This window comes from Rhipicephalus sanguineus, chromosome 6 (genome assembly GCF_013339695.2).
Source record: "Rhipicephalus sanguineus isolate Rsan-2018 chromosome 6, BIME_Rsan_1.4, whole genome shotgun sequence".
Taxonomy (NCBI): domain Eukaryota; kingdom Metazoa; phylum Arthropoda; class Arachnida; order Ixodida; family Ixodidae; genus Rhipicephalus; species Rhipicephalus sanguineus.
In genome coordinates, this window is record NC_051181.1 from 162,587,100 (window position 1) to 162,638,178 (window position 51,079).

The 51,079-nt window shown below is 46.1% G+C and overlaps 1 protein-coding gene across 1 annotated transcript; it reads right to left on the reverse strand.

The window, feature by feature from the left end:
• Nucleotides 1-1,979: 1,979 nt before the first annotated feature.
• LOC119396953 (vesicular acetylcholine transporter) lies at nucleotides 1,980-24,627 on the reverse strand. Its single transcript, XM_037664357.2, has 13 exons — nucleotides 24,240-24,627; nucleotides 16,700-16,795; nucleotides 16,351-16,424; nucleotides 14,695-14,842; nucleotides 13,597-13,665; nucleotides 12,648-12,747; nucleotides 10,663-10,817; nucleotides 10,457-10,555; nucleotides 10,208-10,296; nucleotides 9,350-9,445; nucleotides 6,116-6,190; nucleotides 2,644-2,737; nucleotides 1,980-2,122 (listed from the first exon to the last, which is right to left on the reverse strand). Exons 1-13 carry the CDS (start codon nucleotides 24,525-24,527, stop codon nucleotides 1,997-1,999), a joined length of 1,509 nt encoding a protein of 502 aa, XP_037520285.1. The 5' UTR covers nucleotides 24,528-24,627; the 3' UTR covers nucleotides 1,980-1,996.
• Between the last annotated feature and the right edge of the window lie 26,452 nt (nucleotides 24,628-51,079).

Genomic DNA, 51,079 nt, shown 5'->3' on the forward strand with positions numbered 1-51,079 from the left:
CTGAATTCCTGTACTTTCCCTCGCAGAGCTAGTTCATTAATCGGCTTCTTGCGTATCAGTTTATGCCGTTCCTTCCTCACGTCTAGTTGAATTCTAGATCTTACCATTCTATGGTCACTGCATCGGATCTTGTTAACTACTTCTACATCCTGTATAATGCCCGGGTGGTCGCACATTATGAAGTCTATTCATTTTTTAGTTTCGCCATTAGGACTCCTCCATGTCCACTTACGAGTAGTCCGTTTTCTGTAGAAGGTGTTCAAGATCCGTAAATTATTGCGTTCTGCGAACTCTACTAGTAACTCCCCTCTGGCATTTCTAGAGCCGATGCCATATTCCCCAACTGCATGATCTCCAGCCTGCTTCTTCCCTACTTTTGCATTAAAGTCGCCCATCAGTACAGTATACTGTGTCTTTACCTTACTCATTGCTGATTCTACGTCTTCGTAGAAGCGTTCAACCAGTTGATCATCATGGCTGGATGTAGGCGCATAGGCCTGTATCACCTTCATCCTGTACCTCTTATTAAACTTAATCACGATACATAACACCCTCTCATTAAGGCTATAGTATTCCTCTATATTGCCAGCTATATTTTTATGAATAAGGAACCCCACTCCTAGTTCTCTTCTGTCAGCTAAGCCACGATAGCATAGGACGTGTCCGTTCTTCAGCACTGTATAAGCCTCCTGTGGCCTCCTAACCTCACTGAGCCCTATTACATCCCATTTAACACCCTCTAATTCCTCGAATAGTACAGCTAGACTCGCCTCACTAGATAAAGTTCTAGCGTTATATGTAGCCAAGTTCAGATTCCAATGACGGCCTGTCCGGACCCAGAGATTCTTAGCACCCTCTGCTGCGTCGCAGGTCTGACCGCCGCCTTGGTCAGTTGCTTCGCAGCCGCTGGGGACTGAGGGCCGAGGGTTAATTGGTGTACTCATGTGGGAGGTAGTGGCCAAGTACTACACCAGGGTGGCCAATCCTGCTCTGGTTGAGGGAGTGCATTGCTGGCTGTGGTCGCCAGTGAGGCGCACCCCAGGCCTTTTTACACAATTCCATCATCACGCGGATTTTTTTTTTTTTTTTTTTTTTTTAATCCGGTTGGGAATTGTCCGGCACCGGGATTCGAACCACGGACCTCTTGCATGCGAAGCTGATGTTCTACCCACTACGCCATCGCTGCAACTATATATATATATATATATATATATATATATATATATATATATATATATATATATATATATAAGTCCCAAAGAAAAAATTCAGAAAAATGCTTCCGAAGCGCGGAAATCGAACCAGCGACCTCTCGGTCCGCAACGCGTGGCGCTAACCACTACGCCACAAAGCGCAGATTTTCGAGGTAGCTAACGGCGAGCGTTATATACACACCCTTTACTGCTGGCAGGACTCAGAGACGGCAGGCGCTTGTAAGCGTTTATTCATTACCAGTGAGATGGCGCGAGGCGTGCAACGGGCGCACCTAAAAGTCGTCGGCCAGCTCGCTCACTCCTAATATTTGCGCAGGGATAACCTTGCCCTTCCGCTGTCTGCTCTCACGGTAGCTGCTGCCGGGGGTAGATGTTTCTGCAGCGCAGCAGCGCGTCCATCACGGGCCGCTTTTCTTGCTATCGCATTCATTGCTTCGCCCTTGCGGCGAAACTGTGACTTATTTGTCGTTCTATGGTTAATTTCCAGCACTCCAAGCCGTGTTATTCAGTGTCCGTGCTGTATCGTTGCGTTTTCTTGTGTTCGTGTCTGCATGCCTTATAGCTTACTTTGTTACGGATTTCTACCAACCAGCTCAACTTTCGGTCCTAGACTTACGTTAGGCCCTAGTAATATTTTTTTAGGTTCAACACGATTTACAATTGATTGTGAGTGCTGCTTTCTAACCTACTGACAATATGTTGAACAAACGTTGAAAAAAAATCAACGCTGCTTTAATCACGGTTTCACAGCAGAAGGAAGGAAGGTTGTCAAGTGAGAACATTTAGTACTTCGAGGCGTAATTATTATTTTCAGTTGAGCATTCTTTCTTTGGATCGGCCAGGCTTAGCTTCGCTGTTCTAAAGGAGCAAAAGGCCTTGGACACCCACACGGCCAGCATGACTGGAACCTGCGAACGATCATGTAACGTTGTATTAATAGTGACGCCAGTGGGGAAAATGTAGAGGGCTTCTCAGTTCACTAAAGAGCATAGGGTTTAGAGTCTACTTTTTAAATGATAAACAATTGATTGTTCACCCGACTTAGCCTTTAGTCGATTAGTCGCTTTCAATGCTTAGTTTTAATCGAATAATTTATATTTTTCAGTGGGAAATATAAGAAGGCGTATCCAGTTATCCATTAAAATAGCCCTATTATTTGTTATAAGGTGCAAGAAGATTAAAGAATACCAGTGCATAAACCACTGATAAAGAACAGTCTTTATTTGATAAACTAAAGATGCTTAAGACGTATATCTCTAGCTTTCGTTCATAAGGTATGGTAAACGGGTAGCGAGTGGTCAATATTTCTGTGTGCAACACTTTCAAGCAAATGATAGGAAAGTACTGCTGCGCACATTAGTACGTGGCTGTTAACCGCATAGATGCCAGAACATTGGAACGCTAAGAGAGATGCACAAAAAAGGCTCACCCAAGCTGCGAGTAGAGCAGCCATAACTAATGTTGCAGAGCTGTAGCTGAAAGCCTCGACTAAATAGCCAGCTACTGGGGGCATGATGAGGCCACTGAAATAAAGAAATAATTTTAAATGCGAAGCATTTCTTAGCGGACGTTTGGCACGCTGAGCGTTTCTATCTATCTGTCTATCTATCTATCTATCTATCTATCTACTGGGTACTCTCATGATCAGCTCTTTAAGTGGTGTAGACCAAAGTTGGCATGGGAAGGTAAGAGAATTTGACGAATATGACTGTCGGGTCATGACATGAATAACGTGAATATCCTGTCACGTACGTCATCAAACACTTTCCTGCAGACACGTGTGTTACATACCCGTTTACCACGGGCTGCGGTGTACGGGTATGCGCCCCTGGTGTTTGACACTTTATATCTACCAAGGAACAGCGAGAACAGACATTGGTAATTTAATTAGACAGCGTTAAGAACAACCGGCGTCGGCAGCGTTGACCCGACGAATGCAAAGAATAAAAATCAGGATCTCAGCAGGAATCGAACCCAAGCATTCTGCGTCGCAGTCGGGTATTCTACCACAGAGCCACGCCAGGTCTGGAAACTGGTTTGGAAGAGCAGCCTATTCAGGCGTAATGTCGGTGCAGCGTCAATTGTGGTTCTGGTGCTGGCTATCTAATTTTACAAGAAAGCAATAAACACTACATATTTACTCCTACGATACAGGAGTCATATAAGATTAACGTCCGCGGTTCCACTGTTCGCTCCGATTTTATAGCAGACTACATAAATATTACATTTGTATTCCTATGATTCAGCAAACTATATTGAAGCATTGCTCGACCCCGGAGGAATACATTAACGAAAGTTACATATGATATTCATGTGAATGCACCGCAAAGTGCACTTAGTTTGGATAATACTGACGTTTGTACTCTAGCGTGAGTGCTGATGTTACGTCGGACCATAAGTTACCCTTCAAACGCCAGTGTTGTCGACGTGCCCAATAAGCCCACGATGTGCACACACCTACTACACTTACAAAAACACGTCGATCCACCTCGTAACGCTTGGCTCAAAGCCATAAAATACAACATAGAAGTACTCGCTGACTGCTTCGCATGAAACCGATTCCCACAACGCGTGGGATCTGCCGAAGTTTTAACTTCTAGGTGTTTCTAACGCTCAGTTACTGTTTGATTGTTTAGTATTTCATGCGAACTGAAAAGTACTTTCATCGTCAGCACCGCAAAAGAAATTTGCAATTCACAAAAAATTGAATATACCCGCTGGATATTTTTATCTAGCGAAGTGTACATACAGGAAAAGAAAAAAAAAACAGGTCGGTTTGATGCGCCACTGTAAACATCTAAGCCTTTCTTATAAAATGCAGCAGCGACTAACGCACGGCGTTAGACGTAACAGAATGTTTTGTGCTGAGAGCAGTATACAGTTTATTTCTGCAAGCCACGGGGAGAAATAAGTGAAAGGGGTGTGAAAGAAAATAGCGAGAAGGAGATGCTACTTTGTGCAGCAGCTGAGCCCAGTGACAGTGAGTGAGAGAGAGATACGGATTGCAAGCAACGCCTTCTAGACCGGGGCTCAGCCATGCTTCCGCGAGGGTTGCACAAAATAGCGCCACTTCTTTCTAAAAAAAAACTACATTTGTCTCCTAGATATGCCTTTGCACTCTCCTTTATCAAAGTATGCTACTTGGACGGAAATTTCTATTGCCAAGTCCGGCGTGACGAAACGGGCGACATCAGAATTGAAGTCTAAGTAGGATGATCTCATAAAGCAGTATGCACAGGCTTGCTATCTAGGAGGCGCTGGCTTAGCCCAGTTTGTAAGACCCTACAGTGAATGGGGTAATATGATGAAAGCACGCCACAGCCAACATTAGTCATCTCGAATTTTCAGGCGAAAGCCTTAGATGCCTCATCAAAAGCGAAATTTGACCATCGGCGGCGTCAGCGTCCCGCGGCGTCGGCGTCAACACAATTCATGCAAAAAATCATCATCACATGATGACGCCCCCAAATGGCGTCATCATGACGTCACAGATTACCAAAATTTATCGGCGTCATTATGACGTTACTATGACGTCACATGACATAATCTCTTGGTCAAAGGAGGGCTGATCTCGGATGCAGGATAAACAAGGTGAGGGGCAGAAATCTTGCAGTGCTTCCGATCCTGGAGGCAGTGCGAAATCACTTTAGGTGCAGAAAGCTTTCGGAGGGGGCGGGCAGGATCAATACATCGACTGAGAAGAAAAATCTGTTTCACCGCAAGGACGAAGCAATGAATGCGATAGCAACAAATTGTAATGCTATACGAAGCAATGCTGGCCGCTAACTCTCTTGGATCCGGTCTCAAGGAACTCTACAAAACGCTGGTGTAAGCGAATACGGCCGTTCCATGGAAAGAAGCGGATTTCGCACGGTCTCTTCGCGTTGAGAGCACATCAAGTAGAAGGGTATACAAGCCGTCTGCTGATGCCTGCCTAGATAGCGCGCGCTCCAGCAATTGCGACCGCGCTCTGAGAATCAAAGTTCACAGTTACTGCTCAAGCGACACAGTCCCCCTCCTACCCCCACCCCCCGCCTGCCTTTCTTCATACTCCTTGAAGACGGGCGGGGCGTTTCCTTTCTGCTAGATCAGAGGAATCGACGTCAGGCCTCGCACGCGGGTTGATGTTATTGCATGCACCCTACGTGCATGGCTTGAATGTAGTGCATTGGAAAGCCTCCAAATATTGTAATTGTGGCGCATCACGCGCCAAAAATTTAAATACGCGCGTGTCCTTGCATTTCGCTTCCATCGAAGTGTGGCCTTAATAATAGCAATAATAGCGAAAGTTGGGCTAGTTTCGGAGGGCACAGGCCCTGTTTGATATACCAAGAGCATACCCTTGCTCTGCACACACACACGGCTATGGTAGAAGCCAAGGAGGCCGGGTCATCGTGAGGAACGTTGGGATAGACCGTGAGCTATAGACCGTTGGGATAGAGCGTGACCGGGAATCGAACCCGCAAACTCGAGCTGAGTAGCGCGGCACCTTACCTGCTGAGCTATCAGTGCGGGTAAGGCTTGCAAGTAAGAAAAGTTAATTTGGCTTCGAAAGAGACGAAGAAAAGTGAGTGTTACGTCATGCTCTACGCGATCGGGCAGTATATGCTACTTTTTTATTTTAATCATATGCGCTAGATAGCGTAAGTGTGAGGGCTTGTGTCTGAACAAATACGCCCAGAAAAAAGGCGCCGCGTATGTTTACTGTTTGCACCTTTTTCTCAGTGACCATAGCAGCCAACGGCGTAGGTGATCGTTTTCATGGCGCAAGCACTGTTGCACTGACGGCTTCGAGGTGGTGTCATGCTTTTTTGTCAGTGCACCTCCGTGAAAAATACGCTTCCCGAGTGATTTATTTTGCTTAAAATTTTCAGTTATTCGCTCTGCAAACGATGACTCACCCCAAGAAAAGGCACGTGTGCGAAACACTTGACACAAAGCCTGTTGTTCGGACGGTGTCTGGATATCCACGTTCTCTGCAACGAATATAGGTATCTTGTTAGAAGCAGGAGGGGGGGGGGGTAAGCAATATTGAATAAGCATGCTGTAATTTCTTCGATATTTTTAGCGATGTGCCTTCTGGTGTCTCGCAAACGGTTTGACTGATACCTGGGATCGAACCTGCGCCTTCGAGCTTAAAAGCGACAACAATCTTAAGCATAGAGTTCGCGTGGGAGAAAAAAGGGCTTGTCCACAGACAGCTGCTAAGTGATGTGGATGATCAGAGATGTTAAAACAGCATCAGTTAGCAACAAATTATCTCAGATTCACTTTTTCACTTTGAATGAAATGCTTTAGGTGCGTACTGTAATTGACAAATATTAACCGGTGAATTTTCCGAAGCATACACAATAAAATGAAATGTGAGGGCGGTGCATATTTCGAGATATGATCCATCAGACTTAAGGTGAAAGTGCCCTCTTGTTCCAGCTGCTCGAGGGGTTAAATGCACGATACAGTTTTGTTACAAGTAACGAGAACAACAGTGTATTTTTACCGCACGTTCCAGTTCAACAATTTTTTACTCACACGAATAGACAAGATCTTCGTATAAGCAGGCGATGCAGGTTACACCTTTTTGTATAGTTTACATGTGTCGCAGAACTCGACGAAGGTTAAGAACGTAGTGCAAAAATGGCACACATGAGTGTCACAAACACCGCGAGTGCGACACAGATGCACAACATGGCAGAAATGTGCATAAACAGCACGCACTAAAATCGTATACATACAACGTTTAGCAGAGTTCCCACTTGCGGCGCTTTTTTGGTTCAGCATAGTGAGGAGAAAAGCGCAGACGTTGATGAAGACGAAGAGGGGCACACAGTAGACAAGGCTGAAGTCAGTGCTGCGTTTGTCTACTGTGTGCCCTTCTTCGTCCTCGTCGGTATCTGCCCTTCACTATACAGCGTTTGTTTCACCATGCAAAACGCCAGATCTGCATAACGTATTCGCTTACTTTTACAATAATCTTCGATGGTGTTGCAAAATTTTGTATTAAATAATGCGCTTTGCTTTGATTGTATATATTCATAACTAGTTAACATTTAACTGTTCTATAATTATTTAATAATGAGGAATAATCAAACAAGTTTCGCTGGAGCCCGTGTTTTGACAAGAACACATGTAATCAGGGCCCCTCACTATGACAAGTGCAGCTACGGAGTCAGGTCATCACGTGGCATTTCAGTGGGTTCCCAGTCACTGCGGAATCAAGGGAAATGAAATGGCAGATGAGTTGGCAAAAGCCGCTCATAATTACACACAAACCCACCTCATTCCTGCATCCCAATGTGATATAAACCGAATTTTACGAAGAACAAAACGTGAATTATGTTTATCCACCTGGTTCCCAGACAGCACAAAGGAATCGATTCTGTACGCTGTTGACCCTAACCTTGAGTACCAATTAGACCCCCAGCTCCCAAGACGTATCGACACACTCATTCATCGCCTAAGACTCGGAACGGCTTACACAAAGCACTTCTTATTTCGGATTCATCGTGCATCATCGTCAACATGTTCATGCGGCCACGACGAGGAGGATGTGCATCATCTGTTGCTCGACTGTCCGAAGTACGACACGCATAGACAGCGACTCGAACAAGAACTTCACTCGCTGGACTCTGAGCGAACGTTTTCCTTAGCGAAAATACTAGGTCCATGGCCGACTAGGATAAACCGTAAAGCAATGAAAGTGCTCCAGCGTTATTTTGAAGACACTAATATTTGCGATGGCTACTGAGTTCTTGAACTTGAACGACTGTAGATATGTATATATATATATTTTTTTATTTATTCTGTTATCTTAACAACTATGTGGAAAGGGGTAGCCGTCACCAAGCAATGGTGACAACAACTCCTTCATTTAATTTATATTTCAATAAAAAAAAAACCTGTTCGGGGCACTGGCGAGCTTCTTTGCTCATCTATTTGTGTTTTAACGCGATAGCGTTAGAGAGCTCGTTTCGCAGAAATGCCGCCGTCGGCGTCGCTACGTAGCTTGTGAGAGAAAAATCGCGCGTGACCGAAAAATCGAGAAAGGTTCAAATAAAATAAACAATAAAGATCTTCAGTCCCATTGAGGATCGAACCCGGGCCGTTTGCGTGGCAAGCAGGTGTTCTACCACAAAGCCACGATGTTACTTGCAATTGCTACGGGAAAAAACACTACATAAATGCCATGTAGTGGAAGGAGTCTCCTTGACGCATTCTGTTCGACAGGTGTCACGACGAAAATGAGCCCATTCGGCGATTTGTAGGAACATTGGCGAGGCCGTCAAACTACGTTTTTTGCACGACGCCATGCTTCGAAAAAACACACACGAACTTTCAAACAGCTCCAAAACTGGACAACTATGTACATCTAGCGGAAACCATATCAAGCCAACGCCTTCTCTTTAGAGGAGGCGTTGATCAAGCAAACAGCAAACATTAGATAAGGTGCTACCATCTGTGAGGCATTGTGAGAAATATGTCTCGACTCTAGCACAGGGAAGTGCTTTAGATCGAAAACCTGTACCATTACTATAGATACATAGCGCGTGTGTCTGTGTGCGTGTGCGTGTGTGTAACAACACACATTAATAAGTATGCACTTAGTGGTTGAAGTGCGCACTAGGGGCCGGATTTCGCTATCACGTTCAACTCTTAAAGGCGAAGCTTAAGGGTCCCCCAATTTATTTCAGACCCAGTTTTCTCCTTAAGTTCTTTCTTGTTTTAAAAACTATACTGGATATTCAGAAAAAGATCTTATATTTTATATACATACATTTCCTGTAAAACGAATAAGCGAATCGTACCTGGGTCGTCTGTTTTCCAGTGGTGATTACCGAACCTTATGTAATTCTTCAAGATTATTGCATCGATAATAAAAGTCAGTGACAGGATGTTCCATTATATTTGTTTTCGGGTGCATTCACGACGTCAAATATTTTTATATACGTTTTACTACACGAACTTGATGGCCAGCTGCACGCAATACACACGAAAACGTTTTATGGTGTTAAACGATTCATGAAGCGAATGATATGGCTGCTGTTCTAAGAGCTTAGTCTCTTTTGCATTGATGCTCTTGTTACCGAAATTTCAGTGGGTCTGTTTACTGTATAATATGCTACGCATGTGATACTCACAGTGTAACGGTCAGCGAGTGGCAGAAACCGCAGATGTAGAGTGACGAAATGCCGACGCCCGTAAATATCTGGGAGATGTACACCATGGTTAGTGTCCTGCATGAAGTGAGTCAGAGAGGCCTGCGTATGTAACGTCTTTAACCACACACTTCTGTTACTTGCATGCTGATGCTTTTCAACAATGTAATTTCAAGTGAATTCGGGCAAGTTCCCAGTGTGTTGCTTGGTTAAGTTATTGTGCCTTCTCAAGCTATCAACAACGACTGCACGAATAATGAGTTGGTTGCTCTCCACACACACACACACTCTTTATATATATATATATATATATATATATATATATATATATATATATATATATATATATATATATATATATATATATATATATATATAAAGCTTAAGAAGATTTCAACATGCAGGTGCACGAACTGCGCCAACAATACATCCAGCCAACTCGCATTGCTTATTAGCCCTCAACAGCCGTCCTTCTCAACGATATGCTCAGCGGTGGGATTTTTTAACATGTTAAGCCGTCTTCAAGGAACACACTAGTTGGTGCGGTCCTTTACTTCTTCGCAAATTTCTTTCAGATTGTGTCGGAACCGGTAGAATGCAATTACTTTACCTTTTTCTTTTCTATTACAGCAGTAAGCTGCTCGTCATACGCGCTCCAATTTATCTTCCTTCCTCTATAGTTTTCCTCCAACAATCACAGATCGCTGTCAATATTTGGCCTGGATAAACGTGTTCGTCCACATATTGTAGAGGCTGACTGCCAATTATGCTGTTGCGTATAATTGCTGTTGTAATAAAGAAGTGCATGCGAGGTATTGATGTTAACCTTCAGCTTCTTACCGATCAGCAGGGATGAATGGAGCTGGTCCAACGATGAGGAATGCTGCGACGGACAATACAAGGCCAAGCAGCGCGAACAGAGCTTCTCCCTGCAAGAAACTATCTTGTGATGTAGGCTGCGATGACATTTTGGCTACGATGGCAGTTTATCATCGATACTCTTCTAAAATTAAGCGCTCTGAATCAATGGCATACTTACGTGCAGATAGAAGGAGAATATTTGAGTATAGATGATTTATGTTTACAAACCTTGAAGTGCGCAAAGACGGCAGCAATAATGCTGCCAACTGCCGAGCTACCAAACTGAATTGTGTAGACGGTACCGATTTGGGTACTGCTGAGATCAAACTGAAAATCAGAAATAAAATTTGAAAGAAAGAACGTCGGACATATTTGGAGGGTAACGTGTGCTCATCTTAAACCACTTTTACGTTTACGCAAGAATGAGGACTCACCTCTCTGAGGCTAGGCTCCAGCGTCGGTTCGTTGAATCCCATTTGACCCCAGCAAAGCACCATGCAACCCAGACCAGCTATGAACATCGGGTCCCAGAGTAGCTTTGTATAATTTATTGTGACTTCTTTGGGATCGTGCGCCTGAGCGAACGAACCTGAAATTTATAATTGACAATTACCGCAGATAATTATTTTACTTACTTGAGTTAGGTGTAATGGCCTGGTTTTCGAGTGTGGAGGCCCGATGTCCTAGAATTTTAACGCTGATTGTGTCCTTATCTAACTGACCGTATCTAACGTTTATCTGATATCGAATGCAAGCATCTATAGCGCGCTTCACTTCGCTTCAGTCATTTTATAAATCCATGTACCATAATATGATAGCTTCTTTGTTCTACCATGAAATTAGCCCACACTTAGTTTAATTGCTATTACTCGAAAATGACAATGTACTCTCGTATGCATCAGCCAACGTAGGCGGGTTTACAAATGAGTGGAAACAACTACTTGATTTGGAAACAACTACTTGATTTGAATAGAATGATTTGATATAGTGGTTGCAGAAGCATTACTGCTCTTCCGGTTACGGGGTTGCAACTGAGTCTTTATCTTACATAGCGCTATTGTTACGGAACACTACTAAGCTTAGCATGGCTATATCACTTAATGCGAGCTATTTTGCATGTCATAATGCTCAGTGATCACAAAAATTAAAAGGAGGACACTGACAATCAAATAATAGAAAAAAATAAAACGCTTCGGCTCCCCTAAAGGGGTATTCAGACGGGGGAGGAATGCTCGGGGGAGACGGGGGGATTGCGTATCACGTGACCGCGACGTCATGGATTAGCGAGTGGGCGTGACCCCCCGCGCCTCCTCGGAGGAGACGGGGACGTTTTCCCCGAAAGGACAAACGATCCCCCTGCGGTGGGGGATGTGGCGGAATTTCGGGCTCTTGTTTGGCCACATTGTTGCACTTGCTCCTGCAGAGAGCGGCAGTGGGTGTCCAGTCTGCAGCTGGATGGTCGTCTGCAGCTCGTCGTCAGCAGCTCGTCAAACGGGTGGTGCAAGCCACCAGAGTAGTCTAGTAACACTGGTCTCCCCCTCCGTTTGCCTCGTCCGTGTGAGTGGGGGGCATTTCTGGAGACTTCTCCTCGCGAGCTGACGTCACTAGGCTCCGCCTTTACCCCCCGAGCATTTCTCCTCCGTCTGAATACCCCTTAACGGGAGCCTAGCTCACTTCAAGGCTCCCGCCAGGGAAGCCGAAACGTCTTTTTTGTATCCTTTGATGAATTTTTGTGATGTTGCTTCCCCACCAGACTAGCTTCCGTCAAAACCTCGACTTCAATGCTCAGTGATCATATCAATAACTAGCAAACACTGATGTATCAATCCATAAAGAAATGCTTCCTGTTTAAAAACACTGTGCAAAACTTCACAAAGTGTGTCACGTCAGCTAACAATACTAAGTACTTGTCATTACACCACTGGGTATAATGACAGGCACGGAGTGACAAAGTGAAGAACTATTTACAAAAGATTGAGTGACCACGTCGCCATATGGATGAAACTTCAGTTGGGGCTCAAGCTCTAACGCAGTCTGGACAAGCGGCGAAAGGCGCGCTAGATGGTACATAACTTGAAGCTGTTTTTTTCACTTCTAATGCAATCATCAGTTCATTACAAGCAATACAAAGTAAACGAACTCTGTTCGTAAGAACCGATTATGACTGGGCGGTGCATTCGTTCGTATGTCTTCGTCTAGCATGAGTTACGGTGATTCTAAGTGTGCAACAATAGTAAACAAAACGACAGCAAGTGGGAGGCCACTACGCGACTCCTAAGTGAGGAGGTCATTATTTATGAATTTAACTCCCAATTGTAGCGACGTTGGTAGTTCGAAAAAAGAAAGTTCACGCTTCCGTCAATTTAGATAAAGGACCGTTCACCATGAACTAAGTGTGTCGAAACCGTAGTGCTCTTACCGTAATCTTTGTTAAGAACTGACTTCAGGCTGAGGATTGCCGGAAATGCCAAGATGATTATTACTCCGATGACGAAAAATGGTGCTGGATACCCCATTCTCTGTAAATAATGCAAGCCGACTTTTTCCCTTTCTTTTCTGCATCAGTATTAGTGTTCTATTATTAATAAAAAGTATGCCGACGAATATGATTCAATAGTTAGTTGTTTGATGTCAATATTATAATACTAATACGTTTAGTGCCAGTGAGTATAAGCACGTGCAAGTAGAAATTAAGGTTCGATAGGTGAACGTTGATATGTATTTTTGTGAAAGATGAAATAACTCGGCACTTAAAACACATGATGGCGTGTTCAGTGCTAAGCACCTGGTGGCCTAACCGTCCCATTCCGTGCGTTAGGTATCATTACACAGACGCAGAAACGATCGCCTGTGTATTGTCTTTTGCGTGGTCAAGACATAACTGAATGGCAGGTAAGCAGAACAATAGACTTACAAAACGTCTTTCTAACAGATGCGGACGGTTAATCCTGAACATATTTCTACATTATCGTAGTCATCGGACGGCTAGCACGGTACTCCACAACGATGCTGAGCTCCAGATTGATCGCGGAAATCGGGATGAAGAACCAATGCAGTGCTCTTGACACTGTCCATCAAGGCTTCAGCCACGTATAATATCTGGTATCGGAACTGCGTCCTCGCTTACTAGTTTCTTGTGGTTTTCCGCTGTATCTGCGCATTTCACTCAATCTGTGCACCAAGTAAACGCTTGCCGCGTGGTATTCATGAGGTGAGCTTGTTTCACCGCGATATATTAAGAGCAAGCACCTGCTTCTTAGCTGGGTATTTTTAGTCCGAAAGTTGCATGCATTTGGAGCGTGTATTGCAAGGCTCTTGAAATTGTTCAAACATGGACTTATTTTGCGTTAAGACGTACTAAAACTTACGTCTATTAGAGCACCACCGAGGATTGATCCTATCATATTTCCCGTAGTGAAGGTGAACTCCAAGGCTGCCTGGAAAAATAATCGCGTGAATATGAATCAGCACCGACGGCTTGGTACCTACACGAGTGCGCACTCTGTTGCTTTCTGAGAACATAGGCGTACAAGGGGGTGCAAGGGGGTGCAAGGGGGGGGGGCGTCTCCGCCCCATCTTATTCAAGTGGACGCCATCATAATCATCATCATCATCATCATCAGCCTGTCTACGCCCACTGCAGGGCAAAGGCCTCTCCCATGTTCCGCCAATCAACCCGGTCCTGTGCTTTCTGCTGCCACGTTATACCTACAAACTTCTTAATCTCATCTACCCGCCTAATTTTCTGTCACCTAATTTTGCCATCTCTTGGAACCTAGTCAGTTACACTTAATGACCACCGGCTATCCTGCCGACGTGCTACGTGCCCGGCCCAGGGGACGCCAGGTCTGTCCAATACCTTTATTCAGCCGGACCTGTGCGGTTTAAAGTCAGGGGGCTAAACTTGGCTCACCGTAATGAAGAACCCTGCTCACGCTAATGGCTCGGAAGACGCAAACACTTCTTACGGTTTCAATCATGCATAATGGTGGAAGCGAGGTTGGTTATCAGCCTCGTAAATCTAGGGATAACTAGCTGATATTATTTTTCGCGAGTTATAAACATTGAATGTCATTTATTCGTTTAGAACTCGTATGGCAACGAGCATTATGTGCAACTTTGACGGAACAGGGACGTGGACACAAGGCAAGCATTAAGGTGCCCGCTTAAGATATGTGGATGTTTAACGTGCAATGACTAAAGAACTAGCACAGCAGCACTAAGGTACCTTCCAAGAAAGACATGCCACGGAATCATACTTTAAGGCTCTTTATTTATTTCATTTATTTTTCTTACACTGAGTCTCGGGTTATAGAATTCTTTTCAGGCATGTTCCAGCACGAGTCATTGCCTTTAGTTGCTCCACTAAAATTGTTGTTCAGATATATCATGTGCGTGTTTTTTATACATCGTTTAGAAGCAGGTTGATACGTCAAATAGTGAAATCTTAAGACAATGTTACTTACTATTGCCACACCGGTGTTCGATACGAAGCGATTTGTGAACACTGCGTAGGCGCTGACTATGTACAAACTATTAGAAACACCACCCAGGATTGCGGATGCAAGGCTAACAGCCAAGAGTACAGTTCCTCCTGGAATCCAGTACAGAGACCTGAAAAAATGTTTAGAAATAGGCTCACGTACAGTTACCGGCGCGTTTTCTATGGTATTTTGTTTTTCTATAGTGTATTTTCTTCGACGCCAGCTTTTAAAAGCAATCAAATGATTGTACTAGTCTGACTTACTTATGCGTTAACGAGAGCAATACCAAATGAATATCTGGCCTGTACCGTGTCAAACGCTGAGCGTGTTCTGCAATGGGTGTGATGCTTAGAAAGTTGCGCGTATCCAGGCAATTTTTTTTGTGTAATTACCTTTTATGCATCTAAATTTCGCTCCATTCTCTAGCACCAAAATATAACTTCTGTAGGTTTCGTCTGCTTGTTAATACTGCACAACTTTACACAGGAACTAATCGAAATCGCAATAGAAGGCTTCCAATCGTCTAACCAACCAGTGTCCTTTTCCCCCTCACTATTCTGCACTTGCATGCCAGCCCCATTAAAGGGACACTAAAGAGCAAAACGATTTTTCTCATATTAGTAAAGCGCTCTTTCACGATACCAAAAACACCACGCTTGCTGCGAGAAGACGCTTAGGAAGCGAGAAAACGCGCAAAAACAAAATGTTTGTGGTGACGCCACCTTGAAGTTTCCGCACCATTCGCCATGACGTCACATGTTTCGACGGCGCCTACTACGGACTACGTAGTTCCTAATCGATAAAAATGAAGTGCATTGTCCTTTGAGGGGGCCATAGACTTAACATATCAAGTTTGGGGTAATTTTGTTGAGCCAATGGCGCCAAAATACGATAAATACACTTTTAAATACGTGATGTCACGCGGGGAGATTTCGGCGCGGAATTTAAAAATGAGACTTTGAACTTGATTTTCTCCTCTAATAATACACCTATGATGGCGAAATTAACGACATTGGAGTTCTCATGGCACATCTTATCGATCTAAACCGATTCATTGTTTCTCTTTAGTGTCCCTTTAAAATGAAGCCGCCACATTAGAGATTCCAACTTCTTGTTGTGCTCGGAATGCCATAGCCGCTAATGTCCTCCGGTTGATTGTCACAAGAATCAACACCATGACGTAGCACATTATGTGTAGGATGAGGCGAACAGGCATAATTCGCTAGAAAAGGCCTTCCCCTTGCAGTAGACATAAAGTTTTCAATAACTGTGGTGATTGGTGAAAAACTGTCGAAGTTCGTTCCAACGTCATTTTGATGACCACACATGTTTGCAATCTACCGCAACAGTAAATTTTGAATTTATGAAATTATGGTGGCTCCAGAGGACGCACCGATAAAGTAAATAATCATCCAATAAAATCTGAAAAGTTGATCAATTATCATCATGATCATAATTGTTGTCGTCTACAGGACGACGGCCTTTGCCGGTGATTTCCAACCTACCCTGTCCTGCGTGAGCTGATTCCATTTTATGACTCCAAATTTCTTAATTTTGTCGCACCACTTAACCCTTGGAATAGTACACCCAATACTGGCCATTCGATTGATAAGCTTCGAACAGAAAACGTGTGCTTACCCAAAGAGGAGGTTAAAGATGAAACAACCTGTCATTCCGAGAAGATAACAGGCTACCGGTGAATACCACACCATCTGCGCAGAAGGAACATGCAGTGTGCTTAGTTTGTTGGTTCTTCTGTATCTCTTGTTCACACAGATGTGCTTTACGCTAAAGCACTCGGTATATATTTGCTAATTGTTTGTAAAAACTTTCAGAAGTGCAGTAACTATGTCGAAAGAAAGAGCGTAATGAGCGACATCTTCGACGCTGTTTTGTGTGATCCTTTCATTCTTTCAGAAAGTTACACTGCGGCCAGTAGAATAGGAGAGAGAGAAGAGGACAGAAAAAGGTCCCTTTAAGGACTTACGATTCGTTCCGCGAGTATAGCTCCAAGCATCATGGCAATCTTGTACGAAGAGTAGACATAGCTGTACTCATCAGCGTCGAGGCCTTTATCGCTAGCCTGAAAAAAATAAATAAATAAGTGAGAGCAAATAGCTGCATTGACTACGCATGCTTTGTTGACGCTTGCCATCACACGCTAGCTAACTTTTATGCGCCTTGCTCTTGCCGCTTCTCGTCAGCTAGATACCTTGGCAAGCAACGCTTCGTATCGAGCTCACTGATAACGCTTCAAAATGCATAATTTGAATGTGGTTACTATACGTTAGTCAAGCTAGTGTAGAACAAAGGTGGCCCGCATTACGCAGTCGTGTAGCTACGCGTGTTTCCATGTCCTAAAGAGCGCAATAGGCAAACTTCTCTCGCCGTCACATGCGGGAGAGTCGATCGCGTGGCGTGACCAGAAACTACACTCATGAATTTGAACGATGAAACAGCGCAGGACAAGACGAAGACGAGAGGACACAAGCATGGCACGTATGATGGTTGAGTGGCGCGTCGCTGTGGACACTGAAAGGAAGGAAAGAGAAGGCGGATAAAATAAAGGCAGGGAGGTTAGCCAGGGCTGAGCCCGATAGGCTACCCTGCACTGGAGAAGGTAAATTAGAGACGAGGAGACAAAAGTCACTGTTGCAACCGACGTAACCACAGATATGATTGGCGGTGAATCAGTCCGTTATCCTTCTGTGGGCTCCGGCTCCGGCAATAATAATGCTGGTAAAATAACGAGAAGGGCGAAGAGGCATGGCGTAGGTTACTGGCCCTCCAGTGACACGGGACAACCCGTGACACTGGCAAAATAGCGTCACTTATGCAACGATAGCCGAACCTTTCCCCTTCATTAATCTTTGGCTGCGGTGTGACGTCGTACGTAACGTTTCTGCTCAGTTCACGTGACTACCGCATGTAGCAGCGCCGGAAGTTCCACTACTGAGCTCTTCAGGATATGGAAATGCGCAGGAGCTACACCTGACTGAAGCGTATACGACCACAAAACGTGTATACTCCAGCCGGGTCGCATACCTATACTAAATGCCGTGCTGTACGCACTGCAGTTGCACATAGCTACATTTTGTGTCCGCTGCTTATTATAGATACCGTGGCCGCCATGGGGTGTAGCGATTGGTCTTCTGGCCAGCAGGGCGCCTAGAGAATCACGTGATGAGATTAGTCATTGCGGGGGACGTACCTCCAAATGCGTGGTAACCATGTGTAGAAAGCCCAGCTACACGCGAATCGAAAATAGCATGAAAGACAGAAAAAAATCCAGGAAGTTCCACACTGTGAAAACCACCGTACAGCGAAACAGTAAGCGTGCGAGTGTATGTGATTGGCTAGCGACATCACGTGGTGTCGTAAATCCGCCACTAGATTTTGAAATGCGAGCGCTTACACCTCACTGGTCAAAGCGAGATCACGTGACCTGCCGGCAGAGGCAGTGGAATTCCACTAGGTTTATGCCTTTTTCCTAATTTTGGTAAATATTTCAATGAAGCGCCTGTAGTAAGTGTTCCGCTTTTCAATTGTGTTAAAATCGTCGGCTCAACGCATTCGTATGCGTCCCATAAATTCGTGTTCTGCAAGCGTGGGTGTATAGCCCAGTGGTTATGATACTTTCCTTCGGACCGTGAAGGCGCGGGTTCCAACCACGCCTCGCCAAGAAAATTTATTTGGTTTTATTTATTCCTTTAATCCCGTGACTACAGCGAACACCAACGCCGGCACAGGGTCGACTAATACCGCATATTGAAAGGGTTTGCAGTGCAAGCACGGTAGTGCTGAAGGAAAGGCGTAAAAGCGAGGAACGGAAAGCGAAGAGGGACGACACGAGCGCTGTAATGGAGTCCTGTCGTTCTGTACATTGAACTTCAACACTACCGTGCCTGCGCTGCAAACCCTTTCAATATGCACTTTAACCAACTACCCCAAACAGCCGTTCTTCTTCGACTAATACCGGTGTCACACGGTGCAATGCTGATCGCGATTAAGCCCGAATGGGATCACATTTCTCAACAGTGTTTGCCTCACCTTTGCAGAATGAGTAAATGAGCCAATCACGATAAAGAAATTCAATCCGGATCAGGTTCGATCGCGATAAAAGTGACCGTGTGACGCTGGCATGAGACAGCTTCGCTGCAAAACATGCAATTGAGGTCATGCCCTGACGCACACGGCGACGTAACATTTTGGCGTGAGTTGGTGAAACTGGTGCAGTGAGCTTTCGCTCACTGTAACCTCATCTAATATGTTAGTCATCAGCACATAGCGCGCCCAATTTCTGATCTCGTTCAGGTATTCCGGTGCTGTCGAGCTAACGAGACGCGTTGACATAGAAACAGCAAAATGGCTGCTAATTGATTGTATTGCCTTTTTCATGATTGGGACGAATTACCGGATGGAGTCCTGTCATTTTACGTCGTTTTTTTTTCGCTTCTGTACATTGAACTTAATGCCAAGAAGTGACGCGCATCGCAAAGTTCTGCAAAAGCTACTTTCGCGCCAGGAAATCACCGACGGGACCCCGTCGAAAACAAAATTTTCAGCTTAAAAGATGCGGACAGAGACGCTTTTTGAATAATGCAGAATTATTTTGAAGAAATTAAGTAAACATAAATGTAACCGTGCACAAGCAGGCGTATTCTTGGGTCATGTCATCTCGCACGTCTTCGTCAGTGTTACTAGAAGTACAGTAAGAATGGAAGAACCTCATAAGTGGTATCTGAATCCGCCCTGTTTGTTACTTTATATTGGATTCAATGTAGTTAGCGATTGAGCAGTCAAATATTCTACCACCGAAAAGTGTAAAGCCAACAATTTTGTCACAGGACCAATGTGCACGCTTTCTATCAGTGTCAGCATCTGTTCCCGAAAACGCTTGACGGCTATCACTGTGACGAATTGCACAACCACGCAAGCGCGGACTACGCATACTGTGGAGTTCACCTGAGTTCGGACGTTACAGGAGAGAGAGCAAAGAAACAAACAAAAGATAGCTCATACATTGTTTAGAATTTCGAGGCTGTGGTGCTCTGCAGAATGAACAATCGAAAAGTGATGGCAAGGCAGAATAATTGCTGCACGCAGGTGTTTCGCGGTCGCTGAAGTTCATCCAACTTCACTGACTGGCAATATTTTTCAACAGATACAGACAACTGAAGCAACAGGCATCAACCTTCCACATATATCAGCTAGAACACTGTGATAAATACTCAGAGATGAAATTCATGGCCGATATTTCCCTGATCTGCGTAAAGATTGCAGACCAGATACAGCGATGCTGCACATTGTGCGTGGAGTCTGTTATACTGGCAGGATGCTTGTGCTTCACATTATTGGCTTGAACGAGCCCGTTAGAGGTTAGTTTTAACGCGAGAGCGTTAAAGAGCTCGTTTCGCAGAAATTCCGGTGTCGGTGTCGGCGTCGTTGGTTGTGAGCGAAAAATCACCATCTTGTCCGTGACCGAAAAATCGAAAAAGAGTCAAATAAATAGTAGAACGTTGGGTCCGAGTGAGAATCGAACACAGGCCATCCGCGTGGCAGGCAGGTGTTCTACCACACAGCCACGCCTCTGCTTGGAACTGCATTGAAAGTAACTTTCATGCTTCACAAACATACACGTCCTGTATACATGTGTCCCAGTACGAGATGTAATATCGCACTAATATTGCGTGGTACAAGCGTAAATTGCCATCGGGCGTCACACAATGTGAATATCATAACGAATTTTGGTTTAAAGCCAGCCACCCATTATAAAACGCACACGCATTACTGCGCGTATTCCCTTAAGACCACGTAGTGGGGGCATCGCAACTTCGAAAATGTTTCTCGCGCATAATTGCTCCTGGTTTAAAGCATGCCAGCCATTACATAAGGCGCACACCTTAGTGCGCGCAATCTGTTACACACACGTAGTGGGTGCACTGATACTTCGAAAAAAATGTCACGCGCACAGGCGTTTTCTCACGCCACCGGGCTCTTGACACGCTTGTGGTGAATTCTGTATCGTCTACAAGCGCCGACAACACTGCGGTGTCTTCCTCCTTGGCGTGTTTTGGTGGGGCATCAATGTGAAGTGGCGCACGACTACGAGGGCAGCCGCGAAAGAGGGAGGCGGAGAAGGCACACAGCTCGGCGTGCTGCGGCTATGCCACCACTTTGTACTTTGTCGATTACATTGCAGTAATGCACAATCTGAACTCATCGAGTAACAACATACAATAAGAAGTATGCACTAAGCGCACTAGAGGCAGAATATCGTTATCGCGTTCAACTCTTAAACGTGAAGCTTAAGCGTCCCCCAATTTTTTTTAAAGGTCAGCTTGAGGTCAGCGCATTTGTACTGTGCTTGATTTAACGCTGGTAAGCAAACGTTGGGCTTGGGCGAACCAAGACCACGACTTGAACACTTCACTTCGCTTTCAGAAACCTACTGGACTCCACCGAAACGATGCCACTCTGCTTTGCCGTTGATGGCTAAGAGTGGCTTGCAGGAAGTGATTATACTTTCATCGGAATAGCTGACAACCCCTTTTTTTCACAACTGTGCTAGCGAGGAGTCATTACAGCACATCTGCGACTGTCCTCGCTGCAATGTGCAGAGACAATAACTCGCGGTCGCTCAAGCTCGCATAGACAACAGACCGATGACGGCAATAGCCATTTTGGAATGCCGTACGGCCTGATAGATCGTCGCGAATTAAGGCGACGAAGACATTGCTCAGGTTCTTGAAGACAAAAGACTTGCACCGGCGGTTATAGACCAATGGCGATATCGTGGTTAACATCCCTGCCTTTCCTCTCTCTCCTGTTCCTTCCAACAATGCTGAAAAAATTGTGCTAGTATATGTGAATGTGGGACGCCTTTGTGGAGGTACCATGAGGGCAGAGTATAAATTGAGGGAACTGGGATTTCGTGCATTTGGTCGCAGCTGTTAGTATGTTCGAAGGCCAGCATTGTCTTCTTTTGCAAATGTACTATACTTTATGAACTGAACTTCATGCAGCCGGGCAGCGGGAGAGGGAAAGGGAGCTATTAAAGGAGAACTGGCCATGGTCCTTTGCTCCCAGCCGTCGTTGCTAATGAGAAAACGTGCGCGCGGGTATTGCAGTGCTGTTTGTGTAAACGTGATTGTGACTACTTACTGACCGCGACGCTTGTGATATCTAGTGCATTTTTATGTGTCGACAATTCGATATACCCCTTTCAACACAGTCGTGTGCAGGATTCCCCATTAGGGGGGGGGGCAAGTTTCACAGCAACCCTCACCCCCCACCCACCCGGTCGAGTCCAACGGACTACGTGCTTCACAACGGATAAAAAAATAAATATGAAACGCTGACGCGCTTCTCACAATGACCTGCCTTTGGTCCCTGGCTTTGCGGGAGTAAAGATGGGAAGTAAACAGTTCCGGGAATACAACATCAGGGGCCTTCGGCTGTCATTCTCGTCAAAAACGTGCGCGGCCATAACTGAGTAAACCTATGGGGCAGACTTCGCACCCACCTCTTAGGTGATTAAGGGGGCGCCTTCCTCGTGTTTAAAACCTTTTTTAAAAGCCATCATCACGTTAGTTTCCTTACCAATGAAGAATTTGACGGAGAATGTTACAGAGTCGGTTAACTTTGGCAGCAAAGCTGATTGCCCTAAACTGAAAAAGCAAAAACAAAAAAGATCTTTCAAAGAACATTTCTCGACGTTTACTCTTTACGAATATATATATTTTTTGTCCGAATCGCGGAACTTATGCTCACTAAAAAAAAAAAAAGAAACGTGGCATCAGTGCGTAGGTAAAGGGGATAAATACCTAGAACAACGCGTTAACATTGCTACGAGTGGCTTTCGTATACGACCATGGCAGGTACCTGGTCGGTGCAGGAATATTTACTGCTTTGTAAATAATGCTGTCAAAGTTGCGGATGGTTCCAGGAAAAGAAATAACAAAAATTAAGGCAGCCTTGCCTCGACGCGTTACATGAGGCTCTGATATTGAGATGTTTACCTCCGAGTGTGATCAATGAGTTAATCGAGATGATGATGATGAACGAACTTTATTTAATTAGCAGAAGGATCCCCCTCCCCCTTTCAGAAGGGGGGACCCAACCTAGACGTCGGCCATGATCCCGTGGGCCCTGGCAGCGTCTTCGGCCTGCCGCACTAAGCGTGCTTGTAATTGTGAGTCGGAGCTGAGGAGCGCGGCCTTCCACCCACGCCCGTCTGGGAATTCGGCCCTCATGGGAGCCTCCGGGCACGCCCAGAGCATGTGGCTCAAGTCCGCCCTATTATTGCAAAATTTACACTTGTCCGAATAAAGTTCCGGCGCGCAGCGGTTCATCGTTACCGGACTAGGGAACGTATGTGTCTGAAGTAGGCGCCACGCCACCGCCTGTCCTTTGTTCAATGAATCGAGAAATCTGCCGAGTAAAACACTCATTTATATCATGGATCATGGGTTCGGATCATGGGTACGCGGGTTCGAATCCCGCCTCGCCAAGAATATCTCTTTCTTCCTCTCTTTCTGTTTCTTTCTCTCCCTCTGTACTCGTTGTCTCACCCATCAGAGTTATTCCATCCCGCGCCGGAGATATCGGCGCACGTGTTTTGGGAGCGAAGCAGAAGATGAAGAAGAGGACGAAGAGAGCGCGTGCCGATCCGTGATGATGATAGCGTCTGTTCGCACGACCCGGCGCAACAAAAAACTTAAAAATCCGCTCTTAAAAAACTCAAGGGAAAGGTAAACACCACACATAGTGCGATGGGACTGAAAATGATAGGCGTAACATTAAAAGAAATGAAGACAACACAATGACTCAGGGAGCAAGCAAGGGTAGCGTATATTCGAGTTTACATTAAGAGAAAAAAATGGACCTTGGCCGGCCACGTAATGCGTAGAACAGACAACCTTGATCCCTTTGAGCAACGAAATGGTTACCATGGGATAGAGCAGAGGACGGCAGCGAGTCGGATGCAGTCACGTTCGCAGGCATTAAAAGGGAATCATCTCGCACAAGGTAGGGTAAATTGGAGATCATTGGGAGAGGCTTTCCTCCCGCAGTAGGTATAAAATAGGCTGATAATATTGATGACCTTCACTATGCTGATGATAAAGTTTTCAAGAATGTCTAAGTTCATCTTTAACTATGCATTACCTTCGGCGCAGTACCGAAGCCATAAATATATTCCGCGCTTCTCTCCAGCGTGGCCAGTAATAGAGAGCCAATGAACGCAGCGGCGAATTGTGTGACATAATTTTTTCAGGTGATTATTAGCAGCAAACTTGACTAATTCACAGCAGGTTTGTTACTGGGACTTTGCAAAAATGAATAAATTTGAATGCAGCTGGTTCCTTTAGGCCTATATGAACTCTCCGCGTGTTTCCTTTTGAGTGTTATAGTTTAGAGAACCAGCGGTGTGACGCTAAAGTGTAAAACCTGACAGATGCATTTTACAAAGATCAGGTTCTTGGCTTCTGGCCAATTGATAAAAGACGACGGGGTGGATGCCTTACCATGGCAGGGTAGAATGACTGCAGAAGCGAGAAGCCGGCGGCTATCCAGAATTCACTGTGAATAAGAGGCAAGATCCAGAGGAACTTCCTCGACCGCCTTCTCCACTTAGTGTCAGGTTCTTCTGCGGCTTTCTGCGGCAGTTCATCTGGCGTCTTGCTAAGTGACACGCTGCCATGCCGGCTCCCGTCGTCGCTGCAGTCGCCGACAAAGTCCGGGTGCACCTTCGTCGCGCCATAGTTGTTTGCTTCCAGTCGGGCTTCCCTGTCCAAGAGCACTGAGGACTTCATGCTTCACTTCGAGCTGGTGACCACGGCCGGCTGCCACGCCAACTGTGTCAGCCGTTATGCTCGCCTGTCAGCCTGCGTCGAAACCGTGTCACACATGTGATTCGCGCTCTATCGGCGCGCGCCTCTTTTGGAGCGCAAGTGGCTCGGGCATGGCGTCATGCCAAGGCCAGCTTGCGCTTTATTTCCTCCATTTTAAAACAGAATTTTTTTCCAGAACTTCATTTACGTAGTGCAGACACCTCCTACTAGCGAGCGCTTCATACTGGCTTACGTAATTTAATAATAGTTTAATTCATATCAAGAGTGAAGGTGCAACAAAAGCAAACGGAACGATTCCGAAGGTGTCGAGCTTTAATAGAGAACTAAAAAGTTTTTATGCGCGAGATCGTTAATGAATTGAGATAGAAAAGCCATGGCGCAAAAGGAACAAGGACAAGACGTCCTTGTTTAGCGCCAGTCCTGTGTTCTCGTCCCGTCCTTGTTCCTTTTGGCCTACTGGGACAAACTAGACGGACTAATGCGGCAAACCCAAATTTAGGCCAGCGCCGGCATAAAAATCCCCCACACGCTCACACCCGCAAAAAAGAGGTCACATACGTGAAACCCATTCCACTGCGGCCTTGTTTTCTACGTATTTGTGTTTTACAAGCTTAGGTGGGAAACGTATAACTGCAGAATGCTGAATACTTTATCTATTACACACAGTTATTTGCACAATATGGAAGTCAGAGCACCCTGGTGGAGGTGGTTTAGGGATACTGACAAACCAATGTACTGACCACAAATCGCCTCAGTACAGCTAAGTGCTACCTAAATGACTGGAAACTTTAAGACACTGTCAACGATTTTGGTGTCCTGGCAACGTCCCGCATAACCCCACAGAGGACCTGCGGCTCCCTATTTCACAGTACATGAATTCCCATCCATCCATCGTAGAGACGTTCAAAAATTAGTGAGATATATAGGGAAACGTTACATAAGCAGCTGGTATTTGCATAAGAAAAAAGCTGCTGTACATTTGCTTGATACAACGGCTTATGGGGATGGCGTTTACTGATTCGTTCACTATTGGAACACACATTTTGCGTCCTAGTGGTATAGTTGTTACTGTAGTGCTCGTATTGTTTGGAACGTAAGGCTGAGCTTATCTGCTTAACTTGAGCGAATTTTGAATAAAAAAAGATGTACACTCAACAGTTCGTGTGGTGGCACTCAGACAGTGACTTTTCTAGCACATGTGAATGAGCACAATTATGTACAAGATCTATCCACAAGTAATTGAGGAGCTTAAATGTGAAAAAAAAAACAAAAACAAAGAGAGATCGGATGATTACCAGACGGCACTTGTCATGACGCACATGTCACGACCATATGCTTCGCTGGTTCAGTTCCGCAATGGACTATAGAAAGAACCTAACACACGGTAAAGTCAGAACGGGTGGAAATGGGTAAAAAACGATCATTTAAGCACAAAATGGGCACCACGTTGCGGCGCGAGACGACGCTACAGTTTCATGCATATTTCATTTGTTGCACCTTGCTTATTAGTCCGTGACATGTATATCACTCTTAAAAAAAGGTTGTAGTACTTACTAACTTCGCTTTACTAACTACTTGTCACATATGTTACTACCTTGTTAGTAAGTGCGGTTAGTAAGTGGAAGGTTAGTAACGGTCACTACCCTCGCCGTTACAAACGCAATTGGTAGCGGGAGTACTACTCTTCTCGTTGCTAACTAGTAAAATATAGGTAGTAACGGTTACTACCCAAAAAAAGTAGTAACTGAAATCCTTTCACCATCACTTGTTTTTATGACGGTCAAATTTGCCAGCATCAACATTGCGATATATTATTAGGTAATTATGCACAGTATGCCACGAATGAAACAGCACACATACACAACGACAACGCTACGCGGCGCGTATAATCCATAAGCGGTTCCAGGAGTATTTATAGCCCTACCTCTGGGGTACGCAGCTGGTGCTGCTGAGCAGCTAGGCTTTTGGATAAATAGTTTAACTTATGCGCCTATATTTATATAGCATACAATTTTATTAGGTGCGCGAGGAAAAGTAGCGTAGGACTTTTAATGAAGCATATTAAAATAAACAATATGTTATCTATTTTGCGTAATATCGCCTCGACATGGCTTAATATACAAGACCTAAGACGGGGTGCTAAGCTTACTAATATCGCCTCAATGAACTTGAATGGATCCCCGTGCTATTAAATAGGTTGTAAAAAGCTCGTAATAATGACTTCTAAGATTCGTTTAACAGGTTCGTTTAATAGGTGCATGGCAAAAAGTTAGTAACGCTACGCAAAAGGTAGTAACCGTTGCAACTTTTGTCTACTAACGTAGGTAGTAAAAAGGCAGCAAGAAAATAGTAATGGTCCAAGAAAGCTAGTAACAGCTGCTGTTACTATTTGCTCCTGGTTCCAAGCTTTTTGCTAACTTTTTTTTTTAAGATTATAGTCCATAGGTAGAGGTAAAGCTCACTCGTGGAGAGCCCCCTTTAGTTGAAGGCAGTGACTATAAAGTTTGCCAAACAAAGTAGAACGAGGCTACCTCTTGTTTTCATGAGGAATAGTCTGCCTGGCGCGAGGCCGGGTAAACACACACAGCACTATTAAAGAATGTCTGCCTCTCGTTATCATGAAGTATGAATGTTTGTCGCATTCGATTGTATTTGTTCAGTTCTTTCTGTACAAAAGGCCTGCGCATCAGGGTCGCCATTAAACGAAATGCACCTGCCAGTTCCGCTTCAGCGTGCAGCCTGGGGGACCGACCTGCAACGGAAATGGCTTTGTGGAAATCACGCCCTCGCAGTGATTCGTCATAGAGCAAGCGCCGTTTTTTTTTTGTTCTACGTTATTACCTCTCGAACGAGGTTTTCAAGTCCACATCGTGATTGGTGCATTGGGCGCGTATTCGCAGCTGCTCGCGACGCAGGCCATTGTCGCCGACGCATTGATGCAACCCACGTTTGTGCAGTACCTGTTTACGGGTGCCTGTTCGCAAACAAATGGCATGCACCGATCAATAGTCGCATAGTCTCGTCGTTTTCTAGATGGCACTTTTTCATGCACGTAAATTTGAGTACACTCTGTGCCAATAGTTTGGATGACGCTTGTTAGTTGTTAGCGCGAAGCGTCTGTTGTTAGTCATTGTGCTGCACTACAGTCGGATACAACTTAAGAAGTCTGGAGAGGCCCCACCCAGACGACCGAAGCGCGGCAGCCGATCGCCTCCGCGACTAAAGGAATAGTCCCGCTGATGCACGCGCCGATGTTCTCCGAAGGCGGAGCCACCGGCCGTCCCGCTCATGACGTCAGTCCCGAGTGCGTGTCCATTGGTGCAAGCTTGTGTTCATCCGCCTTTGAGGAGGAAATGCCGCTGACTTCTAAAGTTGTATCCGACTAAAAAGCACCGTACGTTTTCTTACGATTCACGAGACTTGCCTGTGTGAAAAGCTTCTGAGAACTCTGAGACTATGACCAGTTCACTCGAGAAGCCTCAGAAGCTTTTCACATAAGCAAGACTCGTGAATATTGTGTTCCCAGTTTAACAAAATAATTTGAGCTATGTAACCACTACGTTAAATCAAGTTTCAACTGTATTGTGAATACTAGCCCAGTGGCGAGTTGCAGGGCACGTCGAATATTTTGTTGATGCACCGAACAAGATGAGACGAATAAAATTAGATGCTAGGGGCATTCAAATAGCCGTATATTGATGTAAAGCTTAGTGGGTGCGATAATGCATTGGGTATGTTTTGGAAAACCGGTCACCTCGCACGCCCGTCGGCCACGAGGGCTGAAGAAACGAGACTGCTGCAATGTACAGTGCCGCCCACTGTTAGGGTGAACACGGCGCAGCGTGGCCACGCTCCGCGCAGCGCCAGCGCACCTGGCACGGCCGCACATCGAAGCGTAGCGGCGCATGCGCAGAAGGACGCGCGTGGGCGACTTAGCGTTGTGTGCAACAGAGCTAGACCATTGCCGTGGCGCTGCTCTTGCCTGGCTGTAGTACAGCAAGAGCGACGCGCTCGTTTGCGCCTGCGCCGCTTCGATTCGGTGCGCGGCCACGCCGGATGCAACGGCGCTACGCGGAGCGCGGCCACGCTGCGCCGTGTTCACCCTAAGAGTGGACGCCACTGTACGTGTTAAGTACGACGATAGCACGACCAACCACTGGAGAGTACCGATCACCCGCTTGCATCAAGCGACTTACTTTTTTGGGCGTAAAGTAACACCATGTACAAAGCCGTGCACAACTGAGCCTCGCAATGTACAGAGATGCAAGCCTTTTAACAATGTCTTTCCTCAGAGCTGTTTGCTTCGCCGGCACACGTCAGCTGAACGCTTCGACCTGTGAAATACCTTACTATACCCTGCGCAGTAATTTATTGTCGATGCCTGTTGGACGCAAAAAATGTGTCACGAATGGTGTTGTTTCATACGATTCATGGCTTTTGATTTTTCTTCTATATTGCAACGGCGCCTTCATGTGGGTGAGTTCAGAATATATTTGCGCCGCAATTCACTGCAGCTGCACTAGTAGGCCAGAAACGATTTGTTGTTTAGTAATTAGGTCAAAGTAAAGTTAATACAGTAGGTACACCAGTGGACGATTCAGGTTTAATTAAAACACGAGTGTCACTTTAATCTTGGTAGCAACAAATTGATTCGGGCGAGTCGGTTAATCTTGGGTAAAATTTAAATCAGCGCGATAGAGACGAGCACAGGAATAGAAAACGAACAGATAGTTGTACACATATATATGCTTTAGTAAAAGGGACATGGAGGCCTAAAGATAAATCTGCCTGGAAATATGTCTGAGGAATCAGATGAAGAATAGATGGAAGATTAAGGTTTTTAGGAAAATATTCACTATAAGTAATCATCTGAGAACTCTCGTCTGATGCTTTCAGTTTTAATTTGGTATCAGTCACCTTTACTGATTTCACGAAATACAGTTAAACGCAGCCCTAATTTTATAAAAACATTTTCATTAAGAAAATGCGGCCGGGATCTTTCTCAGCGAAGTAGATTACTGTACTCCGCATGTTGTTTTAGATTATGACAAGTAGTTTCAACAAAGCGCATTACTTCGAGGAGATAGGATTTGTTCATGTCTTCACCGGCGTAAGTTATAAGTATATAACTAGTTACAATCTGACAAACTCGCAAAGTGTAAATCGAACAGCAGGAATAAAACGGAGCCAACAGTTTTTCCTTCACATGAAACACGGAAATAGTACAAAGATGCATTCAAAGAAAGCAGACAGAACAGACGAACTGACATACATTGTGCAGGTCCAGTTTGGCTGCAGCCTACCCACGAGTAGAGTAGAGCATATGCACTGATTGATGCCCACGCGGCTCACTTTCTCTGCATGGTTTGTCGCTATGCATTCCTCAATGGCAGCAGACTGAGTACGTATGCCCGTTTTTAGTTCTGTGTCATAGGGCTCAAAGGAAACGAGCAATTATGTGTTCCTGTTTTATCAGTGCAGTACCATGTCTTTATTGTAATCATCAGGGTACTCATAGAGCGAGGGCTGAGTCACTGGCGCTATACTCGGAGTATTGGACATTTCAGTTGCGCTGTCAAGTTGTTCTTCACGTTTTTTTTTTCTTCGGTATACTGCGTGTTTGTGTTGAACACAGCAACCATAGCTAACAACTAATTCCTTAAGCAGATAGGAATGACCCGTAACTTTCGGCCGCTGCACGTCACAGTGAGGGAATGGTTGCTATGGTTACTATTATAATGTGTGGTGTGCCTGGTGCACTTTTTCTGTTCTAAAGGTAAAATTTATATTAGAATTTAGTTTATTGCTCAGACCTGCCGAGTGTTTCCTCAAGCATAATACTCATGAGTGAATACACTTAGACTGAACAGCTGCACCACCAGCACAACGTGCAAATGATGACTTGGCCTGCAGATCGAGAAAAAAAAAAAGACATGCGCCGTGTTCGCCGACCACGTTTTCCGGTTGTTATGCCATCGCTTTTGTGAAAGTGTAGGTGAAGAGATGATAGCGCACTAGAAAGGAAATCCATTAAACAGCTGCAGAGCTTCACGCAAGCGTTTTCCGCGAAATTCACTGATTAGGAAAGAATTTCGCTGTTCCATATATGTGCTTCTATTTTTCGGGAGCATTTGCCGCCAGGCATATGGCGTGTGTTCCACATCCTCCATCATGCCTATGGCTCAACGCTTCCGGGACAACATCTTGTACCCGTGTACAAATACATGTGAATGTGGACGTGGAAACGGAAAAAAATTGGGAGCAACGCCCACGTAATACGAACAGTGTGGAGCCTGCTCTCATAGGTAGCAAGTTTTTTTTTCATACACTAGATTTACCTTAATTGAGGCAAAAGCACCCGCTGTGGTAGCACTGCTAAGCACGAGGGCGCGGGTTCGATTCCCGGCCACAGCAGTCGATTTTCATGGGGGGAAATGCAAAAAAACATCTGTGTGCTTAGATTTAGGGGCACGTTGAAAAACCCCAGGTGATTGAAATGAATCCGGAGTACGCCACTACGGCGTGCTTCATAATCATGTCATGGTTTTGGCACGCAACACCCCGGCAATCATCATCATCAGAACCAGGTCTTCAAGGCCGTTCTTCACTTCCTTGGAGACATTAGGTCGGACAGCCGGCTGTAGAGGCCACAAGTATGTCCTCGGATATGGACGCCACTTTCCTCTCCTTATCGCCTCTTGCGCGCTTTCCGTATTTTCTGCCCCTTCCCCATCCTCCCTAGAGACGTTGAACCATGATCTCAACTATGACCTCAAGCTCTCCTCCTCAAGCTTCCCCATTTCTGTCTTGTGCGAGTGGGGGCGCATCTCCTTGATGGTGCAGATGTGTTGTAATCGCGCGCTGCGGAGCAGTTTCAGTATGGTTGAGATTGTTTTACGAAACATTCAACACAAAGTCGTTGAGGAACAGCTGTTTAGAGATTAAGTGCAGTATTAAATGCAGTGTGCAGAAATTTCTTTTGGATGACCAAAGAGGCGACGCGCACTTGCGGAAATAAAATTACGCGACAAAAACTCAACGGTAAAGTGTACTTTCTTAGCGATTAATGCATGCCGCTTCAGATTTAAAGACTGAATAACTACTTAGGTCTCCAAAAAGTACTACAGGCTGAAAATTTTAATTACAGACTGCGTTTGAAGACTAAGCTGAAATTCAGTTTTCGAATATCGCGTGTCCCGTAGACTTCTCTTGCTTGGTGTACATTTCGAAAAATGTCATGTGAACCAGGCACACCAGACATGGGCTGCCTAAGCGCCGTAACGCACCAAACCCAGCGGCTTGCACAGTTTGTGTCCCAGAGCTCAGTCTCCGTCCGAAGCGGTCGACTGGGACTGAAACAAGCAGCATACACAAGCTCGGTGAATGGCACCCTCGGAGGGCCTGTGCTGTCAGGCGACAAACGTTTCCCGTGCGCAGGATGTGACGAAGTGCATGACATCATCCCGCCATATGTGCGTATTGTGGCCTTAAGGTCAAATTTCTGAACTCGATATAAAGTAAAAAAAAGAATGAGCAAGCAGTACAACTTCACTAGATAGCATATGACATTGTGAAAGGCTGATACTGCCTTTAGGTGTGGCAGCGACATTCTGCGGCAAAATATTTGCCACGACCGGTGTTTAAACGGCGGGAAATAGGGCGATAAAACTGCAGCAAAGTTTTCTCTATCCATAATATTTTTGAGGTTAGGTTTAATTAAATGACCTCAACAGCGGCTTGCGCCGAACGACAGATTCTGAAGGCGGCACTTCATTTGCAACGCGGCTCGAGCTTGGAGCTTAGGCACCTTCTCGGCCCGTGGCAAGACAGCAGTTGTGCGATACGCAGCACAAAAGCACTGTTGGCGTTCTTGAGGAACACTTCAGCTTAACCAAAGCCTCTGAAGGACTCTTTTTATGCATATATGTGTGTTTGTGACTGTATGTACTATTTGTGTGTATATGGTGTATATGTGATCATTGTATATTGTGTATATTGTATTGTATTGTATTGTATTGTGTATATTGTGTATATTGTATATTGTCGGGCTTTACTCCAGCAGCAAGACCACTGTCGCCTCCGTGGTGCCTACAACAACCACAGGTACGCCTCACAATTCCGGGAATAACGAAGAAGAGCCGTCATTCGACAGTGGCTCTACGACAGGCGACATTGTCACTACTCAACGAGGAGTATGGCCAAAGGACACACAATTTATACCGATGGATCAGTCCTAGCCGACAGCTCCACAGGTGCTGTTGTTATTCCGGCCTGCCAAGTGACTGTCAAGTTCAGGGTGTCACACGGGACGACATCAACAGCAGCGGAGCTTGCCGCCTTACGTGCTGCTATCCTTTATATCGCGGAAGCCCAGCCTCAAAAGTGGGCTGTCTTTTGCGACTCTAAGGCATCCCTTCAGAGTCTGCAATCAGCATTACGACGAAGGGTGCACGAGCAGTTAGTGAACGAAATGAGAGAAGCTCTTCACCAAGCTTTATCGAAGGGACATGACGTTGTGTTCCAATGGCTGCCGGGACATTGTGGTATTGTGGGTAACAACCTCGCTGATGATGCTGCTCGGTCCGCTCACGAGGATGCCCAGACAACCCCAATACCCTTGTCGAGGACAGACGCGGCAAAGGGTCTACGCTCATTCGCTGACTCCATGACGCAAACTTGGTTGAGTGACCCCAGTGTCTGGAACCGGTCGCCTGCATGAACTAGACCATCGAGGAAGCTCCAAGTTCCATCGCACCTCTCCCGCCGTGATGCAACTTTACTGTGCCGCCTGTGGTTAGGAGTAGCTTTCACGAAGGCGTACTCTTTTCGCATAGGAATGGCAGACACCTCAAAATGTGACTCGTGCAATAGCAACGAAACGATAGAACATCTACTGTGTTTCTGTGGACGTTTTGTGAACGAACGAAACGTTCTGCGCGATGCGCTGAACAAGTTAGACGACAGACCGTTTTCCGAAGAGAAGATCCTCGGATCGTGGCCCTACGCATCTCAGGCCAGTTGTATATACCATAATCACCCGACACCTGGAGTAGCAAGCCAGGCGACAAACCAGGCTAACCTTTCCGGGCATTTAATTAAAGAATCTTATCCCTCTCTCTGTCAACAGAATTGCATATGTTGACTTTAGCGCCGGTTTTTTACAAGAGATTTAATCCCCGAATGAACGAATGAATGCAGCATAGAGGAAAAAACGCTCGATATGACTATCAAGCCTCCCCATGAAGGCCCCTACCCCTCTAATAACAACTAAGCAATAATAAAAGAGTGCAGTAAGGAGCTAATTTTTTAAAGACGATAGTCTTGGGGAACTTAAACGCAGAAATTTTGGTCTGTCTTTCTGTTTGTCGGCACGTCACTCGATTCAGCCACCCGGCCAAAGTTGAACCACTTGCTTACCGCCCACCCATCTTGAACTGGTACGGCTGTTCCTACTTGTGAACGTTGTTGATCAAAAATAAGTATTACTCATATCTGAGGCGCAACATCATTAGGTAAGTATTAGGTGGTGTGTTCCTTTAATAGAAAATACATAGATACGCAATTTTAAAGACCCTAGTTTCTTAAGCTGCGCTGAAAATGCGACTGCGCTGAAACTTGTCTTCCTCCGTGCCCTCTACACAAGCTCATGTTATGTTTCGGTTTCGGTTCAGTATTGCATTGTACGAATGACAGGGGCCGCTGCTCTGGCATTCCTGTTTTACCCTACGCGACGTGTAAATAAGAGAGTTTGTGGAGAGTACTCGTTGAGTGCGGACGTTTCTTCTCCTTCGGCGCATCGCGCCGAACCACGTGTTCGGGCTGGCCGGCGTCCCCGCCGGTCGCGTTGGTCACCGCCGGTCTTCACCTGCCGCTGCGCCGGGACTACCAGCCCGCAACACAGCACTCATGTTTCCCGACGTATTGCCAGATGGCGTCCATATCTCACGCAGCGCCTCTTCTATCGTGTTTAGACGACATTTGCAGCGAAGCACGCAGATACGCGGCCAATTTTTTTCCCCCGAAACACGCTATTCTGTATTGAAAGTTCTCGAATACTTATTTTCGTTTATATATAATGTGGCTAACTGTTCAACCCGCCACGGTGGTCGTGTGGTTATGGCGCTCGACTGCTGACCCGAAGGTCACGAGATCCAATCCCGGCCGCGGCGGCCGCATTTTCTATGGAGGCGAAATTGCTTGATGCCCGTGCACTTAGATTTAGGTGCACGTTAAAGAAACACAGGTGGTCGAAATATCCGGAGCCCTCTACTACGGCGTCCCTCATGATCATATCGTTGTTTTTGGGACGTTAACCCCCAACAATGACTAATTATTGCTACCAAGTTATTGCGATCTATAGGTAGAAAGAGAAATGAAAGGGACGCTTGTACTAAATTACGAGTATTCCGCTGCACGGAACACGCGGTTGCTGGGTAGATACACCGGCTGCTGAGCAAACGGCTCGATTGGCTAAGTACTGCTCAATAATTTCCAGGCACTCTACAAAGATGCCTCGCGTAGGGAACTTACGAGTAGTTTCTTTTTCCATTTCGAGCAAAGCAATTTATTATTCGGAAAATCTGTCCATCTTTGAAGTACAAATAAACTAAGCAAGGTCCACCGAGGCGGATGACCTAGAGCCTTCCACTCAGAGCGGTCATCAAATGTCTGGTAGAGTGTGCATGTCTCTGTACAGAGGGTTTTGTCATGAACGAAATATACGACCGTGTGGTCACAACCACATGCTTCGCAAGCAGACCTGACAGACAGGTCCCAAACGTTATGTGTTTGTGAATGCCGTGGACGACGCACTATTAACGGTACACTTCTCTGATGGCCTCAAGAGAAGGTATACATAGCCGGAAAATATTATTTGAAGGGCACAGGTACAAATATAAAAATATTAATTTTTCAACTGAAAAGAAAACTCCTGTTGCAAAACGAATCAGCCGTGAAAAGTTGTTGCAGCCCTGACAAACGCTATCTTCTTGCCGAAACGTTGGCCCCTCTCTTCCTATTAATGAAAGGTGGTACTATAAAACATGTCAAAATGTACCGTGCAACATGGCTGGGCAAGTAGTCGTCCACAATCTATTCTTTCTGATGGCACACTATAACCTTTCAATAGTACTAGTTCAGGAACTCTTCACACGCCCTATGTCTCAGAATCCTGTGACGTTAACCGGCGAAAAAGCGCCGCTGCCGTTTGACTTTCACGGCACTTGCGAACAACGAACCCCACTAAAGCGCGCGACTTTTCTGTCATTGCAGCAGGGAAAAAAAAGAATTGCAATCTGGGTCCTTATGAGAATTTTGAGCAGAAAACAGCCCACGATGTATCCACAAAAAATTTGCCTTAATGAGGATACGTCAGTCCACTAATTACCATAGATTGATTCCCCGAGGACTCCTGGTGTTTGGAACGATGTTTAAGGATTGGTATGATTAGCAAACTGTTACATTAAAGTCTGCCCGATCAGCGTTTCGTGCCTTGCACGAACAATGTGCAGAGCTATGCATTAAAGTATAATCGATAAATCAAACAAACGTTTACATTAGTGCTCAGTAATAGCTAAGAAGCCTTTATACTTGGGCACGTTAAAAGTCATACGTTGCACAGGATAACTAAAAAGCACTAAAAGTGAAAAGTAAGCAAAACTCTACAATATGGTTAATCACATTTGTACAAAACACAGGCGTGAACTCTGAATTATGTTGATACCGACAGAGTATTCAGTATATGCCGCTTGAAGCAAAATCGTAGGACAGTGACCGCTGCAGTCATCATCACCACGTTTGTCAGCCTGTCTCATGTCCAATGCAGATTGAAGGCCTCTGCCAATGATTCCAATTCACCGTGTCCTGCGCGAGCTTATTTCATCTTATTCCTACAACTTCCCGATTTCGTCACTCCATCCAGCTCTCTGCCTTCCTCGGCTGCGTTTCCCATTCCGTGGTATCTATTCCGTCGCTCTCGCTGACCCTCGGTTATCTGTCCTACGCATTACGCGACGCTCCCAGGTCAATTCTTTTTCTCCTAATATCTACAAGGATATCGGCTATTCCTGTTTGTTTTCTTATCCACTGTGTTTTCCACTCCTGTATGCTGCCGTATATTAAGTATGCCTCTTAAAGTCGTAGTAAAAGTCGTAGTAAAATATTGCGCGTTTCAGCACAGTGCGCTTACACTCTGTTCACTAAAGGGCTGATCACGTTAGGTTACTTGTATCTTCTGCGCTTGCAATGGCTTTCTTTCAGAATGCCGCAGATGTAGCTTTTCGAAATTCTTACCTGTTTTCTAGCGACAGTCGAGACGGGCGACACCAGTCAGCCTAATCGCCGCGTGGTACTTTCCGCGAATTCTATTTGGCGCAGCAGGTGTCATTTCATTTCTTTCGTCGAGGAAATTGTGGACAGCAAGAATGATGTAGCCATGATCCGGTTTTCCAGATAGTATCCGCTCGATGGCGACAGGAACTACACAAGGTTCATTGTTCCCGTATTTGGCAAGTGTTCTAACGCGCGTGGATGCGAGAGTGTGCACGCTATACGTACACTTGGTCTTTCTAAATATGTGCAGCATTTCCGGTGTTTCATATTGGCTCATTAATATCCCAGTAAAAAAAATCTAGTAATCATGTAAAAGTGTGTTCTCAAATGCATGGCTTAAATGTACGACGAAGTAGTATTCACCGAGCTCTGACCAAGGGCGAACTTTTTTTATTATGACTAAAATCGTTGTAGGTTCGAATACGTGCTCTTCAGCTGTGGCTTCTTGTCGCTGTACGTATTTACTGAGGCACAATCGAGGAAAACACTTGCCGAAAGGAAGCAGATGGCTGGCGCTCTAAAAAGTGACGTGCGTGAGGCCATGAGCGGGGTTCTTATTTAGAAATACAGATAATTAGAAACCGGCTTTGCTTGTGCAAAGCAGTTTGAGAAATGAATTTCTGTCATTATATTTTATGGAAAATTTGTAGAACATTTTAAAGCAGTTAATATAACGCCGAATTAATTTATATTTCTCGATCATTGTTCATAATCTGTCCTCATCACTCTATTAGTCTTTTGACACCATTTTAACAATGACAAGCTTGATCTTCAGAGCTTGTTGAGGTACCTTTAAACGTCGTCCTGTCTGACATATGTGAAGCGGCTCATTTCACTCGAGGGTAAGTGGATGAAGTTTTATTCGTCGCCGCAAGATAAGGAGAGCCCATAACAACTTTCAATTCGAAGTTTTGGAGAACTGCCTTGAGAATGTTTGCTGCGAGGGGTTTTGTACTTTGCGAGTGCGGGTTCATAGTTGCCCGGCCGCTGGATCCATCTAGCGGCCGTGCAACCAGCGGCCGTGGTAGTTGTATGAAGGTGAGTAAAACCATAGGGGAGAGGGCATCTTCTTTGGGTAACTCGTTATGTGGAGAAAAACAGGTCCTCAGTTCCAGTCTCTAATGCACTAAAATATTCGTGAATATTGTTACGGAGATGAAGTGAAGGAAGACGAAGTGCTGGACAGCCCGAGTGGCGCGCGAGTGTGCTGGTCAGCCAGCTTTACTCGTCTACCAATTCTTCTTTGTAAATATACATTGTATATACCAAAACAACCCCGTGTCATATTGGTGGACGTGCGGGGTACTGCAGCAGGCAACGGAGCTCCGCAGCGGACGTCGCATCGCCCTCCCAACCATGGCTAACGCTGAGGCTTCCGCATCAACGTCGCTGTCTCCATCAACGTCGCCGTCCCCACCACTTGTTTTCGTACCACCTAAGGATCCCGGTACGTTCTGTTGGACCGATGGCGTCGACGTTGAAGACTGGTTGGCCATGTTTGAACGCGTGAGTGTACCGAACAGATGGGACCCCACACTTCAGCTGGCCAATGTGTTGTTTTACTTGAGGGGCACCGCAAAGGTGTGGTTCGAAAACAACGAAGAAGAACTTACTAGCTGGGACCGATGCAAAGAAAAGTTGCGAGAGGTCTTTGGTAAACCCGCCGGCCGTAAGATCGCCGCCAAAAAGGAATTGGCCTGCCGTGCCCAATCTTCCACGGAATCATACCTCTCCTATATTCAGGACGTGCTGGCTCTCTGCCGAAAGGCCGACAATGACATGACGGAAGGTGAGAAGGTCGGGCATGTGCTGAAGGGGATCGCCGACGACGCATTCAACCTCCTGATGTGCAAGGGCTGCTCTACCGTGGATTCGATCATCAAGGAGTGTCGTCAGTTCGAACAAGCAAAAAGCCGCCGCATTCTCCAACCGTTCGCCAGACTTCCAAACACCGCTGCCACGTCGACGTGTGAAGACCAGTCGACACCGCAACATTCTTCGCCGCCGGAAGACCTTACACGAATTGTTCGTCGTGAACTGGAAGCGATGGCGCCCTCCGCATTCTATTCACGCAGCACCGATGCCCCTGTTACCGTTCCTCTCGTTCAAGCCATCGTTCGTCAGGAGCTGGAAAATATCGGAGTGCATTCCGTGTGTTCTGTTGCCACGCCCAGAGTCAGCGAACGTCCTTCTGCTATGTCCTTCTCAAACCGACGATTCTCTGCACGTTCTCGCAACCCGGCTGAGTGGCGAACTGCAGATGACCGCCCAATATGTTTCACCTGCCACCGCGTTGGACATATTGCTCGTTACTGCCGCAACACATGGTCCTCGGTACCTCGTGCAACGACCAATATGACCCGTTTTGACGGTAATGCTCACCATTTTTCTCCCGCTCCCGAGACCAACGCCGCTGACAATGCCGCTAGGAACACTTGGTACAGCCGCTCGCCTTCGCCACGTGGACACCAATCTCGTTCGCCGCATACACGTCGCCCATCGTCCCGTTCGCCACAGCCACGACGTCTATCGTCCCCCGTGGCTTTCGGCCGCACCATGTCGGAAAACTAAGAAGTGCAGCCCCCGGAGGTGGTGCTGCATTGACGACTACGGCAGCAAATACTCTCTCTGTACCCACTAGACGAAGTGTCATTGACGTTAAAGTAGACGGCGTACCTGTCCAAGCACTTGTCGACACTGGAGCGAACATATCGGTAATGAGTTCAAGCCTACGCAAACTTTTAAAGAAAGTACTCACACCAGCAGCTACGCAGGTGCTCCGTGTGGCCGATGGCGGCACGCCGTTGGTTCTTGGTCTGTGCACTGCCCGCTTAAGTATAGTCGACCAATCTACTTCATTCATCTTCGCCGTGATTGACCGCTGCCCTTATGACGTTATCCTTTTTGTCGGATCATTCTGCTCTCATCGATTGCGCTACCGGCGTCCTTCAGCTAGAACTGCCTCAGATCGTCGCTGCTCCTAACACTACACCACCGCGACTGTGCTCTCTTCAAGATGTGCGTCTATCACCTCAGGCAGTCACCTACGTCGTTTTGACCGCAGAGCCGCAGGTTCCCGACGGTGAATACGTCCTCTATCCCCTCGTTGACGTTCTTTTGAGCCGGAACGTCGCCGTTCCACATACACTCGTGACTGTCACCGCCAACCGTACTTCGCTACCACTTCTAAACTTCAGCTTGTGCCCTCAAGTACTTCCCCGTGGCATGTTCTTGGCCAACATTTCTGATGCTGACGAATTTGAAATTGCAACTCTCAGCACCGAGACTGATTTACTTACGCCTACTGCGACTAACAGCTCATCTTCCTTCCCGGATGATTTCTCGAAGATGATTGCACCAGACCTCAACCCTGCACAGGCCAATGACATCCGTCGCCTTCTCGCGTCGTACAGTGACATTTTTGATCTTGACGACAGGCCTCTAGGCCAAACGTCCGTCGTTCAGCACCGTATAAACACCGGTGATGCGAGTCCTATTCGTCGGCGCCCCTATCGTGTCTCCCACACTGAGCGCAGAGTGATCCAAACGGAAGTCGAAAAAATGCTCAGCAAAGGTGTCATCGAACCTTCCGACAGTCCTTGGGCCTCCCCTGTCGTCCTTGTAAAGAAAAAAGATGGTAGCTGGTGCTTCTGCGTTGACTATCGCCACTTGAACAAGATCACACGAAAAGACGTATACCCGCTACCACGCATCGATGACGCGTTGGACTGTCTGCACGGAGCTACATACTTCTCGTCTATTGATCTTCGGTCCGGCTACTGGCAGATTTCTGTCGATGCAATGGACCGCGAGAAGACTGCCTTCATAACACCTGATGGCCTATACCAGTTTAAGGTCATGCCCTTCGGCCTATGCAATGCCCCTGCGACATTCGAACGGATGATGGACTCTCTACTGCGCGGTTACAAGTGGTCTACTTGTCTTTGTTACCTTGACGATGTGATTGTCTTTTCTTCCACCTTCGACAGCCACCTCACGCGTCTCGCCGCAATTCTCGCAGTCTTCAGAACGGCCGGGCTTCAACTGAATTCCAAGAAATGCCAGTTTGGCCGCCGTCAGATTACCGTACTAGGCCATCTTGTGAACGCTGACGGCGTGCAACCAGATCCTGAAAAGATTCGCGCCGTTCGCAGCTTTCCTGTGCCTCGCTCTACTTCTGACGTGCGGAGCTTCATCGGCCTCTGCTCTTACTTTCGCCGTTTCGTGAACAACTTCGCCGATGTTGCTAGGCCACTAACAGATCTGCTGAAGAAGGATACCACATTCTCATGGGGCCCTGAGCAGGCTCAAGCGTTCACCGCTCTCATCGGCTTCTTGACTACTCCTCCCATACTTGCCCACTTTGATACATCTACTCCAACAGAAGTCCGAACCGACGCAAGCGGGCACGGTATCGGCGCAGTTCTCGCTCAACGGCAGCACGGTAGACAGTGCGTGATAGCGTACGCCAGTCGCCTGCTCTCTGCTCCCGAGAGAAATTATTCCATCACCGAAAGAGAGTGCTTGGCTTTAGTCTGGGCTGTCGCCAAGTTCCGCCCATACTTATTCGGCCGCATGTTTACCGTCGTTACGGACCACCACGCTCTCTGCTGGCTCACTTCTCTGAAGGACCCGACCGGACGTCTTGGTCGCTGGGCTTTGCGGCTCCAGGAATTTTCGTTTACAGTCACGTACAAGTCTGGACGTTTGCACAAGGATGCAGACTGTCTTTCACGTCATCCGGTGGATCCTCCTGACCCCGCTGCACATGATCCGGACAGCTGCGTAATGGCTTTTACTGACGTGAGCGATATGCACACCGAACAATGTCGGGATGAGTCATTGCGCGCTATCATCGACGCCGTCCAGTCTGGCAGCACCAACGCCACATTCCGTATGTTCGTGCTGTATGACGGCATCCTCTACCGCCGCAACGTCAGCATTGAAGGCCCTGAGCTCCTGCTTGTCGTTCCTCGCCATCTACAGCCTGTCATCCTTGAACAACTTCACGACGCACCGACGGCGGGACATCTCGGAGTTACGCGCACATACGACCGCGTGCGACGTCGGTTCTTCTGGCCTGGACTATACCGCTCTGTGCGTCGTTATGTTGCTACTTGCGACCTATGCCAACGCCAGAAAAGGCCTCCTCTGCCGCCTGCTGGATTTCTCCAACCAATTGAAGTTCCCTCTGAACCATTCTATCGCGTCGGCCTTGACCTGCTTGGCCCTTTTCCGACGACGACTCTGGGAAATATGTGGATCGCCGTCGCTACAGATTATGCGACACGTTACGCCATCACGAAGGCCATGCCGACTAGTTGCGCCACTGACGTCGCGGATTTTCTTCTTCACGACGTCATCCTCCTCCATGGTGCACCCCGCCAGCTCCTGATGGACCGCGGCCGCTCTTTCTTGTCCAGAGTTGTCGACGACCTCCTTCGATCTTGCGCCACAGAGCACAAGCTGTCTACTGCCTACCACCCGCAAACTAATGGTCTTACTGAACGTCTTAACCGCACACTCACGGAGATGCTTTCGATGTACGTCTCTCAAGATCATCGCGACTGGGACGCCACGTTGGCCTATGTGACTTTTGCGTATAATTCCTCTCGACATGACACCACGGGATTTTCCCCTTTTTATCTTTTGTATGGTCGCCACCCCGTATTGCCGTTTGACACCGTCTTGCCTTCCGCGCCATGTACTACAATGTACGCTCACGACGCCATTGACCGGGCTCACATGGCTCGTCAAGTCGCCCGATCTCGTCTCACCACGTCGCAGGATATTCAAAAAGCCCGCTATGACCAACGTCATCGTCATATGAAGTTTGCCCAAGGTGATTGGGTGCTCCTTTGGTCACCATGTCGCCGTGTAGGGCTCTCCGAGAAACTCCTGTCCCGCTACTCAGGACCTTACCAAGTTCTGCGTCAAGTTAGCGACGTGAATTACGAGCTTGCGCCGTTGCACTTCAATTCGTCAAGTCCGCCACCTGTTGACATTGTACATGTTTCGCGGATGAAGCCCTATTTCTCTCGCACTTCATCGCCGGACTTGCGCCGAGACGGCGCTACAACGCCCGGGGGTCCTGTTACGGAGATGAAGTGAAGGAAGACGAAGTGCTGGACAGCCCGACTGGCGCGCGAGTGTGCTGGTCAGCCAGCTTTACTCGTCTACCAATTCTTCTTTGTAAATATACATTGTATATACCAAAACAACCCCGTATCAATATTTTTGAAAAACTGGTTTTTCTTCGATACAGGCGAATCTATCGAACGAAAAAAAAATATGTCTCTTGCACTTGCAACGTCATGGCACCCACAGGGGTGCTTCCAGGCAAAGACAAAGATCATGACATAATAGCACTCGTCTTCTGTAAGAAGCAATACTATAATAATAATAATTGGTGGGGTATTAAGTGCCAAAACCACGAGGTCATTATTAGGCACGCCGTAGTGTAGTGCTCTGGAAATTTAGAGCATCTGGTATACTGTAACGCGCACTGACATCGTCCTGCAATAGCCTCTAGCATTTCGCCTCCATTGAAATGCGACTGCCGCGGCCGGGATCGAACCCGCCACTTTCGGGTCAGCAGCAGGGCACCGTAGCAGCTATAACACCGCGGCGGGCGAAACAATACTTTAGATGTAAGTCTAATTGTTATATAAGACACATCATGTTCTCATTAACGCGCTCTCTAGGCAATGTATGGGAAGTGCCGTTCGCGGATTGATTGTCGCCATGGGAGTAAACAACTTGTCATTTGGTGAATGCAAATAGCGCAAAAAAACGTAATACTAGACGAAGAAGGCTACAGCACAAGCGCATACTAACAACTGAACTTTTATTAGAAAGACGAAAATATATAGGAAGCCCAAACCACATGTTCACCACGAACACAACCGAAAACCTTAGATGTGCGCATCCAGGTATGTTATCTCTGCCTTATTTAACGCAAGGGAAGGCTTTGCCACACAGTCATTTCCAGCTTTCAAAATGAAAAAAGCCTCAACGAGCTCACGTGCCGTCTGGTCCCTATGACGTGCGAGCACTTTCGCATCAGATAAGCGAGGAGTACACCTACACTCACGGCAGTGCAGGGCCAAATTAGACGACGGCTGCCCATTCAAAGATCGACGGTGATCTTGCAGGCGCGCATTCAGACAGCGGCCTGTTTGTCCTATATAGTATTTACCGCACGTGAAAGGCACCTGATATACAACTCCCTTGCCACAAACCGAAGGGCTGTCCCTGTGTATGGCTGTCCTTTGGGGAGGGAAGCTTCTCATTCGAGCACTTGATTTATGCTCGTACGTCCGCAGTCACTCAACCTGGCAGCTTCAAGTTGATCAAAGGGTATAAGAATAACAAACCGCACGCGCGTACAAAGGAAGCTCTCGGTGTAGCTCACCTGGCGCCGCTACAAAGAGTGTACAATAGCCACAAAATTTTTATAGCTAACATTTATTCACACTTAATAGCACCCATAGTTGTAGTACATAGAAGAAACACACACACTTATATATATATATATATATATATATATATATATATATATATATATATATATATATATATATATATATATATATATATATATATAATGTCCCAGTTATCTTTAGAAAAAGGTTAAAAAACACAATATTAGAGGCAGGCGAGTGAAAGCTGTTGCAAATTGCTGACAGCCACCTTGCGCACCACAGACAATTTTTTGTTTCGTAATTGATTAAATTGTTAATTAGAATTGTTTAATTAAATTGCTAAACATTGACTTTAGGCAAGAAATGCGACTTGCAAAGTTCGAGAGCGTCTTCAAAACCCCGATTACATTATTTGCGATAAAGAAAGTCTCACGTATGCCATTTTTTCCCAGCTGCAAAGAAAGCCCGTGAAATACAAAAAGAATCACGTGACTAGCGCATTCGCGCGCAGCGAACATGCTGCTCTCAGCCGTGGTTTGAGCGACCGAAATCAGCTGCGGCCGCGACTCGCCGGCTCCGTTGCAGCGGTAGGCCGATAAGTTGGCGGTGGTTTCTAGGTCCGCGTCAGCCAGTTGCAGCGCGTGGCGGTGCAAGTTGTAGTGAGTAAGGTCCCTGTATTTTTAAAGGTAGCGACAACTACACGCGCGCCCTCTCGAGGGGTCCAAGGAGCAGCGATAGCAGACGACGCGCCGCTCGCTCCCGTGCATACTGCGGGCGCCTGAAACCGAACTCGATGCTCACTTGAACCGTTAAATTATTAACATTTGTGGACTCAGATGCTCATCAATTATCAAACTACAGGGACAATAAGTTTAACGAGCACCGGTGCACGTTAAACATTGAAATAAAACGCGTGCGTTTCCGAAGAGGTTCCGAGCGGGTTCCCAACAGCAGCTGTCATGCAGGGCACTTATTTTAAATGCGAAGCATTTCTTTGCAAACCTTTAGCACTTTGAGCGTTTCTATCTATCTATCTATCTATCTATCTATCTATCTATCTATCCATAGGCCTGTATACGTCTGGGTGCTCTCATGATCGCCTCCTCAACTTGGTGTAGACCAAAATTGGCATGGGAGGGTAAGGGCATTTGACGAATATGACAGTCGGGTCATGACATGAATAAAGTGAAAATCCTGTCGCGTACGTCGTCAAACCCTTTCCTCCAGACACGTGTGGCACATACCCGCTTACCACGGGCCGCGGTGTACGGGTATGAGCCACAGGTGATTGACAGTTTATATCTACCCAGGAACGGAGAGAACAGACATTGGTAACTTAAATGTGCGAGCGTTAAGAAAAACCGAGATCGGCAGCGTTGACCCGACGGATGGAAAGAATGAAATTAGGATCCCAGCGGGAATCGAACCCAAGCATTCTGCGTGGCAATCAAGTATTCTACCACAGAGCCACGCCAGGTCTATAAACTGGTTTGGAAAAACAGCCTATGCAGGCGTAATGGCGGTGCAACGTCAATTGTGGTTATGGTGCTGGCGATCTAATGTTTGCAAGAAAGCAATAAACACTACATGATACTCCTACAATGAGTACTCCTACCAAGACCGGTGGACCGGTCTTCATCAGGGCTTATGCGCAAAAATCACAGCATATCCACGGAGTGAATGATGATGAGTGGGCGAAGCTGCGGAGGTTCATCGGTAAGCCGTGAATCTTCCGTGAATTCTGCCCAGTACATCATCACCGACGTGAGATCGGGCGCGTTTATACTAAAGGTTCGATGAGAGTTAGACGACTTGCAGCTCACTTTAATTTTACATGTACGCTGTGAATTTTCATTGTTTAGAAAACCATTGCTTTAGGCGTCTTTCGTTAAGCAGCTGGCGTCTTTTCGTTTTGCTTTTACAAAACATCTGGCGTCTTTCGTTGGTTTATTTCATCAATCAACGGCGTTTTGAACAAAATTTTTATTGTTTAATCACGCACAGGAGAAATCTCACCAGGCACTACCTTGGAGGTAAAGAATGGCTGCTAATGGGAATGAGAGACAGAAGAAGTCGGCTTTTAGCTAACGCTGCGAAGTTTTTATTGTTCAACAACGCACAGGAAAAATCTCCCACCGGCACCACCTTGGAGGTCAAAGCGTAAGACTGGCTACGCACTACGACTACGACTACGACTACGAGGGACGAACGGGTGCCGCCTTAAGGAGCTTCGCCCCTAACAAATAATAATAAAAGACCGGTCTATTGGTGGAAACCATTGGCAAATAAAATTAAGATAACCGCTTGGTTGTGTATATATATAAATGTCGGCTCTTTGCAGCTTGGGATTTCGAGGTTCTTCATTAAACGTGCGTCATTAACAAGTTTCCTTTCGCATTTGCAAGTACCATTGAAAGGTTGCAGCCCCGAAAAAACGCGATTATGCCGAAAAAAATCTCCATAACTATTGAAGAACTGAGCCTACACTTCGTCCATGTTGCACCCCTGCGTGGTTCTTCATCACCGATACTGTAGCTGACACATGTCGCAGATGCTCAAACGACTCACCACCTAGAAAACAATCCACGTACCTACACTGTGTCCTACGTTTAGGCCAACCCAACACGAACCTCCGTTGCGCACAATGCTTTTGCGAAGTAGATTATTTCAGGCTTTTACTACGAAGGTGTTTCCGAACATCATTACCGCATCGTAACGCAACTTCTGACGAATCACACGAACGCATATCAATGCTACCCTGAAGATTACTGTAGCTCTTCAAGGCACGCACTTTTTCGAAAACACGTACACTGTGCCGCCATCTACTGTTACTGAGGGATATTTCCTCCACTGAACTCCTCTGTTACCCCGCAGGCGGGGCTACTGACAGTTGTGTGCGTACTGAGCTAGCCTTGTAATATAATAATTGTTGGGATTTAGGGTCCCAGGATATCATTGAGGGACGCCGTAGTGGAGGGCCCCGGAAATTTTGACCATCTCTCGTCCATTTACGTGCACCTAAATCTATGTACACGGGCCTCTAGCATTTCGCCTCCAATGCCCTCCATCGAAACGCAGCCGCCGCAACTGGGATTCAATCCTGCGACCTTCAGATCAGCAGTCGAGCCCCAGAATCATTATAGACGACCGTGGCGGGTGAGCTTGCATTGGGCTAACCACATTGCATGGCACTAACCCTCCAGGAGAGGGACGATTGTTTGATAATGCTAGCCAACAGCTACATGTATGTAGACGTTTCTGCGATGTGCCCAATTTTATCTACGATTTTTTAACAGCGGTGGTGTTTAAGACGGCCGTTAGTCCGTGCAGAGCGAACAGAAAACTATCACCATCATGAACAGGCACGAGCTCTTTTTGTTCTCTTCTTCATCTTCTGCTTCGCTCCCAGAAGACGTGCGCCGATGTCTCCGGCGTGGGATGCAATAATTCTGATGGGCGAGATAACGAGTACAGAGATAATGATAGAGAGAGAAAAAGAACTAGAAATTCTTGGTGAAAGTATTTCCTTGGCCAGGCGGGATTCGAACCCGCGTACCCACGATCCAGAGGCAAGCATCGTAACCAGTCGGCTACGCAGGCACGCTAGCAGAGCATATCATAGCAGAACTGCAAATTGGTCTAGATGGTGAGGATTCATTGCGGGCGAAGCACAAGAAACGTAGACGGAAAAGAGGAGAACGACACAAGAAAGGGCTATGCAAGCATAGGCTCGTGTAGTACAGTATAGCAAGAGTGTCGGAAAGGGAAGTGAGGGTCGAGGAGGAGGGGAGAGAGTAAAGCATAGCAGAGATATAAAGGGAGAGAGAGAAATACAGAGAAGAAAGACAGAAAGAGAGAAAGAAGTATAACATATAAAGAAAGAGAAAGAGAGAAATAGAGAGGAAGAAAGAGAAGAAAAACAGACAAAATAGAGAGAAAGGCAAAGAATCAAGGAAGAGACAGAAATAAGAGAGGGAGAGAAAGAGATAGAAAGAAATAGGAAGCGAGAAACAGAGAGAGAGAGAGAGAGAGAAAGGGAACAAAGCGAAAGAAAGATAGAAACAGCTAGAAAGAGAAAGAATACATAGAGAGAGAAAGAAAGAAATAGAAATGAACGCGGACAAAAATACAGGGAAAAACTGAAAGATGAGAGAAAAAGAAAGATAGAGAACAAGAAAGAAAGAGAAACACAGAAGGCTGCCCAGATGCGCTCTTCCTTCAGGCTTGGCACCACTAGTGCGAAACTGCCTTTAGAGACTTTTTTTTTAAGTGTCCCACTACGTCAGAGTGTAATGGCAGGATTACTGGCACTTGGTTATTTTGGAGATAAGGACCCATTTCCAGTAGGGCTTCTGTATAGTATACAGCGCTAGAGTGACCTAGAATAGGGGGAGTGTCCAAAGCGCCGGCTCCGGCGTGGGCCTTTTGCGGTGAACTCCCGCGCCGCGGCGCTGCTGCGCCAGACCCGTGGGCTTTCCGCGCTCGGGAAGCGCGCTGAAAGCGAGGGGCGTCTGCTACGCGCTGTAGTTTTTTGCGCTGAGTTTCAACACCGGGCACTTGAAGACTGCTTAACTTTTATATTGTGGTGCGGAATGGAGCTTATCTGTCTTTAAGCGTTGTGTTAGTGCTGGGGCAACAACAGGATGCAATAAATCATGTCTCGAGCGGGCTCTGCGTGGCCTAGTTCCGGTGATAATGTTCGGGAACGTTGGTGCGTGCGTAAAAAAACGCAAAACGAACACGCACAGGGACAGAACGAAAATAATTTATTTGCATGGGTAATCGGGCAATACCATCATGCATGCAAGAATTAAGAGTAATAATAAAGTAAATTACACGCGCAGTCATCTCAAATATTTACGCGCAGTGATCGCTTCACACTACGAGCTTTTTATTCATGGTCGCCAGTGGTTTGCTAGCCATATGCACACCGCTTTATTCGACAATTCATTAGCCTCCCCTAGCACTTTATTATGGACAGAGCGCACCTGGAACACGTAAGGGAAACAAAAGAAAAAGTAGAGACGGCCATACGAGCACAATGCTGTTGACTTACTTTTGCTTCTGAGGTAGCGTAAAACAAGGCTCACCGTGCGCAAACAATTGAAAGAAAAGCAATGCCAGGTAAACTAACCTTATTCCACAAGTGTTTGCATAAAATGCGTAATATAGAAAATGCTTTACAAATATCCAGATATCATGAAATAAAGTTACAAGGCCCCCATTGTTGCTTAAATAGCTGCCTGAACGACAATACGGTAAGAAATTTACAAATATGAAAGCGTAACACCTCAATCACTTCAGGAAATTGTTCAAATACAGAGATCTCTTATGTACCTAGCCTGAAAAAATGCATGCAACATGCGATAATATATATATATATATATATATATATATATATATATATATATATATATATATATATATATATATATATATATATATATATATATATATATACCAGATGTTTCGGAGCTAGCTGTAGTAACTCATGCATCGGTCTTGTTTCCATATATCTACAGGGATCGCTGAACGTCAGTATGAAACCTTCGCGCAAGATGCGTGCATTGCTTCAAGCCTTCACTATACGAAATGAAAAGTTTCAAACAACTCATTCTCAAATTCAGCTATTTTGACGGTTCTCGGTGGTTAGCATTCGTGCGGTTCAGATACTTTACAAAAAGATGTGGATGAGTAGTTACATAAAATGCAATCGTTCCCGCGGCAATTTGGTGCGCGTCAACAGCTAGGGCATCCGACCGCACTTTCCCGCTTTTTCCTGATGAGCTCAATATACGTCCCCCACGCTTTCGTGCTGAATTTCCGGAGTACTTAAACAGCGTGTCAAGGCTCGATCTTTTGTCCCGCAGACGTGTGTAATCAGCTGCTGTGAGCCGAGAATCACGATTGTTTTCGGGCGTTCGCTTGTAACATGAAGTGAGGCATACACGATGTTGCACTGTTATCATTTCATTTACTTTGGTTTGTCTTGTTTTTTTAAAGGGAAAGCCTTAGCTGCCTCATCAAACACGAAAATTGACCGTCGCCGTCCCGCGTCGCCAACACGAGTGATGCACAAAATCATCACGTGACGACGTCACCAATTTGTGACGTCACTATGACGTCATCGGGGCGTCATTCCACGTGACGTCATATGATGATGCCGTCATATGACATGGTCGCTTTGCATTGCCTCTGTGATCTGGGGTCGATCACGGAGGCAATGTAAAAGCAGGTGAGGTGCAGAAAGCTTGCAATGCCTTCGATCCTGTGGGCAGTCCGAAACTACGTTATGTGCAGAACCTTTCGGTGAGGAGCGGGGGAGGATCAATGCATCGACTGATGAAACAGAAGATAGCATTCGTTTTCGTGTCGTGTCAGGCGAATGCGTAAGGGACCCTGCTTTTGTTTTCATGTATTTTGGCATACATTTTACCTATGCGGTCAGTTGTTCAACATCTATGGGTAAGTCTTACATGTTGACATCGATACTGGTGACGACCACGTTTTTATCACCAGACGGAGACAAATCGCCAGACCACACATCGTCAGAATTATTTCTGGCCGGAGAAAACGGGGTTGCGCGCCACACGCCATATATAATTTGTTAGTCGTTACACAAATGGCAATCATGTCAAGTTAGTGATGCCATGACCTATCGGTCATGTTAGGCATACATTCGTGCCCCTCCATGCCAATTTTCGTGTATATCAAGTGAATGAGATGTGACTTACGCGTGTAATTTTTTTCTTTTGGTAC

Excerpts from the sequence above, each read along its gene's own strand:
- LOC119396953 (XM_037664357.2), bottom strand. The coding sequence starts at position 24,527 with ATGAAGTCCTCAGTGCTCTTGGACAGGGAAGCCCGACTGGAAGCAAAC. Across the intron at positions 16,796-24,239 it reads AGTCATTCTACCCTGCCATG|GCTAGCGATAAAGGCCTCGA; the intron begins GTAAGGCATCCA and ends TATTTTTTTCAG. Across the intron at positions 14,843-16,350 it reads ATCTTTAACCTCCTCTTTGG|GTCTCTGTACTGGATTCCAG; the intron begins GTAAGCACACGT and ends ACATTTTTTCAG.